Raw genomic sequence first — 72089 nt, 5'->3', positions numbered from 1 at the left:
GAGAGTTCTTTGCCATCATGAGGTGCCATGTTGAACTTCCAGTGACCAGTATGAGAGAGTGAGAGCGATAACACCAAATTTAACACACCTGCCCCCCATTCACACCTGAGACCTTGTAACACTAACTAGTCATATGACACAGGGAGGGAAAATGGCTAATTGGGCCCAATTTTGGACATTTTTACTTAGGGGTACACTCACTTTTGTTGCCAGCGGTTTATACATTAAAGGCTGTATGTTGAGTTATTTTGAGGGGGCAGCAAATTTACACTGTTATACAAGCTGTACACTCACTACTTTACATTGTAGCAAAGTGTCATTTCTTTAGTGTTGTCACATGAAAAGATATAATAAAATATTTACAAAAATGTGAGGGGTGTATTCACTTTTGTAAGATACTGTAAATAGATACCCAACATGTCAAACCTTAAATTTGTGTGAAATGGCAACAAACTTCAGTACCCTATATTTTCTATAGGTGACACTTCAAAAGCCCCCTATAGGTATCAGTTTAGTGTTATAGAGGAGGTCCTGTGCTCATGCAGAGCAATAAATAATGTGTATGGCAATCAATGTTTTCATGCGTAGGTGCCCCTGACACATCTGCTTATGTTCGTACATGCATATATGTGGGGGTGGGGGACTCAACATTTTGGGGGGGGGGGATTTTGTGTGCTTGGGTGTAACTTTTTTTTCATCATATAGGGGACAAAAAGTCCCATATGTGATTATTTTTAGGTGACAGGTTCTCTTTAAAGAAACATGCAGAGTCTAAAAGACCCTGCATTTCTCCTCTGTACTCCACTAAATGTTTTGCAATGCAGATCGCATTGAAAAACATTGCTTCCTGGCTAAGTTAGCCAGAGACATGGAGAGGCTGACCCGGAAGTGACGTCATAGATGTTGCTTTCCGGGTCACAACAAGAAAGGGAGGAGAGCGGATGTGTGTCTGCCCTCCTCCCTCCCCTCCAGTGGCCAGTACCACCATGTTGGTCCCGGGCCCACAGATGGGCAAGCAGAGGGGGGGGGCTCGCACCGGGACTGGGGGTGTATGTGAGCAATGGGCAGAAGTGCAGCTGCCTGAATGCTTTCACCTGACAGGCAGGAGTCTGCCTGTCAGTCTCACACACAATCTTTCTGGCTGCAGCCACCGGATTGTGTGTGACCCCCCCCCCCCCCCCACACGATGTACAAACCTGGAAGTAAAAGAGATAAACATCTTTATAGTGGAACTAAACTGTGTCTGAGCACCACAAACCAAATATAGTAGGCAGGTAGGGTTCTTTGTGTTTCCTGGTTCTTTTGTTAGAGGACTTTCCTGGATCTGACACACTGGTTTTGTGCATTATAAAAGGGACAGTGGTCTGTACCTAATGGGGGAGTCTGGATCGCCAGTCTTATGCTGAAGTCGGAGTTCCCGTTATTAGTGGAGATTGCTGAGATATTCAATCCTCCCTGAAAAAAACCTCATATGGACTCTGCCAAGTGTGGACTCTCATCCTATGGAGGTATGCTAGGGCAGCCATAAGCCTGAAGTTAGGGGATGGGAATGTTAGGCAAAGACTTTACTTTATGTTGAACTGTTATATGTGTAGGTCATCATGCTAAGTTATTTAAGTAAAAACATTGAAACATTGTTCTTGCTTAGTCTGAAGTTACTAAAGAGTTGTAATGCAAGTAACCGGCACACATGGTCTACAGCTCAGGTTAGTTGAGACACATTGAGGTATAAATAGTCATCTTCTAACACAGTGTGGAGTAAAGCAAGTCATTACCAAGGTTAACAGAGGTCTACCAAGCAGCCTGCTGTAAGCCTGCACATGTGACAGTAATGGGAGCGGATCATCACTGCAGAGGTCCCTAACCTGTACACAGGTATGGAAGAGTTAAAGTTTTTGTTATCCCAACATTTAATATTCCTGATATTTGCCTGCTGTACCATATACTTGTCTGAATTAGTATCCTATTCTCTTTGTATTGTTTCCTTTGCATGAAATCCCTGGTGTCCCTGTCAGTCCCTCTGCTTTCCTATTACAAACTGAACACACTAGGCAGAATACACTGTGGTTAGTTCTCTAGCTGTGCTGGGAACTCAGTCTGCTCTCCACCAGTGATCAGACTTATCCTGACGTGCACAGCCATTCACTGGGAAGATCAGTGTGCTGTTGCTTCTCCTCTCCCAGCTCTTATGCAGCTGAGAACAGAGGGAACAGAGGGAATGTGGTGACTTATAAATATTAGGAATAAAGGGTATTTATTATGTTTTTTATATCTATACACAAGCGCTTTCCTTTCATTTCTATTTTAAACTGAATGAGTTGTTTTACCAGGTCATCGTTTACAATCACTTTAAGTGAAGTACACGCATGGAGGTGCACAGCCAGACAGTTACTGGGAGTGAGGTAGCGGTGATATTGTGGACAAGTGGAGAGAGCAAGGTCTCGGTGTGGCCCTCCCAAATGCATCAGTGACTGTGGTGATGTACAGTAACACCAAGAGAGGTTATTAGAGATCAGTCATCTGTTCAAGAAAAGGTACCCATGTGTAAGGCTGAGACCCTAACCAAAGTGCCTAGTGTAGCTCAGAAGAACCCACACCGGGTAGACCTTACATTTGCTTGGCACCCAACGAGTAGGGAAATATTTCAGACATGACCCCTCGTCTACCACTCCCAACTACCACCCTTCTACCAAATGTTTAATTCATTTTTAATATTCAAAGCAATTTCACACATCCAACCATGTCCACATGCTTTATTTTGTTGAGAAATCACTTTGAAAAACTCCCCCCTAGCATTTTTAGCCGTGGGCATATTGAGTAAGGGCAAATAATTAATGAAGCATTTACTCATAGAATCCATCTGCCCTTAGGTCAGGAGTAGGGATGAGCTCAGACGTGTTCACATGGACCATGTGCAGAGCCCGCCAGGATGTCGGGGCAGCGCTGTGTTAATCACAGGCAGTGAGACATTGCCCGATCTCTGCAGCCGCACATCGGGGCAATGTCTCACTGCCTGTGATTAGCGCAGCGCCGTGCCGACTTCCTGGCGGGCTCTGCCCGTGGTCCATGCAAACACACCTGAGCTCATCCCTAGTCAGGAGGATAGGCTTAGCTGAGTAAGCCCCTCCCCCTTCTCTAGTTAAAATAAAAAACATGCCCATGAAGATTCCTTGGATGTATGACATAATTTTGGCCTGGGACAGAAACCAGGAATTAATTGAGGAAATGTAAAAAAAGTTTTTAATTCAAAACAAGTAAATGTATTATACCTTCCTATCTATAAACTAACACTAGCAGCATTAGCATTGGAGAACACTAGCATACACTCAACTAAATTAACTGAAGTTCTCTAAAAAAAATCACAAGAATACAAAAAGAAAATTTTGAAAAATACATCCCTATATAATATTACCACTGCAAGACTTTGTGCTTCTGCTCCTTATCTTTCACATTGAAGCAGGAAAGGGAGAACTATCGTTAACCTCTCCCTCTTTTAAATGAGAAAAACTTGCCTTCTAGTGCGCACTTTCAAGCTCCCGTTTGTCAGCGGTGTTGACAGGAAAAAAGTCGTTATCCTTTGATTTGCTGTCTAGAGAAAAAAATACACCCACACTAATATATGCTAATTTGTGTAAAAGGGAACGTCGGCTGTTTTAACAATTTCTGTTGAATAAGCAGAAATAGTAATGACAATGTGAAAGAGGGTACACCATGTACTGTAGTAACTAAGTCTTTTTCAATGAGGTTTTATATATATGTACCCAATAATATAGAGGTGACATATACAAATTATTTGATTACAGTTTATAGTGTAATAATTATTTCCATAATGTCCAGGCTAAATAGACTTACAACATGGTAAAATGTGCCAAGTAGCGGTTAGGAAGAAGGATTTGTATGGTTGCTATGAAACAATTTTAGTAAGACCCTTTCCATTACAGCCAAGTCGTGGTGCGGCTCGGTTCCTAAGGTTTTAGCCCCCTGCAGTACTTTTCATGCATCTCACACACTGAAAGTGTGTCTAAGCCCTTGTACACACGGTCGGAAAATCCGTTGGAAAATGTCCGATCGGACCGCGTTGTCGGATAATCCGACAATTTGTGGGCTCCATCGGACTGTTTCCATAGGAAAATCCGACGGACAAAATTCAAGAGCTTGGCTATAAAATTTTCTGACATAAAGCAAAATTTTTGAATATAGAGTCTCTTTGCTTAAAAGAAAGTATTCAAGTCCCACATGCGTAGTTAGATTTCAGATACACCATCCGATCTTTAGAAGGTTAACATGCGAACACCCATGTGCCAATACCACCACCTCTACGGATGCGGGCTTACCAAATGTATCTTACCCAAAAGAATGCATATTCCAAGGGTCATAAACACTTTTATAATGTCTGTGGGAATTCAAACTCGCAGGTGCTGGAATGCCAAAAATGTCAGAGCAGTCTTTCCCCAACACAAATGGTAACAGTAGGTTTTCTCAAATCACATAGAGGCCCAACTCAGAGTGATGAACACATAGAATGGAAAGATAGGGCCATATAGCGTAATTCCATTTAAAATTAAAATTTATAAAAAAAACGAATAACAAACTCACATTTATGAAATCAAACACTTTCAATAAAAAATGGCGGCAGTGGAGTCCTCCCGATGCGTTTTGTCCTCATAGACATCGTCTGGGGTGCCCGCCCCTGACGTTCTTTCTAGACTATTCCCCACCCCTTCTCTTTCAGTGCAGTGGGGAGAGCACATGGCAGAGACACAGCAGGTGCACACTAATAATTCCACTAACAAGGAGGAGGACGAGGAAAGTCCAGAGCCTGAAACGTCCCGATCCCAGAGGAGAAGATTTAAGGCCTCGAATATGTCTTTTGTTGAGATGGTGGAGATGATGGACATATTGAAGAGGAATGACTATGATGGGAAGTATGGACCTTACCCAAATCCAAAATCAGAAAGGCCAAGATCATGACTAAGGTTGTGAAGAGTCTTCTGAAGAATTTTGGGGTATGACGATCCAAGGATCAACTGAGAAAATGCTGGTCCTGAAACTGAGGGAGCACGATCAGTACAGAAGAATCAAGCGAGTTCTTCAAAAAAGTAAGTAGTTGTCGTGTGTTCATATTATTATCATTGCTTGCATACTGCTCCATGTGCTTTGATTTAATGTTGTACAGTTTAAAATGGCCACTTTCATGTTCATGGGTTCAATTGTTCGTAATAAACATCGTTTGTTAGCCCACTCCAAAACGATGTTTTGCCAACTTGCACTTGACGACATTTGTTAACACAACAGGTAAGTATTCCAGCTTTAGAAAGTGTCAAAAATAATGTTTCACCTTTGAACTCACACACAATCGTACGACACTTACAAGCAATGTTTCATATTCCTATTTCTGCCCTCAAATATCTGTGTGCTAAGTATTCCTTTTTTACATTCTCATAGGGGAGAGAAGACTCGGGACATCTGAGGACACCAGGGACCCCACACCTCCCAAAGAAGGGGAAATACCAAAAGCACAAGCAGAGGAGGAGGAGGAAGGAGAGATTTTCGAAATTGTCGAAATTGGCATCACAACAGTTTAGTGTCGGAGACCAAAGCTTCAGGTAAGCTAATCAATGTATGTCAATACATTGGTGTGTTTTGTTTTTTTAGGTGATGTGGATGTTGTGGAAGAAGAATCGCATTTTACCAGTGAAAGTGCCCAGATCCTCATTGGGGAGATAATGGGGTGCAATCGCAATTTAGAGAATCTACAGAAAACCATCAATGATGTTCAACAAAAAAGAGTGTCTGAAACACCCAAAACTAGCTTGCATCCATTTTACATTTAAAAAAAAACACATTTATATTTTTAGAAAAGCCAAATTTGGAAGATGCACACAGTGTGTCAACATGTGCTATCTCCCATCACAGGGGGTCAATGTACATGGTTTGTGGGTGCAACCCCTTCCTTGCTACTAAAGTGGCTGAGATTAAGGGGTTACACCCCCAAAACATGTACATTGATACCCCATGATGGGAGATAGCACATGTTGACATTAGGCATGGGATCAGGAGGAAACTGGCCACTTTTTGATTCTCAATTTGTGTGCATCTTCCAAATCTGGCTTTTCCAGAGGTGACAGACCATCTGATGAAGGCAATATCAGCACAGTTTATACATACTCATGTCTGATATTGTCTTCACTTTTAAAAGTTGAACTTTGTAAGTTCCTGTGTTCTGTATGTTATGCTTTGATACATGCCTGTTTACACAAAAATACCAAGTTATAAAAATGTTACCCAAAATAATGTTTTATATACACCAAATATGTTGGTTTGTTGTAAAACCCTTTTCTAAACGCACAAGTGAATGTGCTTTGAGTAAAAAGTTAAATTATCAACAATGTGTGGCTTCCTTTTTCAATGTGCAAAAGCAGTATTTGTAGTAAAGTTGTTGTTTTCTGTGGCACTGGGTGTTATTTACCAAAGGCAAATCCACTTTGCACTCCAAGTGCAGTTTCAGGTGCACTTTTGCCGTGCACTTGTAGTGCATAGGGGATTTGCCTTTAGTAAATAACACCCACAGTGATGTTTAAATTTCCCCAATCACGCCATTTTCATGACCCCACATATTTCTGCCATGGTGCTGAAAATGAGCAATATTTTTGTCAGTAATGCACTACATACATTATCAACAAAAACAAGGTGTGTGTAGCAGACCCACAACATAATAAGATTATCTGAAGAAGAGACTGTCACCTCATCTTGCTCTGAACTTGGGTTTGCACTGTTGTAGAAAAAGGCCCAAAAAACACACAAAAAACTAGTAGACACCTAAAACAAAGCCAAGCAGTAAATTAAAACAAAGATTATTGGAGTTTCAAAGAAAATTTAATTTAAAAAATGCCTCTCAGACATTGTCTGGTATATCAATGGCCCCCCTACCCACAAAGTACTCCACATATCTGGATTGGACCTCACGGGCACTTTGGGGGGGGGGGGGCAAGCCAGGACGAGCAGCTTCAAGGGCCATGAGGTTCACATTTTCCATCAAGTCTGCATCAGAGCCAACTGTGGCCACATAGTTTACTGAATGTTTTTTCAAAAAATTGTGCAGAACGCAGCAGGCAAGCACAATATGATTTCGTTTATATTCTACCATGTGTATTGGAGTCAAAAATAGGCGGAACCGGCTGGCCATTATCCCGAAAGTGTTCTCCACTACTCTTCTGGCTCTGGCCAGCCGCACATTAAAGATCCTCTGATCCGGGGTGAGGGTCCTCAATGGGAAAGTCCGCATGAGGTGGTTTGCCAGAGCAAACGCCTCATCCACAATGAAAACGAACGGGAGTCCTTCTACATTCTCCTCTGGAGGTGGCAAGCCTAGACCCAAGCCACTCTGGAGACGCCAGTAGAATTCCGTCCGTGCAAACACTTCACCATCCGACATACGGCCATTTTTCCCCACGTCCACATACAGGAAGTCATACATCGCTGACACCACGGCCAACATCACGATACTATTATACCCCTTTAATTATAATAGTAGGACCCCGAGTTGGGGGGTGGGACAATGCGGACGGGTTTCCCATCAATTGCACCTCCACAATTGGGAAAGTCCCAACGGCTGGCAAAGTGGGAGGCCACAGTCTGCCATTCCTGTGGCGTTGAAGGAAACTGTGGAGTCAAACAAGAAAAAAAATTGTAATTTTGCACATCAACATTGCAAGCAGATTAGACACAAACATTTTTGGCCAAGATCAGTATAACATTTTTGGAAATGAGTATTTAAAGCCTAAAGTATAAGGTCCCCTTATCAGATTCTTCACCCCCCACCCCAACCTGTTTTGGACAGGTAACCCTCTCCACTTCATTGAGAGCTGAATGCATAAATAATGTGTGATGTGCCAGCCCCTCCTTACTTACACCATTGGCAGCCCACCGGACAGCTAAGAAGTGTCATAATCCAAAAAAAAATGGAAGCACATTTTGACATTCTGCTAATACCTATCAAGATAATAATAGGAGAAAAAAAAACTTTAAACTGTAGCATTTGAAAGTATTAAGGCAGGCCCTTGTACTACATGCTTTGGTGAATTCATCCATAAATCTGACCAGAAAAAAGGTAGGTATAGTGTGTATTGGGTTTGGCAAAGTCAGCAGATAGAGGATTGCTATCAGCTGACCTAGCAGTTGGGGGAGGGGGGTTTCTAATGAGTTTGGCCCAAAAATAATAATCTGGCACTCTGCATGAATTTAAGCACACACATAACATTTGTACTCATTTTAGGGGGTGTTTAGGGGAAAGCAATACTATGGAGCTGACAAAATACATTGCTAAGTGACTAGGCTATAGGTTTATGGCCCCAGAAGAGCATGCTGGGGAAGTTAGTGAAGGAAAATATGCATGAAGGACAAAAAAGGAACTTGAAAAGCTTCCAGCATGCATGAGGACAAAGGGGCACAACATATCAATTACAGCATATTGCAACCATGGTAATTAGGGAAGGAGGAAAGAAATCCAATACATTAGCAAACATTAAATACATAGAATGTGATGTTAAAGGTGAAAACTTACCTTAATATAGTCCTTCTGCAGGACCTGTATGATGGCAGAACAGGTCTATGGAATAATGATTCCCAGAGCTTGGGAGGAGATGCCTGTCGAGAACTTGAGGTCCTGAAGACTTCTCCCTGTCGTCAAGTAGCGCAACGTGGCAATGAGCCTCTGCTCTGGAGGGATGGCTTGCCGCATGCAGGTATCCTGCCTGCTGATATAAGGGCACAGCATAGTCAGCAAACGGTGAAAAACGGGGTCCATCATCCGGAGATAATTCCTGAAATCATCAGGATTATTCTCCCAGATCTCATGAAGGCAAAGGCATGTGCGAGAACTTGTCACGCTGGAGCAACCAATTCTTGGTCCACAAACTCCTCCTTGCCCTGTTCCTGGACCGGGCTTGAGTAAAGCTAAAAGCCCAACACCAAACCCCTGCACAGCATGAACTCTACAACGAGTACATACATGAAACATGGCTTCAAAATGGTCAGCTGGTCAGAACGTACAACAGAGGGCACTGATAAACAGCAAGGCCTGAACGAACTGAAAACCAGAAACGAGCGGACAATAAGCAATGAAAATCAAAGCGTACTATATACCAAGATATAGTCCACAATAACCAACAAATGCTAACTGACTACACGCACTGATAAGCAGATACGCACCAACAAGCACAAACTGAAGAGCAGTAACGATCTGAAGCACAAATCTGAAAAGCGTGAATTGTCTCTAACTAAACTTCTACTAACACGCGATAAACATAAGATCAGCAGAAGGAGCCCAAAGGGTGCAGGACATGGTGCTGAACTTCCCTTTTCTAGTCCCGTCATACACGGCTTACGTCACTGCGTTCTTGGCTGTCAAAAATTCCGACAACTTAGTCCGACCATGTGTATGCAACACCACTTCCGGACCACTTCTGGACTAAATCCGTCGGAATTTATCCGACGGATGTTGTTGTCGGAGTGTCCGACCATGTGTACAAGGGCTAAGAATGAAGACACAGACAAGTGTTGGAAGCCTGTGACCCATTTTCAGAAGAGAGCGGTCTGAAGTCTGCTCTCTGCTAATGTCACCAAGATCAGTCCACATCATCCCGACTCTGGAAGTTTGGATCCGCCAGGTGCATGGACTGATGGCAGTCTCAGCCTCTCAACCCACCTGTCCCCAGAACCCCGCACCGTACATCTGGTGGGGTAAAATGCTGATGTAGTCTACCAATTTCGAAAAATAGATCAGCCCACATCATGCCTCTCCTACCGCTCCACAAAACCCTAAACTTCTGTGGATCCAAACCCAAATTTTCAGTATAGACTCTTTTCTTTGCTCTCTGTTGTACCCAAAAGATGTAAGAGTGTGCAACAATCCATATTACCCGGGATTTACTTGAAAAAATCAAAAAGAATGATTAGGATGAATGTATAATAAATAACTGTTAGACTTCCATCTATCTACTTTTTTTTATGATGCTAGCATCTAATCCCAACCTTGATGCTTCAGTAGCTGCCCCAATTCTAAAATAATGAGATGTGAGATGTGAGATGAGAACAGTGTAAATTCAAGATTTTTAAAAAGATTAACATTTTTTAAAGACGCATATAAATAGAAATTTTGTAAGGGGGTACCAGACTCGTTAACAAAATCCCCAAACCAGCCAATGGTCTAATTCATAAATACGCCTTAATTAATTTTACTGGAGAAATGGAAGAGCCTCTACAAGCATAGAGATTGATCCAATTTCCCTTTCCCAGTTGGTCTGTTTTTGACCGACCAATATATATTTTTACCATTGTGTCAGAAACAATAACATCAGAAGTTTGAATAATGTACACATGAGTAGAATGTCCGACAGAAAAAGTCAGATGGAAGCTTTTCATCGTATATTCCGATCGTGTGTATGCCCCATCAGACTTTTTTTCGAAAATTCTGATGGACCTAGAAATAGAATATGTTTTAAATATTTTTGACTGAACCAATTCCTATTGGGAAAACTGCTCGTCTGTATGCTGTTCCAATGGACCAAAAACTACGCATGCTCTGAAGCAAGTACGGGACAGAGGCTATTGGCTACTGGCTATTGAACTTCCTTTTTCTAGTCCCGTCGTATGTGTTGTACGTCACCGCATTCTTGACAATCGGACTTTGGTGTGATTGTGTGTACACAAGACAGTTTCAGCGGAATTCCGTCTGAACTTTGTCGGAAAAACCTTCAGAGTTTATTCCGACAGGAGAACCGGTCATGTGTACGCGGCATAACAGCTGCAAAGAAGACTCAAAAGAATAAAACAAACTTGACTTGTTACCGAACAAAGTTTGATAAAAATGCCCGGGATTACACTCCAGATGAGGTCTTCTGTACATATGACCACAAATATTGTTTATTAAATAAAAAAATTCAAAAATAGCAAAACCAAACCTTCAGAAAAAGAACAGCAGGTTCTTGGATAGAATTTAAAAAAGAAAGCTAAAGTAACCAGGCCGATTGATATCCAACCCAGGTTGACTGTGCCACAGGATTCCTAATACATTCAGATATGGACCCTAAAGAAGGCCCCATAAATTGAGTGGACACAGTATTCCCATTTGGTCTGCATCTGGAAACAGCTGGAAGAAACAATCCATCTGCAAGGGAGATAATGAAATTTGCCAAGTCACTGTACTTCCCAGCTACATGAATCGCTTTTAACCAAATAATCAGAGACATCTGAAGATCATATGACGTGGCAGGACAATGACTGGCGGACACTTGTATTTTAAGAAATTACTAAACATAGAGTACACACGTGTTATCTGTTCTGACAAATATCCTCTTATTTTTAAAATTTGTGACCCCAAATCTCCAAAGCCACAATAATTGGAAATAATTCCAGTAAAACTATGTATTTTAAAAAAAACCTTCACCTGCCAGCTGGGATTCCAACGGTCAGCATATCAATGGGACTGCCAAACTGCAGCAAAACCACATGACCCAGCTGAGTCAGTGAATAAGAGAAATTCTTTGTCCAAAATTAATTCCTCTTGCCACATAGCTCTACCCTTAAAGTGTATAAAAAACTGCAGCCAAACCAATAGATCTTCCCTCATATCATATATATATATGACATATATATATGTAACACTAACATGAGCAAATGGGTATTGTAAACCTGAATTTGCCAAATATAATCTTCTAGAAAACACTTTTTAAACACACTTTTTTTCTTGCGAATTATAGCCAACAGTGACCTAAGCTTGTTTATATTCTCTTTTGGTAACCAAAACTCCATTAAATTAGTATCAATAGGGATACCTAAGAATTTCAGACAAGTTGAGGGCCAAGCTGTCTGTTCCAAGGCCAAAGGAATGCCAAAGTGGTAACAAATGTAAAAAAAAATTCCAATAATAAAAAACATTCAGAAGAATTAGCTGTGTCTAAAAATAAAAAATCATCTAGGTAATGAATGAAAAATTGGGAACCAGCTTCTGTACTAACTACCCATTCTAAGAAGAAAATGATTCAAAATAGAAACAAGACAGCGAGCAACCCATTGGTAGACATTTAAATAAGAACTTCCTTGAAATAAAAAACATAAAGAATTAAAGAATAATGAGTGAATTGACAGCCTTCACCATGACAGCTCCCTTGCCTAAACATCTGAGCTTTTTTAGAGCATCTTCAAAAAAAGCGTACGGTAAGTAACTGACACAAGGTTATCATCAATCTGGTCATTAAGGGATTTTCCTTTTGGAAATGAAAGCTGATGAAATGAAAGCTGATGTATTAATCTATAAGGGTTGTTTTCTATCTTGGGAACAATACCCAATTAATACACAATTAATAAAAGACGAGGAACTAAAGGGACCTTCCATTCTGCCTTCTTTAACCTCTTTACAAATTTTTTCAAAAACAATGTCTGAAAAATTCTCTACAGATTTAAGATTGTTAACTAAAGTGTATCCCTGGCCAGAGAAGGTAGGTAACAAAAAAACATCCCAAAAACCATAATTTAGTAGCTGGGCCCTCAATTTGTCTGGAAAGGCCTGTAGCCATGGAAGCATGTCTTGCCATCTCATTGGGGTTAATGCCTTTGGAAACATTCCCTTGTTGATTAGCTGAGGACATCTTCTTGAAACACTTTGATACTGGATGTGCTCTGGCACAAAAGACACACTCATACCTGTATTTGCATTGCATTTGTAGTCTGGCCATTTGCACTGGCAACTGTTAAAGTTGAAGCAGATTCCCATTTTATAAATGGAATTGCTTGCTGGCTGAGAATTGGTTTTCTGCTTAGCATAAACTGTTCTTTGAGGGAGAAAAGGGTTGAGCCAAAGGCCACATACCGTATATACTCGAGTATAAGCCGAGATTTTCAGCCTCTTTTTTGAGGCTGAAAGTGCCCCCCTCGGCTTATACTCGAGTCATCGCTGTCTGCCCGCTCGATCAGCGTGTCGAGCAGACAGACAGCGGCCATTCTGATTCAAAAGCCGCGCCTCCGGCTCCCCCTTCGCCTGTGATAGGCGGAACACTGAATTTCCCAGCAGCCTGTGTTCCGCCTATCACGGACTTCGTATCATCCTCGTACTACGGACGAGGATGATACGACGTCTGTGATAGGCGGAACACAGGCTGCTGGGAAATTCAGTGTTCCGCCTATCACAGGCGAAGGCGGCGGCGCAGCTTTTGAATTTTACAATGGCCGCCGACGAACGAAGAGGGCACGGGACGGAGGCAAGGCACAGGACGGCACGGCACGGGACGGGACGGGACGGGACCGGAGGCAAGGCATGGCGGCGAGGCACGGCGGCGAGGCACGGAGGCAAGGAGGCTCGGCACGGGACGGAGGCTCGGGACAAAGGCTCAGGACACAGGTAGGCTGGACACACACACACACACACACACACACACACACACACACACACACACACACACACACACACACACACACAGGGATGGATGGATGGATGGAGACACACACACACAGGGATGGATGGACGGACACACAGGGATGGACGGACACACAGGGATGGACGGACACACAGGGATGGACGGACACACACACAGGGATGGACAGGCATGTCTTACCCTCGGCTTATACACGAGTCAATAAGTTTGCCAGTTTTTTTGGGGGTAAATTGGGGGCCTCGGCTTATATTCGGGTCGGCCTATACTCGAGTATATACGGTATTTTACTCCCCACTTCAAAGTGTACTGATCATTTTTGACGAAAAGCCTTGTGGAATAATCCAGTGTTTTTTATGGAAATTGTTCACATACCATCCCCGAAAAAATACAGAAGGCCTGTAACCAGTTGTTAAATTACCTGGGAACAGGTCTTCATCTATCTTCATCTTCTTTTTTTGTCTGGTTTAACAATAAAATATTGAGCTGACGGAAGCAACGATAAAATATCTATAAACTCCCCGTGCCAAATTTTTTATTCTCTTGACACAGATAAGTGGACCCCTAATGGAGGGAGTTTACATGGTATAGACTCTAGTCTCAGGTAAATTCTGTGACTTGGCTAACTGATAAGTAGAAGAAATATGTGTGTTTAAATTAGGTTGAGAAGACCAAACACCATTAGCAGAAATCCCACCAGATGGTGCCCATACCCCAACAGCAGAAACATCATTATGCAGAGTAACAGAAGCTGGCAATGCCTGTTCTTGGCTGATCATTTATTGTTTAGTCTCATGTCATGCAATATATACTATAACAATGTATTTTCATGTGTTTGTCCATATTTAAAAAAAAAGTTTCTCTATTATTTCAATATATGACTGGTGTTTGTATTAAATGCTTTTAATATTTTTTTTTTTGCATTGTAATACTTTAAATCTCTTAAATAAAAGAATGCAAAAAAAATCCTCAAGTTTTCTCTCCTCCTGTGCCTGGTGACATAGGCACTTTCCATTTAAAAACAGAAGACAAAAAACAGCGCCAACCTAAGTGCAGTATTTCAGATCACAGGTATTTATTTGTAAAGTAATACACTCACTCTCTGTCGCAAAAGTTCAGGCACATCACGTTTACGTGGAAAAGAAGTTTGTGGGGGACATCACAGGCATCCCGGGGAGAAGCAGTCCTCTTTTTGCTGTTGTTTCCTGTCCGGTGGCGCCGGTGGTTCCCAGCGTCTCCGGCCCGGTGTCGCAGCGTCACGGAGGTCAGCTAGTTGGTCGTACAGGGTCGCGATGTGATGACGTCGTTGCACGCGTTCGGAGCATGCGTGCTCCTTCCTCAGGCATATCGACCACCATGTTGGAAGTGGTCAAATAGGGAAAGAGCGGTGCTGATTGGTCAGTATGGTTAGGGTACCTCCCCTCTGTGGGGCGGGGTTATTGCGGCCAGAGCCTGGTGTTGATAGGCTGTGTGTTACAGGCTGGCTGCGTGACAGGATATATGTGTACCTATGTGTAAGACATTGATTGGAGAGAGTTTTTTGTATGAAAGCCTTTTAAAGAATGGCATTTTGTGGAGAATAAAAAGTTTTATTTATAAATATGTATAAAAAAGATAATAAAAATAGATATGGATTTTAATGTCACGAGAAAAATAGATAAAAAAATAGAAAGAAATTTATTTTTAAAAAACAAAAGGATTTTGGCAAAGTAAAAATAAAAATAAAAAATGCGAAAAGAGTCACCAAGAATGTATTTCTTTGTGGGATATACAAAAAATTATAATAAAAAAAAAAAATTATTTTAAAAAGAAAAAAGGAAACAAAAAGATTATATATGAAATATGAAATAAGAGAAAATATATGAGGGGATAGATGTATGGAAAATAATAATAATTTAATTGATAATGGTAAAAAAATTGATAATGGTAAAAAATTGATATATATATATATATATATATATATATATATGAGAAAAGAAGCACTTTTGATAGTAAACAAATGATGGATAATAAGTAGGACCAGGTGATATATATATAAAAAAAGTAAGTAGGACCAGGTGATGTATATATAAAAGAATGTTAAATGAAAATATATGAAAATAGAGTTAATGCAAATAAAAATTTAAATTAAAATAAAAATAAAAATAGAATAAAAATAAAAATAAAGATAAAGATAAATAAAAATAAATACAAAAATAAGAAAAAAAATTAAAATAAGAATAAATATAAAAATGAAATTAAATTAAAATAAGATAAAGGGGGGGGGGGGGGGAAATATACCCTCATGTGCATAAACAAGGAAAAAGAAAAAGAAAAAGAGAGAAAGAGAGAATGTACGGGACACATGCCCGGGATATATACTGTGTGCATCAGTGCGCTCCTACATACAGGCTTCTGCGCATGTACATGTGTGTATACAAAGTAAGACAAAACATTTTTTTGTGTTGCGCTGCTGGGTTATATATATCCAGGATAGGGCAGGCTTAAGGGAAAGGGAGGGGAGAAAGTGGGATGGGGAGATAAGGGGTATATGCTGTGGCTTTGGTATATAGCAGTATTGGAGTTTCAAATCTGCTGCTCCACAGAATTCTGCAGTTCTTAGTAAGTGTGGTAGATAATAGTCAATGGGTAACTGTGCAGGTTTTGATAAAAAATAATAGGTTATAGCCAATAGTCAACAGTTTTAAAAATAGTTAGTTATAGCCATAGGGAAAAGAGGATTTCTTAGCACAAGCAGGTAGGCAGCATGTTCAAGGGTAGAAGGCACCTTTAGGAGATATACAGACAGAAGACAAAAAACAGCGCCAACCTAAGTGCAGTATTTCAGATCACAGGTATTTATTTGTAAAGTAATACACTCACTCTCTGTCGCAAAAGTTCAGGCACATCACGTTTACGTGGAAAAGAAGTTTGTGGGGGACATCACAGGGCTCCCGGGGAGAAGCGGTCCTCTTTTTACTGTTGGTTCCCGTCCGGTGGCGCCGGTGGCTCCCAGCGTCTCCGGCCCGGTGTCGCAGCGTCACGGAGGTCAGCTAGTTGGTTGTACAGGATCGCGCTGTGATGACGTCGTTGCACGCGTTCGGAGCATGCGTGCTCCTTCCTCAGGCATATCGACCACCATGTTGGAAGTGGTCAAATAGGGAAAGGGCGGTGCTGATTGGTCAGTATGGTTAGGGTACCTCCCCTCTGTGGGGCGGGGTTATTGCGGCCAGAGCCTGGTGTTGATAGGCTGTGTGTTACAGGCTGGCTGCGTGACAGGATATATGTGTACCTATGTGTAAGACATTGATTGGAGAGAGTTTTTTGTATGAAAGCCTTTTGAAGAATGGCATTTTGTGAAGAATAAAAAGTTTTATTTATAAATATGTATAAAAAAGATAATAAAAATAGATATGGATTTTAATGTCACGAGAAAAATGGATAAAAAAAATAGAAAGAAATTTATTTTTAAAAAACAAAAGGATTTTGGCAAAGGAAAAATAAAAATAAAAAATGCGAAAAGAGGCACCAAGAATGTATTTCTTTGTGGGATATACAAAAAATGATGATTAAAAAAAATTTTTTTTTAAAAGAAAAAAGGAAACAAAAAGATTATATATGTAATATGAAATAAGAGAAAATATATGAGGGAATATATGTATGGAAAATAATATTAATTTAAAGTGGTTGTAAACCCTTACAAACCACTTTGACCTACAGGTAAGCCTAGATTAAGGCTTACCTGTAGGTCCAAGCAATATCTCCTAAACCTATATGGTTTAGGAGATATTTGCCCGAAAACGGGCACCGCTGTCTACGGCGCATGCGAATGACAGCGGCGGAGCTGCGAGACGCCACCAGCAAGATGGATGCGGCGGACTACAGGGGACAGCGGCGACTTCGCTGGCTCCTGTGTCAGGTAAGTGACACATAATGGGCTACTATGCGATGCATAGTAGTCCATTATGCTTTACCTTTGCAGGGAAAAAAAGAGGAAGTAAACTCATCAGGGTTTACTTCCTCTTTAATTAATAATGGTAAAAAAATTGATAATGGTAAAAAATTGATATACACACACATATATATATATATACAGGGCAGGACTTAGGGTGGTGGGGGACCCTGGGCTTGAGTCACTTTCGGGCCCTACCTTCTATATTTATTTATCAGTGTATAACAGGCACCCCAATTTAGGAGTGAGTTTTAAGGAAAAAAACTTTTAGGAGGGAAGTTTAAGGAATGCCCATCAATGCAGCCTCATCAGTGTCCATCTGCAGCCTTGCCCATCTATCTGCAGCTTTGTCCAGTGTCATTGGAGCCTTGTCAGTGTAGCCTTGTCATTTGCAGCCTTACCCCAGAGTCCTGTTTATCTCGGCGGCTCTCGGTTCCTCTCGGCGGCTCTCGAGTCCTCTCGCAGTCCCAAGCAGAGCCAAGAGTAGCCGAGTGTACTTGGCTCATCTCACAGTCACGCCCAGTCCCTGTGTAATGTCCATCATAGGGCAGGACTGGGCGTGACTGTGAGCGAAGCTGAGCCGAGTACACTCGGCTATGTATCTCGGCAGGGGCCCGCGGGGCCCCCTATTGGCCAGTGGCCCATGGGCTTGAGCCCAGTCAAGCCCAATGGTAAGTCCAGCCCTATATATATATATATATATATATATATATATATATATATATATATATATGGGAGAAAAGAAGCACTTTTGATAGTAATAAAAATAAAAATAGAATAAAAATAAAAATAAAGATAAATAAAAATAAATACAAAAATAAGAATAAAAATAAGAATAAATATAAAAATTTAATTAAATTAAGATAAAGGGGGGGGGGGGGGAAATATACCCTCATGTGCATAAACAAGGAAAAAGAAAAAGAAAAAGAAAAAAAAAAATTCCATTTAGAATTCCTAAAAAATGCTACGCCAGGCTCCCTATAGTCCTAGTGATGTAATAAAAAATGTGATTTTTAATAAGAGGGGAGATTAGAATTGACTGGCTAACCCACTCCATCAGCAAAGGTCAGACCATACTCTTTATGGAACCTTATACTTGTAACCATTACAATGAGAAACCTTTACAATTGACAGGCGTATCTGTACTGTATAGTGATATACTAACTGTCTTATTTTACCATGAGCTTTTATGACACACTTTTGCTGCTATTTATATTTGAACTTTTGTACCCAGTGCTCCTCTGTACATATCTAAAATTATACCATCTGGTGAGTTCTCCCCTTGTCACGATGAGAGAGAGGTAGTAGCCTAGGACCAGAACATGGTCCACACACACTATATTTTCATCACGGATCTGCTTTTTTTTTAAGGAAAACACATCTTATGGTGTATATCCATCAGAACCAATTTTTACTTTATTTGGTCCAGAGTTATCTTGCACATATTGGTTAAACAGGTTAAACATACGTGTCACTCGTGGTCGCAAAAAAAAAAAAAAGTTCATAGATCACTGTGTGCATAATAAAGTCTGTATAAAGAGTATATATGGTTCTTCTGTATTTCTCATGTCTTCTCACATCTCCAGTGCAATCCTGTAATCAATCCAGTGTGCCCAATACCTACAGTATAGCTGTATTCAAACCCACAAAACAAATATGACCTTACTGAAAGCTCTGGTCACCGGTGCTTTTTTGAAAATTCTCCCTTTACTCTCATCACGTCTTCATCCAAACCTCTAGGTAATCTTGGAAAATGTGAAAACATATAAAGCTGCACGTAGTTTTATATTCTTAAAAGCTTTATTAAAACAAATGCACACCAAATTACACTCACATAACAAGGTGCTGTGATTTGCAGTTGTTAACGCTGCATTAGCATATAGATTCAAAGTTGCTGAGCTCATCAGCAGAAGTACTGTCTTTATTGTCTCTTACCCACCCAGCTTAGATCCCATATGTTGGTCTCCTGCACATAAATTGTGATGGAAAATACAACATTTTCCAGTTGTCATAATAACAGAACGTGAGGGTAAATCTTCCATTGGAGACACCTGTTCAGGTGTCAACTGTCAAAGAAGGGAATTGCTCTCAAAATAAAATTGACAGTAGGAGATGCTGTCACTGCAAAATTGGTAGTTTGGGGGACGCAGGGTGTGCACATTTGCGTGGTGCAAGACTGCAGAGCATAGATGTGGACTGAAGAAAACTGCCTTTGCAGCTTTCTCTGGGGTTTAGTATTCCGGCATGGGGCTCAGTAGTTTGGAGATTCCATAGTGTCTTGGGTGGGATGGGATCTCCAACCATGTCCAGATTTTGTAGATGACTAGCAGGGTGTGTGCTCAGTTGAGCAAAGCCCTTATAATGAGGGTATGGGAATACTTCATGGCTCCCGGTTGGAGACTGCTCCACCCCAAGAGAGACAGGAGGTCCCCAGGAGGCAGAGGAGCTGCAGGAGGCAGCCAGAACGTGTGTGACTGCAAGAAGCAGTAAACGGCCAGATCGGAGCTGTGGGCGCTAAAGTAAAGCCGTCCACATTGAAGAATCCTGTGGTCTGTGTGGCCAGGATAAAGAGCAGAGGTGCTGCTAAAGGGAGCCAGGTGGGCTAGTATTTTCTGTTGCATATATTTGCTGAATAACTCCTGCATGGGAAACCTTTATGTTACAGATTTTTATTTGGCTTTTTAATAAAGATGGGCTACCATGCCCTAAAATATAGTTCCTGAATGGCTTGAATCACTGACAAATGCATCTACCACGAGAGCTATTGGCCCACCATGTTACAACACTTTAAATAAGAAATAGCTTGGGTAGCAATCAAATATGATATACCTGTTATGGGGTGCTTTAAAGGGACTTTGTTAATCTCCGTTAAGAAATTCCCTGTGTTGCTTGTCATCTCTGTAGATGGTTGATTTCCCCAGTTAGGAAAGGACACTTCAGTGAAAAGAACTAATTTGGGTTTCCCCCAACCTGGGGCAGAATGGAACCATTTATAGTGCTCCCCCTGGGGATCCTTCACAGGGCCTCTTTAACAGAGCTGGGACAGGGAGGGAGCATGTAAACCCTGGTGTTAGACCTTCTTTGAGAAGAAAGGAAAGTTAAAACGGTATTAAACCCTAAACCAAAATATGTCATGTATTGCAGATTACCAATCATTAGATGTGGTGGCTGCATCAGTTTTATTTTCTTTGGCCTTTTCTCTCTGTTTTTACCTGGTGATCTGGCCAGTAACATAACTAAATATGAAAGCCCTTCACGATACCAAGTGAGCAAGTAATAAATGATACCTGTGAAACCGTGATAATCAATACCTAAAACTGACTGCAAAATCTGTAGTGTTCGCAATATACAAATACTCAAAACAATGAAAGGGAGGAGTGATCTTGCACAGTAATAAATTATCACAAACAATATATATGTGCAATAGTGGTGCACCAAATAAAGTCCAAAAAACATAAATTCAACACAATTCTTCGTGATAGAGATGTCTCTAATTTATTATTTATTTTGATTAATTTATTAACTCCGTGCCTTCACACAACTGTTATGTGCTCTCAGAACTCTCACCTTAAAACAGTTAATATCCAGCCTCAAAGATATGGGAATATCCAGCCTTCAGGCTCCAAGTTACAGGATACATTGTATCGTCACAGGTTCCTCTTTATGGTGTGTTAACAGCTTCCTGAGACACATAGAGTAATACCGATATCCGGGCTCCAGAACGCCAGGCTTCAAACTTCTACCATATCGCTATAGGCTCCAGTTATAATAGGAATTTAAAAAGACAAAATGCCCTCCATAGTGTAGTAAATTAAAATAAAGGGATCAATTATTGTAGACAAATGGATTCTTACATCAAACAAGCATTAAAAGTGCATTAGGATAAAAATCACGGCGTTTGAATGCCTCCTCACGTCACTTCCGGTCCGCGACTATCTCTGGCCACATCCTACACGTTATGGCATGACATGTGACTTTATCAGGGAACTGGCCAGTAGCACAGCTTTGGAGGAATGAGAACAGGAGGCACAGCAGACAGAAGCATTGTCAGTCTAATGCCCTGTACACATGACCGGTTTTCCTGTCGGAATAAACTCTGAAGGTTTTTCCAAAGGAATTCCACTGAAGCTGTTTTGCGTACAGGCGATCACACCAAATTCCAACCGTCAAGAACACAGTGACGTACAACACGTATGACGGGACTAGAAAAAGGAAGTTCAATAGCCAGTAGCCAATAGCTTCCGTCTCGTACTTGCTTCAGAGCATGCGTCGTTTTTGGTACTTCGGAACAGCATACAGACGAGCGGTTTTCCCGATAGGAATTGGTTCTGTTGGAAAAATGTAGAACATGTTCTCTTTCTAGGTCCGTCAGAATTTTTGATGTAAAAAGTCCGAAGGGGCATACACACGGTCGGAATATACAATGAAAAGCTCCCGTCTGACTTTTTCTGTCGGAAATTCCGCTGCATAAGAGGCATAGGGACTTGGTGAGGCTAGTGTTAAATGTATTAGCAGATTTAAAACCACTAACAAATTGAAGCCACACTACAGCTCCTACTTTAAGCAGTTACAGTGAACATTTTTTACCTTTCCGGATACAGATTTTGCATGAATAAATAAAATCTGATCATTTTAATTACCCCTTCCAGTGTTAAATGGTTTGTCTCATCCATGCAAACTGAAACAATCTGCTGAAGAACTTGTGTTGTGAACAACAACATACTTGCTGGCTGTATTACCAGATGAAAATAGAAGAAAGAAAGCCTAAGCCCTTGTACACACGATCGGAGATTCCCACAACCAAATCCGTCGGATTTTACCCGAAACTGTTGTATACACACGGTCGGACAAAGTTGTCGGAAAATCCGATATGAGGACGTTATTTCGTTACAACGGGAATATGTTCACGCTAGTAGCCAATAACTTTGGTCTGGGAATTTGATCTGAGCATGCGTGGCACTTTGTCCGATCGGAATTCTCTACACATGATCTGAGTATGTCCGATTGGAGCATTTTGTTTGAAAATATTTCCGGCAAGTTGGAAAAGTTGGTCCGACAGATATTCCGACGGAAACAGTCCGATGCAGACCACACAGTCGGAATATCCGACAAAACGCTCCGATCGGACACATTCCAACGGAATCTCCGACCATGTGTACAAGGGCTAAGAAGGGAAATTAATACAGCCATCACATCGAAGAATTGGTAAGCCTCAATTAAAAAATATGTTTGCTTTTGAGGTTAATACTGTTTAACCACAGTTAAAATCTTGAGCAGAATCCAGCACATCTTCTGGCCTTTACATTTGAAATGAGAAGTTCCCACTGGGAAAATATTGTGTGACTTTCTGTTTACATTGAAGGGGCAACAGTGGAGCTGTGAAAAATCTACTGGGTCCCTGATTGAGAGGAAGGAGTGTGAGAGATCCAGCCAAGGGGATGCTTTGAAAGATATCTGTGGGAAGGCATCTGGCAAGATCCTGCTCTGCTGTAGCAGGACTGCCACCTAAAGAAGGCCATTCCTCTGAGATGATATATCTACATTTTAATGGTGAAGTTTATTGTAATATTTGAAATGTCCTGTTTTGATGAATAAACTAGTACAAAGCACCCAATTTGTGGTCAAAATGAACACGTGTAATTAGAAATGTAATTAGATCTGATAGTATTTACATTCCATATGGGCAGGTGCTCATCATAATTCAGCTTTTCTGTAATAAAGTATCCCAGGGAGACAAGACAATGGCTGATACTGGCAGAGAATGCTAACGTTGTAGCTTCAATACTAATGCATGCATATTATAACAAACCTTTCTTATATAATTACCTTTCATGAAAGAAGAAGGTCACTTCTGGACATTTCTCTATGAAAATACAATAGATATGATTAGAGAAGATAAATGACAAGCTGTGCAGACTTGCTACAGTAACAATACCACACTTATAAGGAGAGGTATAATTCTGTAATTATATAGACCATTTCAAGTTCACCTTGTTATAAGTAAATGTACTACTGAAGCAAGAAATAGAGCTGTATGAAGTGTATGAACACTACACATATTTAATATTGGGCTACAGGATAATTAAAAAGCTTCTGAGTGAGATCTATTAAGCACATCAGGCTATTCTAATTAAAAGAATGTGGTCCCTATCCAACACTGCAGAGTAAGTGAACTGCAGCAGATCCCATACGGGCAAAAGAGTTTTTGACTGGCTGAGGTTTATGGACCCCTCTGAAGTAGGACATGATATAAAAAAAAATTGAAAAAAACACATCTAAACTGTTTCATTGGTCCCAACTGCCCCTCATTTGGAACCAAATCCATCTGTCTCCTTTTCTTCTTCAATTGTTCCTCTTTTAGGTCTTCTGTATATACTCAAACGCAATTTCAGAAACACCAACGTATCCCTGAACCCAGTGCTAAATGGATTTTGTAAATCTTATTTCTACAGCTGCTATCATCAAAAAATTGTAAAACTCAAAAACACCCCACCTGTCTGATTAAAAAACCAAGCAGTAACAGCGCTAAATAATAATTGTAAAATACATTCTTAATTATGTATCATCATACACTAAGTTGCATCATAAACGTCAAAGGTATTAAGTAAGTAGCATGAAGAGTGGAGTGCTGGTATAAAGCAGTGAGACATCCTTATTATAGCCTGATTACTTAGACCCTCTGGTAAGCGGCCGCCTGTGGGATATTGCACAGGGTGTGAATGGTGATGGTATATAGCGGAAGGAAAGGATACTCTCACTTTTGGGAAATTATGGGACACTCTGCATGACTTCACTTCTTTCTATCTTTCCCAAGGATATATTTGGACACTGTTTACTGTTATAAGATCATTTGAACTTTTTCAGCGCATTTAAGATTGCTGTATGCATTAGAAAATATATCAGTTTGGACTGTGAACTGATAGTATATGTAGCAGAAACAGTGCTAATTATGATCTTTTACATAGTTACATAGTTAGTCAGGTTGAAAAAAGACACATGTCCATCAAGTTCAACCACACAAAAAAAAAAATTATAATATCATACAATCCCATATACCCAATTCTATACCCACAGTTGATCCAGAGGAAGGCAAAAAAAACCAGCAGAGCATGATCCAATTTTCTAAAGCAGGGGAAAAAAAATTCCTCCCTGATCCCCCGAGAGGCAATTGGATTTTCCCCGGATCAACTTTACCTATAAATGTTAGTACCCAGTTATATTATGTACACTTAGGAAATAATCCTTTCTTAAAGCAATCCACTGAGCTGGCCAGAACCACCTCTGCAGGGAGTCTATTGCACATTTTCACAGCTCTTACTTTGAAGAAACCTTTCTGTATTTGGAGAGGAAATCTCTTTTCCTCTAGACGTAAAGAGTGCCCCCTTGTCCTCTTTGTTGACTGTAAAGTGAATAACTCAACACCAAGTTCACTATATGGACCCCTTCTGTATTTGTACATGTTGATCATATCCCCCCTTAATCTCCTCTTATCAAGAGAGAATAAATTCAGTTCCTCTAATCTTTCCTCATAGCTGAGTTCCTCCATGCCTCTTATCAGTTTGGTTGCCCTTCTCTGCACTTTCTCCAGTTCCGGATATCCTTTTTGAGAACTGGTGCCCAAAACTGAACGGCATATTCCAGATGAGGTCTTACTAATGATTTGAACAGGGGCAAAATTATATCTCTCTCTCTGGAGTCCATACCTCTCTTAATACAGGAAAGGACTTTGCTCGCTTTGGAAACCGCAGCTTGGCATTGCATGCTATTATTGAGCTTATGATCTACCAAAACCCCCAGATCCTTCTCCACTATGAATTCCCCCAGTTGTACTCCCCCTAGCATGTATGATGCATGCATATTCTTAGCCCCCAAGTGCATAACTTTACATTTCTTAACATTAAACCTCATCTGCCACATAGTCGCTCAATTAGACAGAGCATTGAGGTCGGCTTGTAAATTGGAGATATCCTGTAAGGTTATTCCACTGCATAGCTTGGTGTCATCTGCAAAGACGGAAATGTTACTTTTGATCCTAGACCCAATATCATTTATAAAGATATTAAAAAGTAAGGGTCCCAGCACTGAACCTTGGGGTACACCACTAATAACCTTAGACCATTCAGAGTAAGAATCATTAACCACTACTCTCTGAATTCTGTCTTTTAGCCAGTTTTCTATCCATTTACAAACTGATATTTCCAAACCTGTAGACTTTACACTTTTATGTTTGATGAGTTTTTTTCATATATGCATTATTTTGTGCGTTTTTATGCGTCTATGATGCAACTTAGTGTATGATGATACATAATTGAGAATTTATTTTACAATTATTATTTAGCGCTGTTACTGCTTGTTTTTTTAACCACTTTCAGACCGGACCATTTTGCTGGTAAATGACCAGAGGTCTTTTTACACTTTGGCACTGCGCTGCTTTAACTGGTAATTGCGCGGTCATGCAATGTTGTACCCAAACAAAATTTGCGTCCTTTTCTTCCCACAAATAGAGCTTTCTTTTGATGGTATTTGATTGCCTCTGCGATTTTTATTTTTTGCGATATAAACGTAAAAAGACCGCAAATTTTGAAAAAAAATGATATTTTCTACTTTTTGTTATTAGAAAAATCCAATAAACTCAATTTTAGTCATACATTTAGGCCAAAATGTATTCAGCCACATGTCTTTGGTAAAAAAAAAGTCAATAATTGTATATTTATTGGTTTGCGCAAAAGTTGTCACATCTACAAACTAAGGTACGTTTTCTGGAATTTACGCAGCTTTTAGTTTACGACTGCCTATCTCATTTCTTGAGGTGCTAAAATGGCAGGGCAGTACAAAACCCCCCCAAATGACCCCATTTTGGAAAGTAGACCCCCTAAGGAAATTGATAAGAGGCATGTTGAGCCCATTGAATATTTTATTTTTTTGCCTCAAGCGATTGAATAATGACAAAAAAAAATATTTTTTTTTTTTTTACACAAAGTTGTCACTAAATGATATATTGCTCACACATGCTATGGGCATATGTGAAATGACACCCCAAAATAAATTCTGCTGCTTCTCCTGAGTACGGGGATACCACATATGTGGGACTTTTTGGGAGCCTAGCCGCGTACGGGGCCCCGAAAACCAAGCACCGCCTTCAGGCTTTCTAAGGGCGTAAATTTTTGAGTTCACTTCTCACTACCTATTACAGTTTTGAAGGCCATAAAATGCCAAGATGGCACAAAACCCCCACAAATGACCCCATTTTAGAAAGTAGACACCCCAAGCTATTTGCTGAGAGGCATGTTGAGTTCATGGAATATTTTATATTTTGCCACAAGTTGCGGGAAAATTACAAACTTTTTTTTTTTTTTTTTTTTTTCACAAAGTTGTCACTAAATGATATATTGCTCACACATGCCATGGGCATATGTGAAATGACACCCCAAAATAAATTCTGCTGCTTCTCCTGAGTACGGGAATACCACATATGTGGGACTTTTTGGGAGCCTAGCCGCGTACGGGGCCCCGAAAATCAAGCACCGCCTTCAGGCTTTCTAAGGGCGTAAATTTTTGAGTTCACTTCTCACTACCTATTACAGTTTTGAAGGCCATAAAATGCCAAGATGGCACAAAACCCCCACAAATGACCCCATTTTAGAAAGTAGACACCCCAAGCTATTTGCTGAGAGGCATGTTGAGTCCATGGAATATTTTATATTTTGCCACAAGTTGCGGGAAAATTACAAACTTTTCTTTTTTTTTTTTTTTCACAAAGTTGTCACTAAATGATATATTGCTCACGCATGCCATGGGCATATGTGAAATGACACCCCAAAATAAATTCTGCTGCTTCTCCTGAGTACGGGGATACCACATATGTGGGACTTTTTGGGAGCCTAGCCGCGTACGGGGCCCCGAAAACCAAGCACCGCCTTCAGGCTTTCTAAGGGCGTTACAGTTTTGAAGGCCATAAAATGCCAAGATGGCACAAACCCCCCCCAAATGACCCCATTTTGGAAAGTAGACACCCCTAAATTTAGGGGTACACTAGTGAGACTAGGTAATAAATGGCGGGTGCCCTGAAACTATAAAAAAATAACTAACCAACCAGCGTCACCTGTAACAGTTATATGGTGATCACTGGTGAAAGGGTTAACTAGGGGGCAATCAGGGGGCTTTATGCGGTAGTATATGGGGGTCCCTGGCGCTATAAAAAGCTGCGGCGAACCTAAATACCTACCTGCCTAACTAGCGTCACCTGTGACACTAATACAGCGATCAGAAAAACGATCGCTTATTAGGCTGGGTTCACACTGGAGCGATGCGGGAACGCCACGAATGCGCGGCGGGTTCCCGCATCGCATGCCTCCCGGCGGCAGTTCACACTGCCCTATGCGAACTGCTGGGAGTGTCAGTGAAATGTTACTGACACCCCCAGATCAGTTCGCATATCGCAGTGCGATCTGCAAACTCGGATCGCATGGTGTGAACACCCATGCGATCCGATTCTGCTGCGGGCCAAAAAAAGGGTCCCGTGCGAATTTGCGGCGGGTACGGCGGGTGTGGCGGGTGCGGCGGGTGCGGCGAATGGCTGAACTCGAATCGCACAGAGATCGGATGTGATTTGCACTGCAGTGCGGTGCGAATCACATCCGTTCTCAAACCGCTGCAATGTGAACCCAGCCTTAGTGACACTGGCGACGGGGGGTGATCACGGGGTTAAACCTTTATTGGGGGGGTTAGGGGGGTACCTTAGAACTAAAGGGGGCTAACCCTAACTGCCCTAACAGTTATTAGTCACAAATGACACCCGCCGGGTGATCAGGGGGTTAAACCTTTATTAGGTAATAAATGGCGGGTGCCCTGAAACTATAAAAAAATAACTAACCAACCAGCGTCACCTGTAACAGTTATATGGTGATCACAGGTGAAAGGGTTAACTAGGGGGCAATCAGGGGGCTTTATGCGGTAGTATATGGGGGTCCCTGGCGCTATAAAAAGCTGCGGCGAACCTAAATACCTACCTGCCTAACTAGCGTCACCTGTGACACTAATACGGCGATCAGAAAAATGATCGCTTATTAGGCTGGGTTCACACTGGAGCGATGCGGAAACGCCGCGAATCCGCGGCGGGTTCCCGCATCGCATGCCTCCCGGCGGCAGTTCACACTGCCCTATGCGAACTGCTGGGAGTGTCAGTGAAATGTTACTGACACCCCCAGATCAGTTCGCATATCGCAGTGCGATCTGCAAACTCGGATCGCATGGTGTGAACACCCATGCGATCCGATTCTGCTGCGGGCCAAAAAAAGGGTCCCGTGCGAATTTGCGGCGGGTGCGGCGGGTGCGGCGAATGGCTGAACTCGAATCGCACAGAGATCGGATGTGATTTGCACTGCAGTGCGGTGCGAATCACATTCGTTCTCATAAACCGCTGCAATGTGAACCCAGCCTTAGTGACACTGGCGACGGGGGGTGATCACGGGGTTAAACCTTTATTGGGGGGGTTAGGGGGGTACATTAGAACTAAAGGGGGCTAACTCTAACTGCCCTAACAGTTATTACAGTCACAAATGACACCAATGCAAAAAAAAAAAAAAAAAATGACATTGGTGTCACTGTGACTGGGGGGCAGGGGTAATTGGGGGGGTGATCGGGGGGTAAAGGGGGGGTGTGAGTGTGCCTGGCATGTTCTACTGTGTGTGTAGAGTGTTGGTGCAACTCACCGATCCGCTCTCCTCCGTGTCGGAACGAAAAATACCGACACGGAGGAGAGAATACATCACTTCCTCTCCTGTGTTTACATTACAGGAGAGGAAGTGATGTCACGGGGGATTTCCATTCGTCGAGAGCGATCGTGAGGGGGTGGCCATGAATGAATGGCCGCCCCCTCATCCCGGATCGCTCTCGAAGGAATGCCGACCGCCGCAGGCACCGGGGGGGGGCCCGATCGGGCCCCCCACCCGCGGGCAGGCAGGGACTTATATATACGCCCATATGCCTGCCCGTGCCATTCTGCCGACGTATATCGTCGTGCGGCGGTCGGCAAGTGGTTAATCAGACAGGTAGGGTGTTCTTCTGTATATACTGTTATAAAATATTGGTTATTTACTATACAAAGGTTTTACTGCACTAAACCTCTCACCCTCTATGTTAATGCATTTACTGTTTCAAAAAGACAGTATAATGAAAACAAAATAGTGAAAAAAAGCACTTGTGGATTTCATCAATCATAATATTTTGCATATTACCGGTAATTCTTCATGAACATCGTAATGGGGAGTTTAGTAAGGGTGTGTACTTTGTTTAACTCTTTGTGCTATAATATGTCCCTCTTTGCCATCTCAGAAAGTTAGGAGCTGATGTTTTTGAACAGAGGGAGGCAAATTGCAACTAGCATCCCTGGGTTGTACCAGCCATAGTTTAGGTCAGAAATCTTTCCCAGACAGCGCCATCTAAGGTTTGCAAGAAACAAGGAAATCACTTTGCCCTCTATAGTTGCTTTTTCCTAATCGTTCCCCAATCTGCTTGGCTAAATATGTAAGACTGTATGATCAATATGTACAAATACATAAGTGGTCCATATAGTAAACTTGGTGTTGCGTTATTTACTTTAAGGTCATTACAGAGGACAAGGGGGCACTCTTTAAATGCACATAATATAACTGTAAAGTTGATCTGGGGAAAATCCAATTGCCTCTTGGGGAATCAGGAAGGAATTTTTTCCCCTGCTGTAGCAGATCGGAGCATGCTTTTCAGTTTTTTTTGCCTTCCTCTGGATCAACTGTGGGTGAACAATTGCGTATATGGGATGGTATTTATTTATTTTTTTGGGGTTGAACTAGATGGAATTGTGTCTTTTTTCAACCTGACTAACTATGTAACTATGTAACTATGTATTGCTAAGTTGGTTAGGCTTTTTGCCAGAGGAACGATTGATGCTCTCTAAGTCTCCACTAATATTTGAACCAGGTTCAGGTTCTTTTTGTGATCTGTGTTCCTGTTGGGGAGATTCACTCTTTCTGATTATCCCACTAGGAATAAAAGTGAGGATGACTCCAAGCTTGGAGTTGCCTTCAGAACAGAACTAGAGGAGAAATCTTTCAATAAGGACTCTTGATCCCCTGACAACTGTCCTAAAGGTGATATCCCTTACTGTCAGGAAATTGCCGAAGAAGGACGGGCAATTCTGCCGTAGACAATCATGGTCGCCTTGGAGCACAATGCGACTAATGCGGGCGGTACTTCCTCCTTAACAGATCACATGACTTACTTCCTGGTCTATTTAAGCCTGCTGTTGGAGCTGCTCATTGCTGGATTATCTTCAGTTTCTGCTTAATCCTGTGTATCCTGATTAAAGAGGAAGTAAACCCTGATGAGTTTACTTCCTCTTTCATTCCCTGCAAAGGCAAAGCATAATGGACTACTATGCATCGCATAGTAGCCCATTATGTGTCACTTGCCTGACACAGGAGCCAGCGAAGTCACTGCTGTCCCCTGTAGTCCGGCGCATCCATCTTCTCGGTGGGGTCTCGCAGCTCTGCCGCTGTCATTCGGCGAAGCCGCAATGACGTCACTCCCGCGCATGCGCACGGGAGCCGACACGCGCGGCAGCTCCGTTGTTGGAAATGCCGCGCTCAGTGCGCCTGCGCGCCGCTGTCTACGGCGCATGCGCCGTAGACAGCGGTGCCTGTTTTCGGGCAAATATCTCCTAAACCGTATAGGTTTAGGAGATATTTCTTGGACCTACAGGTAAGCCTTAATCTAGCCTTACCTGTAGGTAAAAGTGTGTTGTAAGGGTTTACAACCACTTTAAATGTCTGTTATTGACCCGGCTTGCTCTGACCTGTGATTCTGATCTCCTGATTTACCCTTGGCTTGCACTTGTGACTTCTCTCTGACTTGCTCTACCATGTTTGACCTTGGCTTGGCTTAGCGACTCTCCTACAAATATATCTTCCTGTGTATGACCCTGGATATCCAATTTCATCATCTGAACTGATCTTACCATGTATGGCTCTCATTTCTGTCTCCGGTTGCTACTCTGTCAAGCTTACCTGGTACTCCACAAGCACACCAGCTTTGCAGTTCACCCAGGCTGTTCCTGCTACATCATGGTGACCAGATCATCTCATCTCAGTATCTAGAAAACCGTGCTTCTCTGGGCATTGCTCTCCCTGTACCACTTTCAGGGAAACACTGCACTTAGCCACAAGGGAAGCTCAGCATTTCGGCCTCAAACGTGGTACATGACACTTACACTGGAAAGATATCCTCCCACGTACTGTTGGGTCTATAGGACAGAAAGTGAAAGCAAACCTTCCTAGATGACAAAAATGGTTCTAACCTTCCCCTACTCTATCCAAAATAAAAAAAAGTTGCAGATACGGTTGTATTATAATTTACTGAGGATTTTTTGTCTTTCATTTTATTTTACCATGGATTTGAGAACAGTGGTCATATTTAGCTGCTATCCTGCAAACCTTTTTTCTCTAAAAAAAAACGCCCCTTCAGAAAAAAATTAGATTTTTCTTTTGGAAGGGTGCTATTGTGGGGTGCCTATTTATATTGATTATATTGCTTTTATTGTTTTTTGATTGGGCCTTTAGTTTAGGTTTAACTGAGTTTTTTGCATAACAGCTTTCCTTAAAAAGTGGACTTTTTCTTCATGGAGTATTGTTTTTGGGGTACATTGTTTTTCATTATGTTGATACAGCCCTTTTTTTTTTTTGCTGTGTGTTTTTTTTCTTGTTTCAGGTGTGATTTTTTTAAATAGTTTTGCCCTTAGCAGTTGGTTTTTGTTTTCTGTTGATATTAACTTTTTTAAGTTTGAAATGCTCAAAGCACAGCATTCACTTTCTACTGGACATCTGTTCTTGGGGCTGCTTTTGGTTTGCAGCACACTGCCACATTGTTTAAAAAAATTAATAAAGTTACGTTTTAAAGTGCCTGAGGGTACTGAGTAGTAGGGGGCTGGGAAGCTGGCCACCGTGTCCTTAACAACCAATGAGTCATCATAGTCATCATTTGTCAGCGGGCTTCCCGCTGAATGTAAATAAAAAAAATTGCCAAATAGAAAAAAAAATTGCGAAAAAAAACAGCGTGGTCCCCCCCCCCCCCCGGGTCCATACCAAGGCCCTTGGGTCGGAGGGGACCCACATGCCATGTAAAAATGTAAAAAAAAAATGGTGTGGGAGTCCCCCCAATATTCATACTAGACCCTTATCCGGGCATGCAGCCGAGCAGGTCAGGAAAGGGAGGGGATGAGCGAGCAACCCCCCTTCTGAACCATACCAGGTGCATGCCCTCAACATGGGGGGATGAGTGCGGCCTGGTATGGTTCAGAAGGGGGGCCTTGCTCTTCTCTTCCCCTTCCTGACCTGCTGGGTTGCATGCTCTGATAAGGGTCTGGTATGGATTTTGGGGGGACTCCCACGCCATTTTTAAAAAAATGTTGGTGTGTGGGGTTCCCATCCAAATCCATACTAGACCCAAGGGCCTGGTATGGACCTGGGGGGACCCCACGCTGTTTTTTTTCACGATTTTTTTTTTTAGACTGAATTTTTTTGTTCATTGAGCGGGAAGTCAGCTGACACCTTCCCATGGACTGGTGGTGCCACATGTGTGCACCAGTGGGCCTGGAATGCATGGCACTGCCCCAAAAGCTGTTATGGCAGCGCCATGCCCTCCAGGCTCGGCTAGAGCCACCTCCGTGCATGTGCGGTAATCCCCTAAGCCGAACGCGAGCAACCGGCGCCATATTTAGGTCCCTAGGCAGACTGTAACCACAGCACTTAACCTCGGAGGACACTATTGGGACATCAGTAGAAACCCTGTCTATTTATCTACAGGTAATTACCATTTCCATCTTTGATGCAGGGCACCATGGTCCATATATATGGTATATTGATTGTATGATTCATTAAATGCACCAATGCTCAAGATGAATAACTGTCAATGGCCCCATCCACACCTGAGATTTCCCTCATTTGAAAAAGCACAAACGTTTTTTTTTGGGCAGAATCGTACCCTTTTCAGAGGGGTGATTACTCCCATCCCCTGCACAGAGCTGCTGGCAGGCTTAATTCAGTGATGGCACTTTGAAATAAATAAGTTGGTTTTGTGTTGCAGTTTTGGCACTCAGGCTCAAAAAGGTTCACCATCACTGATATAGGGGTTTATTTACTAAAACTGGAGAGTGCATAATCAGGCTCACTTCTGCATAGAAACCAATTAGCTTCCAGGTTTTATTGCCAAAGCTTAATTGAACAAGCTGAAGTTAGAAGCTGAGGTTTCTACGCAGAAGTAAGCCTGATTTTTCACTTTCTAGCTTTAGTAAACTATGTGTTGGGGGTTTATGCAATCTTCAGACCTATAATTATTTTTTAAACATGCTGTGATAACAAGTACAATTATACTATATCTGAAACCATTTAAAAAAAAATGTTGGATAGAGTAGGGGAGGGTTAAACCTGCTGTTGTTTCTTTTTTTTGTCATTTAGGAAGGTCTGCTTTCACTTTTTGTGCTGTAGACTCAACAGTATGTGAGAGGATATATCTTTCCAGTGTAAGGAATATCCCATTTAACAGGGTGTGCATAAAACACAAAAACGGTTCTGGCAGCGAAAGGGTTAAAGAAGTATTAGATTTAAATAAATAAAGAACATAGTAATTACTTAGTAAGGGAGTGAGTGTTTTCCATCTATCTGTCCACTTTAAATCTCTATCTGTTAAATGTTCATTTAAAAAACTGTAGTCAGGGCCGTCTTTAAGGCAGGGCAAAAGGGGCAGCTGCCTCATACTTGCCAACTATCCCAGTTTAAATGCCCTCATCCCTTGAGGTTTTAGTGCTGTGCTGTGTCCTGATATCTCAGTGTGAAGTTCTGTTACTAATACTGCCCAACTCTGCGCTATTGTTGTGTACAGATGACTTGCAGACCCTGTGTTTACATGTAAATACAAGCATTTCTATGTAAATAGCGACGGCATTAATATGTAGATAGTGGCAGACTGGCAACCTTCATATGTAAATAGAGGCGGCATTCATATGTATGTCATGTCCCCCTGAGGTCATATCCAACATCACCTATACTGAATGCTGCCCACTGGGAAGATAAAGAGGCATGCTTGAAAGTCCTGCCTACAACTGTGGTCATTAAGCCTACCATCACCCTGTTCTACAAAGATAAGAAAATTAGTGGGGGAGGGTAGTGCGGGGTGTGTAGAGGTAGGCAGAGAAGGAATTACACTTTGGTGTGCACAGGTGAGCAAGGAGGGGATGTATAGAGGTAAGGAAGGTGGGTGCAAAGATGAGCAGAGGAGGTAGGAAGAGTTAAAGGGGAGGGGGATTGGAGTAGAGAGAATGGAGGAGGTTTGAGGTGCAGAGGTTAGCATGGGTTTTAGGATGTAAAGGTGTACTGACAGGGTAGATAAAGATGTAGGTAGTGTGTAGGGCAGCCCATTCATTTCAATGAGCTACAAATGTGGAAGAAAGTCCAAAACCCTTTTTCAAAATCACAAAGGCAAATGTCAACAGATGTGTGAGAGTGTCATTAATAATTAATGGTACTGCTGTGTATCTGCTAAAGGGCAGCACATTTCTGTGGTGTCAGGAAAGCGATTTTGCATGTGTTCCCGACACAAAGAAATGTTAATGCAAGCTAAATGTATCAGTTATATTGGTGGTCAGTGTAAATCTACTCATTACATCGGTGCTTGGTATAGAATCTTTTTATTCACACTAGTGGCCAGTGTGAAGGTCCCTCTTATATTAGTGGTCAGCAGGGATGAGCTGAACACCCCCCGGTTAGGTTTGCACCAGAACTTTCAAACGGACCCGTGCGAACTTTAGAACCCCATTGAAGTCTATGGGACTCGAACATTCAAAATAAAAAGTGCTAATTTTAATGGATAATAATAATAATACAATAATACAAGATATTGTCCTAAAAAGGGTTTGGGGACCTGGCTCCTGCCCCAGGGGACATGGGTCAATGCCTAAAATGTTTTTAAAAATGGCGGGAGCACTGATTTCAATGACCATTAAAGTGAAAAAAAGTGAAATATTCCTTTAAATATTGTGCCTGGGGGGTGTCTATAGTATGCCTATGAAGTGGCACGTGTTTCCTGTGTTTAGAACAATCCCTGCACAAAATGACATTTAAAACTGCTTGCGGTTTTAATGTAATATCTGGTTCCGGCAATATGGATGAAAATCATTGAGAAAATGACATAGGTAGCCCCCCTGCCCATTACCAGCCCCTTTGGGTCTTGTACGGATATTAAGGGGAACCCGTACCCATATTAAAAAAAAGAAAAGGCGTGGGGCCCCCAGGCCCTATTTACTTAGAACAGGAGTATACAGGGGGTGCAAACAAGACAGGGACGGTGTAGGTTTGTTGAGTTAAGTAGAATCTGTTTGTAATTTTGAACTGGTACATTTTTAAAGTATAGCTCCAGTCAAAGAATCTATTTTAAGCTTTTTGGAAAACATTGGGAAGGGTTATCACCCCTGTATAATTTTTTTGGCAGTCTGTCTTTTTTCATCTCGCTTCCTGTTGTCTCCTTCCGTTTGCAAGTAGAAGACGTTTGTAAGTTGGATGTTTGAAAGTAGGGTCTGCCCTATATGCTCTGCAGAAATTTGCGCCTAAGGTGTTGGTGTTGCCACAACACTGTAAGCCCTCAAAGTGACTCTTGGTAGGCGCAGGAGAGCCCTGCTGTGAACAATTATATCAAGAATTGTAATTACATGCCATTGTTGAACAGTGGTAGAAAAATAGGGCCTTTGGTGGTTGTGGTGCTGGTGTCACAACACTGTAAGTCCTCACAGTTACTCCCGGTGGGCGCAGGAACGGGCTCTGCTGTGAAATATTATATCAAGAATTGTAATTACATGCCCCTGTTAAACAGGGGCTGAAAAATTGGGCCTTAGGCACTGCTTGCTGGTGCCACAACACTGCAACCTCTCCCAGATACTCTAGTTGGAGTGCAGGAATGAGCCCTGCTGCAAAGCATTGCATCAAAAATTGTAATTACACACCCCTGTTGAACAGGAGCTCAAAAATTGGGCCTTAGGCACTGGTGCTGGTGCCACGACACTGCAACCTCTCCCATATACTCTATTTGTAGTGCAGCAATGAGCCCTGCTGCAAAGCATTGCATCAAAAATTGTAATTACACACCCCTGTTGAACAGGAGCTGAAAAATTGGGCCTTAGGCACTGGGGCTGGTGCCACGACACTGCAACCTCTCCCATATACTCTATTTGTAGTGCAGCAATGAGCCCTGCTGCAAAGCATTGCATCAAAAATTGTAATTACACACCCCTGAAAAATTGGGCTGGTGGCATCACCCAGAACCAAAAATGTTCTTCCAAGATATCAGCGGAGGAGGAAGAGGATAGACAGTTAGACAGTTAACATAACAGGACAGTCACTCAGCATCAGCATAGGCAGTCTTGAAGGGATGTGATATTTTCAAAAAAATTATTCGATTACATCAGCTTCAGGTGCTTGGTAGCTGGTGGTGATCCAAGACTGATTCATCTTTATGAAGGTCAGTTGATCAACCGAGTCGGTGGACAGACACACCCTGTGATCAGTTACAAAGCCACCAGCAGCACTGAAGGTGCGTTCCGAAAGAACGCTGGATGCAGGACAGGCCAGTAGCTCAATTGCATACTGTGCAAGCTCTGGCCAGTGATCCATCCTCAAGACCCAGTAAGCTAGAGGATTTTCGGTGTGAAAGGTGTCCAAGTCTGACCTTGCCCCTAGGTATTCCTGCACCATGTAAATCAGATGCTGGCGATGGTTGCTGGAACCGATCATACCTTGGGGCTGCGGACTAAAAAATTGTCTGAACGCATCGGTCAGACAACTACCTTCCCCACCGCTCCTTCTGTGACTGACCGAAGCCTCAGCAACACGTTGTCCAGGACCAGGAGTTTGTAACCTCCCAGTCTCTGGGAACGCGTTGCACAGACCTTTCTGCAAGGCCTCCTGGAGATGTCTCATCCTTTGCTCCCTCTGCGATGGCAAGATAAGGTCAGCAACCTTACCCTTGTACCATGGATCAAGGAGAGTGGCCAGCCAGTAATGGTCCCTCTCCTTGATCCGAAGAATACAAGGGTCCTTCCGCAGGCTTTGCAGGATCAGGGAGGCCATGCACTGTAGGTTAGGCATTCGGTCCGGAGTCCTCTGGGTCACTAAGGACAACATGATCCACAGCTACCTCCTCCCAGACACGTACAAGTCCACGGGTTTCTTGGGAATGTAAATCATCCCTACAAGACTGCTGCTGCTGAGTGCCAGGCTCCACCTCCATGCTGACACAATCATCCTCCTCCTCCTCCTCGTCCTCTTCCTGTGTGATGGGAGGGACAGCAGGAACACTGTCTGGATAAAGGGGGCCTTGAGAGGCAAGGAAGTCCTCCTCTTCCTGCCTCTGTTCTGCCTCAAGTGCCCTGTCCATTATTCCATGCAGCGTATGCCCCAACAGGTAGACAAGAGGTGCAGTGTCACTGATGCATGCACTGTCACTGCTCACCATCCTTGTGGCCTCCTCAAACGGTGACAGGACAGTGAATGCATCCCTGATCATGCCCCACTGGCGTGGTGAGAAAAAACTGAGCTCCCCTGACCCTGTCCTGGGGCCATAATCGCACAGGTACTCATTGATGGCCCTCTGCTGCATTTGCAGCCGCTGCAGCATGGCCAACGTTAAGTTCCGCCTGGTGGGCATGTCACATATAAGACGGTTCTTGGGCAGGTTCAACTACTTTTGGAGCTTAGCCAGCCAAGCGCAGTCATTAAATGCTCTACGGAAATGCACACAGACTTTCCTGGTCTGCTTCAGGACATCCTGTAAGCCCGGGTACCTGCCCAAGAAAGGCTGCACCACCAGGTTAAGGACGTGAGCCACACAGGGCACATGGGTCAGTTGTCCCTGTCGGAGGGTGGAGAGGAGGTTGGTGCCATTGTTGCAAACCACCAATACTGGCTTAAGCTGACGTGGCGTCAACCACCTCTCGGCCTGCCCCTGCAGAGCTGACAAAATATCTGCCCCAGTGTGGCTCCTGTCCCCGAAACAAACCAGCGCAAGCATGGCATGGCATCGTTTTGCCTGCGTACTTGCGTAGCCCCTTGAATGCCTACATAGCACCGCTGGTTCCGAGGACAGAGTACTAGAAGAGGCCGTGGAGGAAGGGGTGGAGGAGAGAGGTGTGTCACAACCAGTAGTAGCATTTTGGAGGTGTGGTGGCAAAACAACCTCCATCACTACTGCACCTTTTCCTGAATACTTCCCAGCTGCCAGAAGAGTGACCCAATGGGCCGTGAAAGACAGGTAACGTCCCTGTCCATGCCTGCTGGACCATGAGTCAGCGGTAATATGCACCTAACCACTGTCCGCCCTGTCCAGCGAGGCAAGGGCATTGTCTTCCACATGCTGGTAGAGAGCCGGATTCGCCTTCCGTAAGAAAAAGTGGTGTTTGGGGACCTGCCACTGAGGAACCGCACATTGCACAAACTCACGGAAGGGGGCCGAGTCTACCAACTGAAAAGGTAGCAGTTTAAGTGCTAGCAATTTAGCCAAGCTAGCATTCAACCGCTGGGCATGTGGATGGCTGGGAGTGATCTTCTTTCTACAGTCCAGCAGCTGGGGCAGGGAAATTTGCCTGCTACAATCGGACGTGGGTGTAGTGCTAGCAGAGTGCCCGCAAGTACTTGGCTGTGACACACTTAATTCTACACCTTCATTCCTCTCAGTGCAGGTTTCAGAGAGGACTGAAGGTCTAGTGGGGTTGGAGATCCCAGCTGATGGAGAGCAAGGAGAGGTCCGCTTTGTTCTTTGGTGTGGGTCTTTGAGGTAAGCTTGCCAATGAGCTACATGGCAGGTCAACATATGTCTGGTCAAGCATGTGGTGCCCAAGCGGCTGATGTTTTGACCACGCGAGATACGCTTGAGGCATATGTTGCAAATAGCAGCGGTGCGATCTGATGCACTTGTCTCAAAAAAGGCCCACACCAATAAACTTTTAGAATAACGCGCAGAGGCAGCGCCCTGCAAAGGCGGAGCTCCGCGGTGTGATTCAGTCGGTGTGCTGCCCCTAAGCTGGCCCCCGGAAGGCATCCTGCCTTGTTGGATATGTGCCTCCTCCTCCTCCTCTTCTCTCCTACCAGGCACCCACATGGAGTCAGTGCCCTCATCATCCCTTACCTCTTCATCACTGGAGCAAACCTGGCAGTATGCTGCAGCTTGTGGAACATGACTGCTAGATTGCTGTCCTTCTTGAGCAACCCCTCTCTCTGCGCTCATGCTAATGCCTTCCTCTAGCTGAGTATCATCATTAGAGCCTACAAAACACTGGGCATCCTCCTGGAGCATGTACCCAACACTGTGCTCAAACAGTTCAGGGGACTCCTCAGGAGGACGTGGTGGGTCTAGGGAAGGAGTCACTGATGATGACATTGAGACGAGGGAAGAGGATGCGTTGGCGGCTGCTTTGCTAGTACCCTGAGCCTGGGTGAGAGAGGATGAGGAGGATCAAGAGGGCTTGGTCATCCCCTCTACCAAGTCTTTGGCATGATGCGGCTCAACACATCCAGCTGCCGAAAATAAGTACAAGCATGTCCAATGGCCACGTGCTGATGACGATGCACTGTATCCACGACCAGCACTGTTGTCTCTAGACACAGAGCCTGCTTGCAGATGCCTTTATTATAGAACAGCAGCAATTAAAGGGTAGATACCGGTGTATACTGTGCTGTACTGGAGGCACACAACACCAACTAACTCCTACAGATGCCTTTATTATAGAACACCAGCAATAAAGAGTAGATACAGGTGTATATTGTGCTGTGCTGGAGGCACACAACACCTACTAACTCCTGCAGATGGCATATGGCTCAATTAGAGAAGAGCAATATAGGTAGATACAGGTGTATACTGCGCTGAAGGCACACAGGCAACACCAACTAACTCCTGCAGATGGCAGATGGCTCAATTAGAGAAGAACAATATAGGTAGATACAGGTGTATACTGTGCTGGAGGCACACAACACCAACTAACTCCTGCAGATGGCAGTTGGCTCAATTAGAAAAGAGCAATATAGGTAGATACAGGTGTATACTGCGCTGGGGGCTCACAACACCAACTAACTCCTGCAGATGGCAGATGGCTCAATTAGAGAAGAGCAATATAGGTAGATACAGGTGTAAACTGTGCTGGAGGCACACAACACCAACTAACTCCTGCAGATGTCAGATGGCTCAATTAGAGAAGAGCAATATAGGTAGATACAGGTGTATAGTGCGCTGGAGGCACACGGACAACACCCACTAACTCCTGCAGATCGCTCAATTAGAGAAGAGCAATATAGGTAGATACAGGTGTAAACTGTGCTGGAGGCACACAACACCAACTAACTCCTGCAGATGGCAGATGGCTCAATTAGAGAAAAGCAATATAGGTAGATACAGGTGTATACTGCGCTGAAGGCACACAGACAACACCCACTAACTTCTGCAGATGGCAGATGGCTCAATTAGAGAAGAGCAATATAGGTAGATACATGTGTATACTGTGCTGGAGGCACACAACACCAACTAACCCCTGCAGATGGCAGATGGCTCAATTAGAGAAGAGCAATATAGGTAGATACAGGTGTATACTGCGCTGAAGGCACACAGACAACACCCACTAACTCCTGCAGATGGCAGATGGCTCAATTAGAGAAGAGCAATATAGGTAGATACAGGTGTATACTGTGCTGGAAGCAACCAACACCAACTAACTCCTGCAGATGGCAGATGGCTCAATTAGAGAAGAGCAATATAGGTAGATACAGGTGTATACTGTGCTGGAGGCACACAACACCAACTAACTCCTGCAGATGGCTCAATTAGAGAAGAACAATATAGGTAGATACAGGTGTATACTGCGCTGAAGGCACACAGACAACACCCACTAACTCCTGCAGATGGCTCAATTAGAGAAGAGCAATATAGGTAGATACAGGTGTATACTGTGCTGGAGGCACACAACACCAACAAACTCCTGCAGCACAGTGGTGTAGTGGTTAGCACTTTCACCTAGCAGCAATGGGGTTGCTGGTTCAAATCCCGACCACAACACTATCTGCCTGAAGTTTGCATGTTCTCCCTGTGCCTGTGTGGGTTTCCTCCGGGTACTCCGGTTTCCTTCCACACTCCAAAGACATGCTGGTAGGTTAATTAGACCCTGTCCAAAAAAATTGGCCATAATATGTGTATGTCAATATTGGAATAATTTTGATGGTTCAGCCTCAAACAACACCTAACAAAGATGGCACCTCATCCCTGAAAATTTGAAACATAAATCAAAGGACAGGAAGAGAAATTAGGGATTTTCGCGGTGCTGATTAACAAAGTACAATTAATTAAAGTACAAAATTTGTAGTACAAAAATTTATTAAGTTTAAAGTTAAAATCAGTAGCAATATATTCTTAGAAGATTCAGAGTAATGCAATACAGTGGGTGTTCGCGTCAAGCACACATATTCCCGACATGTTTCGCATTGGATTGCTTCTTCAGGGGATGTGTGAATATTTGAACAAAATCTAGACCAAAAATACAAAAATAATAATAGAATATATCACAAAATTCATAAGTGCAGAAAGAGACTTTCTGCACTTATGAATTTTGTGATATATTCTATTATTATTTTTGTATTTTTGGTCTAGATTTTGTTCAAATATTCACACATCCCCTGAAGAAGCAATCCAATGCGAAACATGTCGGGACTATGTGTGCTTGAAGAGAACACCCACTGTATTGCATTACTCTGAATCTTTTAAGCATATATTGCTACTGATTTTAACTTTAAACTTAATAAATTTTTGTACTACAAATTTTGTACTTTAATTAATTGTACTTTGTTAATCAGCACCGCGAAAATCCCTAATTTCCCTTCCTGTCCTTTGATTTATGTGTATGTCAATGTTGTAAGTGTGTCGGGACTCTACAGGTTAAAGGACCACATAAATAGCTGCAGATGGACACCGGTGGCAAGAAAAGCGCCCTGAGGCGATTCAGTTCGTATAGGTAGCGCTATACAAGTTATTCATTCATTCATTCAGATAGCTGATGGCTCAATTAGAGAAGAGCAATATAGGTAGATACATGTGTATACTGCGCTGAAGGCACACAGACAACACCCACTAAATCCTGCAGATGGCAGATGGCTCAATTAGAGAAGAGAAATGTAGGTAGTTACAGGTGTATACTGCGCTGGAGGCACACAACACCAACTAACTCTTGCAGATGGCTGATGGCGTGCTGGCGTGTTGGCGGCCTTATATAGTGTGGGGCGTGTACTACACAGCCTGAGCTATAATTGGCCACAGGCATCCTGCCTGTGGCCAATCATGGCTCTCCTCGCTGCCAACGCTGTGATTGGCCAAGCATGCGGGGTCACAGTGCATGCTTGGCCAATCATGAGCCAGCAATGCACTGCGATGGCGCAGTGAATTGTGGGCCGTGAGCGCCACATGAATTTGGCGCGAACGACCCATAAAATTCAGTATTCGCCGAACGTGCGAACAGCCGATGTTCAAACATACGTTTGACTCGAACACCAAGCTCATCCCTAGTGGTCAGTGTAAATCCCTCCTTACATTGGTGGTTATTGTGAATGTTTCTATTACATTAGTGGTCAGTGTAAACCCCTATTAATTGGTGACCAGTGTTGAAATTCCTCTTTATATTGGTAGTTGGTAAAAAAAAAAATCAGCATTGCCCTTGATCACACCCTCCCCTCCTGCCCAGCACTGCCACTGATCCCAGGAGTCCTAGGAGTTTTGTGCTTATTAATGGGTCCCCTCACCTCCCCAGTCCATGGTGTGCTGGCAGTGAGGGGATGATGTGCTGTAACCTTTAGTAACCAATCAGTAAGCAGTAGTGATGTGCAGTAACCTCTAGCAACCAATCATTGAGCATTATTGATGTACAGTAATCTCCAGCAACCAATCCACAAGCAGAAATCATGCTATAACCTCTAACAACTAATCAGTGAGCTGTAATGTGTGCTTTAACCTCTAGCAATCAGTCATTGAGCGGTAATGAAACTCTGTAACCTCTGGCAAACAATCACAATCACTGCCTGATCTGATTCAGTAATCGGATTTTGAGTCTAGCTGCTATTTATTGTATGTCTCAGAGCAAGTGGAGAGCGAAACTATATGGGGGGGGGGGGGGGCAAGAACATTTTAGCCCAGGGTCCAATCAATATTAGAGATGGCAATGGCTGTAGTGACAGGGAATGCAGCACAATTAGCACCCAACAGATGTAATATGGAAAAGTACACATTTTGTAAATGGTTTCTTCTAGGCAACACAGAATAACTAATTGGTTCCGTATTTCCAAGAAAAAGCAAAATACACCCACATGAAGGAGCAGGAAAGCAATTATGGTATATTCATTTTAACATCCCTGTCAACAATAGCGTAGGCTAGGAGACTAGGAGAAATCAGAGTAACACTACACATTCCCTCTGGTATATCACATTTAATTTATGAAATTGTTCTTTCCTGTGATAGCCACTGTTGTTTAAAATCAAGTACGGGCAACACAGCGGCTAAGTGATTAGCACTTTGCAGAGCTGGAATGCAGCTGCTACGAAAGATGAGAACTGAAAGCATACCTGTAGGTTAATTTAGTTCTACCCAAAATAATCTTAAAGTAAATCAAAAGCAAACATTTATTACATTTCTGCTTACCAGATATGATGGCTGCAGCAGTTTTCATTCTTTTTAGGCTTTCTTTATTTTCAGCTGGTGATCTGGCCAGTAAGTCGATTGTTTTTCAACAGAACAAGCTGTCCTGTAGATGTAGCAGTTACAGGCCTGAAACAAACCATTTACTACTAACAGGGGTGCTTAGAAATGGTAAGCTTATTTTTATTTATATAAAGCCTTTATCCCAAAAGGAACAAAGCTGTTTACCGTAACTGCTTATAAAGTTTTAGCTGTGTTCAGCTCAGATTTTTTGAGTGTATTAACATTCCCCACTCTCCCAGATCAATAATGTTGCTATCCAAAGATACCCCTGTGCTCCCTCATCCAGAGTGGGGTAATCTTATTTAGGAGGTGTGCTACTGGCCAGATCATCAGTTAAAAACAGAGAGAAAAAAGCCAAATAAATTAAAAGTAATGCAGCCAAAACTTCTAATGATTGGTAAGCTGCAATATATTACATTTTTGGTTTTGGGTTTAATACCGCTTTAACCCCCTTAATGCCTAAAGGTAAAACAAATCTTAATGTCTCAGCACAATTTTGTAACTTTGACATGTGTTAGTAAAATCGTGCATATCATCACAACTACTTTGTGCAGCCAGGTGGATTATAGCACATTTTTTTCAGGAAAAATTGGGCTTTCAGTTGGTAGTAAATAGTTATGGTTATCTCCTGATTTTATTATACTATCAAAAGAAAACTGGCCCAAAAATAGTGATTTTTTTTATTTTTGTTACATAGTTGTATATTCTTCTTACTGCCAAAACCTACCACAAAACAACCCAAAATAAAATCTCCCGCTCCTGACGATCGCGGGAATACCACATGTGTGTGTGTCAGTTGTTGTTTGTACCCATAGTATCGCCCAGAAGCAATAGTGCACATTTTGCTTTTTCTTTGTCCTACCTAAAAGACAATGACACTGATGCTAATTAAAAAAAAAAAAAAAAAAATCCTGCCCAAAATATACTGACCCTATTATTTGATCCTTATTTGGCCCAAATACTAACCCTTGCACTGACCTGGATCTTTTTTACCATATTTTGTTTATTTTATATTTATTTAATTTTTTTAACACACACTTTTTGTTTCCCCACTCTGAAAGGAAAGAGAAAGATACATTCACAGTGACTGATCATTGTAGAAGCCAATTAGAGGCTACCACAGCGATCAGGTGACCCCGAAATTGGAATTCCATGTCCCAAAGGACGGGCCCTGGACTCTCGATGAGACCTCGGTCTCTGTGCTGGGAGCGCACAGTGCGCTGCGCTCCCAGCACAAAAGGAGACACGCATATATGCAGCCCCACTGAAAAAAGGCCCACTTCTGTGAGATATATGTTATGTTGGTGGGAACAGGTTAATGTATGTGTAAATTTGGGATTATATGTGCGTGTGTGTCATATTTGTCTATGACATTGTTCCTTTAAATCGCAGATGGAATGTGTCAGACCATTATAAATAACAAGATTGTGTGTTTTAGCTAAGCGGTATTTCTATAATACAAGTATTTTTTTCTAATTTATGGAATGTTTATTTTCTTTGTAAAAGGTCACCATAAATACAGAGATGGATATATGGAAAATACCTGAGGCCATGGACTAATCTTCATAGAAATTAAAGTGGTTGTAAACTCTCCCCCACAACTTTGTCCCATGTGCATCAGCATAAAAAACTCAAATGGACACTGCTTGTAGATATCTCCTTTCTTACTTAGTATTGTTTTAATCCTTTTTGTTCTTTAGAATGATGTCACTGAGCATGCCCATATCTCCCATGATTTACGGCATACTCTGTGTGCTTGTCTATCTATTATCTGGACTTCCTAAGGCACAACACTGAAATCCCACGAGACTGCATAATCACTCAGAGCATACTACTACTCCCCATGTGACCATGTGACATCACATGCAGTGGAAAAAAAGGCATTGGACAGCATTACTGCAGTCTTATCAGCTGAAGCTGATAAGACTGACATAGGCAAACACTAGATAATCGGCACAAGTAAATACTATAAAATAAAACAAGTCAGCTATGAAGGGAAGCAGGGTTGCCATAGAAACGTTGGATTGAGAAGGAGGCTTGGTTAACAGTACAGGAAGTGCTCAATGTAAGGGTGGAAATACACTGCACTGTGGACTCAGAAAACAATACTTAAAATGGCACTGCCTTACCCCTGGAAACAAGTTTTTTAAAGTTTCTTTAACCACTTAAGCCCTGGACCATTTTACTGGCTTAAGACCAGAGCACTTTTTACGATTCGGCACTGTGATGTTTTAACTGACAATTGCTCAGTCGTGCGACATGGCGCCCAAACAAAATTGACGTCCTTTTTTTCCCACAAATAGAGCTTTCTTTTCAAAAAAATGAAAAGTGGGGCGTGCAAAATTATTCGTCCCCCTTGCGTTAATACTTTGTAGAGCCACCTTTTGCTGCGATTACAGCTGCAAGGCGCTTGGGGTATGTCTCTATCAGTTTTGCACATCGAGAGACTGAAATTCTTGCCCATTCTTCCTTGCAAAACAGCTTGAGTTCAGTGAGGTTGGATGGAGAGCGTTTGTGAACAGCAGTTTTCAGCTCTTTCCACAGATTCTCGATTGGATTAAGGTCTGGACTTTGACTTGGCCATTCTAACACCTGGATACGTTTATTTGTGAACCATTCCTTTGTAGATTTTGCTGTATGTTTGGGATCATTGTCTTGTTGGAAGATAAATCTCCGTCCCAGTTTCAAGTCTTTTGCAGACTCCAACAGGTTTTCATTCAGAATGGTCCTGTATTTGGCTGCATCCATCTTCCCCTCGATTTTAACCATCTTCCCTGTCCCTGCTGAAGAAAAGCAGGCCCAAACCATGATGCTGCCACCACCATGTTTGAAAGTGGGGATGGTGTGTTGAGGGTGATGAGCTGTGTTGCTTTTATGCCAAACATATCATTTTGCATTGTGGGCAAAAAGTTCGATTTTGGTTTCATCTGACCAGAGCACCTTCTTCCACATGTTTGGTGTGTCTCCCAGGTGGCTTGTGGGAAACTTTAGAGGAGACTTTTTATGGATATCTTTAAGAAATGGCTTTCTTCTTGCCACTCTTCCATAAAGGCCAGATTTTTGCAGTGTACGACTGATTGTTGTCCTATGGACAGACTCTCCCACCTCAGCTGTAGTTCTCTGCAGTTCATCCAGAGTGATCATGGGCCTCTTGGCTGCATCTCTGATCAGTCTTCTCCTTGTCTGAGCTGAAAGTTTAGAGGAACGGCCAGGTCTTGGTAGATTTTCAGTGGTCTGAAACTCCTTCCATTTCAAAATGATTGCTTGCGCAGTGCTCCTTGGGATGTTTAAAGCTTGGGAAATCTTTTTGTATCCAAATCCGGCTTTAAACTTCTCCACAACAGTATTACAGACCTGCCTGGTGTGTTCCTTGGTCTTCATGATGCTCTCTGCGCTTTCAACAGAACCCTGAGACTATCACAGAGCAGGTGCATTTATACAGAGACTTGATTACACACAGGTGGATTCTATTTATCACCATCAGCCATTTAGGACAACATTGGATCATTCAGAGATCCTCGCTGAACTTCTGGAGTGAGGTTGCTGCACTGAAAGTAAAGGGGCCGAATAATTTTGCACGCACCACTTTTCAGTTTTTTATTTGCTAAAAAAGTTTAAAAAATCCAATAGATTTCGTTCCACTTCACAATTGTATCTCACTTGTTGGTGATTCTTCACAAAAAATAAAAATTGTATATCTTTATGTTTGAAGCCTGAAATGTGGCAAAAGGTTGAAAAGTTCAAGGGGGCCGAATACTTTCGCAAGGCACTGTGTATATAAGACATTTTTTTTCCTCAGTTTAGGCCGATATGTATTCTTCTACATATTTCTACATAGTAAAAAAAATCGCAATAAGCGATTATTGATTGGTTGGTGTAAAAGTTATAGCATTTACAAAATAGGGGATAGTTTTATGGCATTTTTATTAATATATATTTTTTTTACTAGTAATGGCAGCGATCTTTATTGTGACTGCAACATTATGGCAGACACATCGGACAGTTTTGACACATTTTTGGGACCATTGTCATTTATACAGCAATCAGTGCTATACAAATGCACTGACTGCTGTGTAAATGACACTGGCAGTGAAGGGGTTAACCAGGAGGTGGCAGTGTAGGGGTTAAGTGTGTCTTGGGGGCGTGTTTCTAACTTCGGGGGGCGTGGCTGTGATTTACAGATCACTGATCACTGATCTCTGCTCCAATCACTGGGAGCAGAGATCAGTGTCACTTGTTGCTAGGCAGAACGGGGAGATGCTGTTTACATCAGCATCTTCCCGTTCTCCCTCCCTGTGAGACGATCGGGGGTATCCCCACGGCGATCGAGTCCGCGGGACCCGCGGTCAGACTCACAGGGGTCATGACCAGCATGCACGCACACCGCCGCCAGCGGAATGGAATGGCACGGCGCCAATTTTAAATGGACGTACCTGTATGCCAATTTGCCTGTCCGTGCCATTCTGCCGACGTACATCATTGTGCGTCAGTTGGGAAGTGGTTAAACAGTAAGTCATTTGTAATTTGGGCTGGATTACATTGGCTATAGTTTGATAATTACTTATTATAATGGACTAAATGAAAAGAAGCATCAGAGTGGGAGAGTTTACTTTTATTTTATGGGAGGGGCATATAACTGTTCAGCCAACCACACCAATGGCCATGGGGTGGCATAAATGAATGCATCTGAGCGGAGGACACATGTACAGTCCAGACCTGCATATACAGCAGGGTATTCTATATTTGACTAAAGTCCTAGATTTATACAGCCTATTCCAAGTTTTGATGTCCAGTGGTATAAAATATAGTATTTTGGGCATTTATCATAACACAAATATTTGCAAGTTATTGCACAGAGCTGGACTTCAGCTGCACATTTTGCAGTTTGTGGGTAGGTAGAAGAGGAATCCTGAAGTTGGTTGGGCCCCAATCATTAAAATTAACTGTTAACAATTAAAGTGGTTGTAAACCCTCACATATACCAAGTGAAGTGACTGGTCTCAGGTGATAAACAGAGATGAAACAAATCTTCCTACGTTGTTGCAGAAATCTATTCTCTACAACTGTTCAAAGTCCAGAATTTATACAACTTGTCTGAGCTTTCAGAAAGCAGAGGGCAGAAGATACCCTCTGCAGATCCCAGTGAAGAGAGATTTGAGAGCTTATTGGAGGGAAGGGACAAACCACTCTTTACACAGGACACAGAAACAGAGCTGAGGCTGTCAATCACAGGCTGCATGCTGGAGGCCCTTCCCCTGTCACTTTTCTATTTATTGGTGTCAGGAAAACTTGTCAGAATTGTCTCATGCAGATAGCAGAGGAACAAGGCAGTGGAGAAAAATGACACTAAGCTCCGTTCACATTGACTGCGGCTTTGAAATCGTGCGACTTCTACGGAAATCGTACTATTTCAAAGCCGCATGTCAGTGTGACTTGGGAGACATCTGTGCAGCTTCATACAGAGATGTCTATGCAAGTCGCACCCCCAATTGCCAAAAGTAGTACAGGAACTACTTTTTTTAAATCGGTGCTGCACCGCAAAGTTGGCGGCACACCGATTTGAACAGTGCGATTGCCGTCAATAGGCTGCCACTTATCATGTGATTAGAACTGTCAAAATGCATCACCAGTCCCTCTAATGTGAATGGGAGATAAGTGCTCTGAACTGAGACAAGTACACACTATAGAAGGATATACGTCGTTCATATTTCATGTTTGAGGTTTACAGACACTTTAACCTCCTCCTTCTCTTATACAGTGGTTGTCACCAGAAGAAGAGTCCCCAGTGCAGTGCTGTACTAGGGCGGCACTTTGCGCGGGGGGCACTGATAGGCACTGATGATACTGCATTGATGGGCACTGATGAGGCTGCATTGATGGGCACTGATGAGGCTTCACTTAGTACCCACTTTTAATGTACAGAAAGAAAGAGGTGGAGCTCTAAGAAAAAAAGGTGGAGCCTTGAGAGGAAAGGGTGTGATTTACAGATTACAGGGCAGGTATAAAACAGGAAGGGGCATGACATTGACAGGAAAGGGTGGGTCTCTTTAAATTAGGGGGTGCACAAGTTTAGTCAGGCCTAGGGCAGCACACAACCTAAATACACCACTGCCCCAGTGGTAAGGTTCCCTTCTATTTCTTGCTCTGGTCACAAAAAAATTGTGATTTTCCCTTTTAGTCCCAGGAATCACCAGGATGAACACAATAAATCTCCCTAATGAAGACAGACAAAACAATATTTTCTTTATATATACTTTAAGACCCCTTAACATTAATTAGCCCTAATCCTGCTTCATATCCACTTTGACCTGCAGCCAGGGACCATCTGCACTGTTAGCATGCAAGATCCCATTTCCTAGATAACCTTCTTTAGACTTGTATATGTATAGTATACTTTAATATGTACTATATTTTCAGTTTCTGATAAGAAGCAATAGAATTGTATAGTGGCAAATCTTTTTTTTAGTTACTTGTAACCCAGAACTCTCAGGCCAAAGACCATGAAGAATGTCTCAAAGCAGAATTTGTAATTCCCAGGATCTGGAGAGACACTTCTGGTTAGATAAAGTTCTAATCAGATATAAGGAGTCTCAATATTACACACATTTATTTAAAATGTTATCTCTTGAAGCTTATTCACTGATATGTCATAGCTCATGAGCCATTATTTGCAAGCAATCTTTCAGTCAGGGATCCGCATATCTCAGTAAATGATATCTAAGGACAGAAGCGATATCTGATGACTGAACTGGTTATTATAGTAATGCAATGTTTTGACATTGAGATGGCAAGAAAATTATTCAAAACATATTACTAGAGATAATAATACATATTACAGTGTCAAATTTTCCAACAAATGGACTGGACAGAGTTCATTTACAGCTGAGATTTTTTTTAAGTACAGTGGAACCTTGGTTAACGAGTAACACGGTTAACGAGTGTTTTGAAAAAAAATTCTGGCTCGGTTTGTAGTGTTGTCTTGCAAAATTAGCCGAATTCAAGCTAATGGGGTGTGCAGTACCACATTTGGCCAGAGGTGCGGGGGCACCGGTGACACGCGGAATGGTTCAGAGCCGTTCAGAGCTGTTTGGAAATACTCGGAAACACTCAGAAATACTAGGAAACACTTGGAAATAGTCAGTTCCCGAGTGTATCTGAGCCTTTCTGAGGCTTTCCGAGTTCAGCCGAGCTGTCCCCGAGTATTTCAGAGGCTCTGCGGCGCCCCCCCACCTCTGGCCACATGCGGTATTGCATGCAATAGCAGTCAATACAGAACAAATTATCTTTGTTTCCATTGATTTCTACGGGGAAACTCGATATGCTAACTTTGATATGTGAGTGCTTTGGATTATAAGCATTCTCCTGTTATGGATCATGCTTGTAGTCCAAGGTTCCACTGTATCACAGAGACAAATGAAAGTGAAAAATGATTATGTCAGAATAAAAACATTTTAATATTTTTGCTTTATGACATAGTGCTACTTTTAGTACCTCAATATAGGGCACTTACACCCCCTTCCTGCCCAGACCAATTTTCAGCTTTCAGCGCTCTCACACTTTGAATGAAATTTACTCAGTCATGCAACACTGTACCCATATGAAATGTATGTCCTTTTTTTCACACAAATAGAGCTTTCTTTTGGTGGTATTTAATTACTAGTGTGTTTTTTTATTTTTTGTGCTATAAATAAAAAAAGGCCGTACATTTAGTGAAAAAAATGCTCTTTTATTTGTTTATGTCATAAAATTTTGCAAATTAGTAATTTTTCTTCATAAATTTTGCCAAAAATTTATACTGCTACATAGTTTTGGTAAAAATAACTAAAATTTGTGTATATTATTTGGTCTTTATGAAAGTTATAGAGTCTACAAAATATAGTGCCAATCACTGAAAATTGATCACATCTGATCAGGCCTTCAGTACATCAGGTGTATTTCTTTTCTTGAGACACAGGAAAGTACAAATGGCCCCCAAATTACCCTTTTTCTTAAGTAGACATTCCAAGGTATTAAGCAAGTAGTATGGTGAGTTTTTATAAGTTGTAATTTCTTCCCACAATTCTTTGCAAAATTGTAATATTATCAGGTTATTTCTCACACACAGCATATGCATCCAAAATTATACCCAAAAATACATTCTGCTACTCTTCCCGATATGGCGATAACACATGTGTGAAACTTTTACACAGCCTGGCCACATACAAAGGCCCAACATTGAAGTAGCACCTTCGGGCGTTCTACGAGCATAAATGACACATCTAATTTCTCAACCACCTATTACATCTTTGAAGGCCCTGGAGCACCAGGACAATGGATTTGTCCACAAAATGACCTCATTTTGGAAATCAAACACCCCAATGTATAATCTATGAGGCATAATGAGTCTTTTGAATGGTTCATTTTTTTCCAGAAGTTTTTGAAAATGTGGAAAAAAATGAAAACGCATTTTTTTTACACAAAGTTGTTTATAAGATATTTCTAACACATAGCATGTATATAGCAAAAATTACACCCCAAAATACATTCTGCTACTCTTCCCAAGTATGGCGATACCACAGGTGTGAGACTTTTACACGACATGGCCACATACAGAGGCCCAACATTGAAGTAGTACCTTCAGGCGTTCTAGGAGCATAAATTACACATCTCATTTCAATCCTACCTATCACACTTTGAAGGCCCTTGAGCACCAGGACAATGGAATTACCCATAAACTTACCCCATTTTGGAAAGAAAACACCCCAATGTATATTCTATGAGGCATGGGCTGCAGATAGGTACTCGGGTGCTCTGATGGGTTGCAGATAGGTGCTTGGGTACTCTGATGGGCTAGAGACAGGTACTCTGGTAACTTGATGAGCTGCAGACAGGTACTCTGGTACTCTGATGGGCTGGTGACAGGTACTCGGTTACTCTGCTGGGCTGATGAAAGGTATTCTGGTACTCTGATGGGCTGATGACCGGTTCTCGGGTACTCTGATGGGCTTCAGATAAGTACTCGGGTACTCTGATGGGCTGGTGACTGGTATTTGGGTACTCTGAAGGGTGATGACAGGTACTCAGGTACTTGGGTACTCATATGAACTTTGACAGGTACTCGGGTACTTAGGTGAACTGTGACAGGTACTCAGGTACTCAGGTACTCATATGAACTGTGACAGGTACTCGGGTACTCAGGTGGACTGTAACAGGTACTCAGGTACTCAGATGAACTGTGACAGGTACTCGGGTACTCAGATGAACTGTGACAGGTACTCAAGTAATCAGATGGACTGTGACAGGTACTCGGGTACTCAGATGAACTGTGACAGGTACTCGAGTAATCAGATGGACTGTGAGAGGTACTCGGGTAATCAGATGAACTGTGACAGGTACTCAGGTACTCAGATGGACTGTGACAGGTACTCAGGTACTCAGATGGACTGTGACAGGTACTCAGGTACTCATATGGACAGGTACTTGGGTACTGGGGAACTGTGACAGGCACTCAGGTGGACTGTAGCAGGTACTCATATGGACTGTGACAGGTACTCAGATGAACTGTGACAGGTACTTGGGTACTCATATGAACTGTGACAGGTACTCAGGTACTCAGATGGACTGTGACAGGTACTTGGGTACTCAAATGAACAGTGACAGGTACTCGGGTACTCTGATGGACTGTGGCAGGTACTCAGATGGACTGTGACAGATACTCAGGTACTTGTGCACTCAGATGAACTGTGACAGGTACTTTGATTGGTGATGACAGGTCCACTTTATTGGGTGGGGAATCAGTGTGTGTTGGTGTACAATGTAAGCGGTAAAAAGATGTTACCGCAATCTCCTTCGCACACATCGGTGTGTGAGGAGGAGATCCTGGTATGGCTGTTTACCAGCGTTGGTGACGAACAGTGTTCCTGGGAACATGGCGCCACCGACATGCACATGCAGCACGCTCGCGAGTATGCGCCATGCAAAATGAGGCGGTATCATCTGTGATCGGCCTTGACTTCATCATGGCCGATCATGTGGTAAACAGCCATGCCCAATGGCTGTTCACACCCCTCGGTGGCGAGTGATGTCTCTGTGACACGCCACCCCTGAAGGTACAGGGCTGCGTGCACACGATCATGCAAATGCCCTATTTAAATGGAACATTAGCCGCGCCGCCTGGTCCTCATATGAAGGCCGGCGGGTGGTAAGCGGTTAAAGGAGAACTGAACTCTAGAATCTGGTATAACAAAGAAAAATCCCCCCCCCCCCCGCTAAATTCTGTATGCAAATTACACCAATGAAAAATAAGTAAATTAAAAGCAAAATATAGAAACTTTATTACAGAACCATTTTTAAAATGTTAAAACTGCATACAAAAGTAATACATATAGGCATATGTGTACAGTACATAGTATTAGGTGGTCAAAAGATACCCTGTATGTCAAAGATGTAATAATGTAAGAGCCTCCACTGAGTCTTCCAAAGAGAGAATACTTACTATCGCAGGGTCCAGTGTCGCATCCTCATAGTTTACAAGGTTTGGAAAAGATTTAACTCATGGTTATCTGAAAATCAAAGATTAACTCATGTTATTCCTTCAATTTTTTATTTTTTTCAAGAGGGTGTAGACAAAGGTCTTTCTGTTAGTACCTTAAAAGTACAGACAGCAGCTATAGTGTTTTCCTTCAGTTTTCTCTCCTGGAAAGTCCCACTATAGACAGATTTTTCAAATCAATTTCTAGAGCCAGACCAGTAGTGGTGAGAAGTTGCCCAACTTGGGATCTGTCCCCGGTACTCCAAACTCTAATTGAATATCCTTTTGAGCCTCTGGAGGATATTTCAGTAAAGTTTCTTACATTAAAAACTGTTTTTCTTGTAGCTGTTACCTCAGCTCATAGGGTAAGTGAGTTGCAGGCCCTATCAGTGAGGGAGCCGTTCCTCACGATTTTTGAGGATCCAGTGGTTTTGAGAACTGATCCAGGTTTTTTGCGCAAGGTGGCATGGTACCTTCCACTGATCCCAGGACATTGTACTGCAACCCTTTTGCAGTTCGCCACACGGCGACCAGGAAAGAAAGTTTAGTTTTTTAGATGCGACAAGGATCCTCCTCGTCTATCTTGAGGTCACCAAGACCTTTAGAAAAACTGATGCCTTGTTTGCCCTCTTTTCAGGAATTCACAAGGGACATATTGCATCTAAAGCCACATTGGCTAGATGGATAAAGCAAGCTATCTCTGAAACTTACAAAATTAGGGAGGTTCGGGGTGCATACACGAGGCTGAAGATGGCGGCTGTGTAATTCGTCAGCTCCGTTCCCCGCTGGCCTAAAACACCCCGCCACAGCGTCTAGCGGTCCCGCCTGTGACTGCTGCATATCTGCTGGGAATCCCGCTGCCACCCGGATCCGGTGGACATACGGGGGAAGCTTGTAGACCCCCCACAGCCTCCCACGGAAGACAATAGGCTGCAAGGACACACAGCTCTGCTCCCCGCCGGCAAGAACGACCGGAACGCGAGTAGCAGCAGCTCCCTACGATTGCTGCATGCCCAGCCAGACTCCCGTGATTTCCAGGACTCGGTTTCTGATTGGGGGTAAGCCTGCAACTCCCCCCAAGTGCCTGCAGGCAGATAGGATCACTGCCAGCATGTTCAAAATGGCGGCCACTAAGCACACACAGGGGCTGCATTCAGAGACACAGCTAAAACCCCCAGATCTGCCCGTCCATGGTTCAGAGAGAGCTCTGAGCAGCAGATCCTCACAAGCAGCTTCCATGTCCCCAGACAGAGACATCTTCTCCTCTCAATCAGACATGGACAGGGCATTATGTGACATTGCATTGAGCCAGGGAAGCATGGAGGATGAACCCGCATCTTTCCCCAGTGCCCAAGCAGCCGCTCCGTCAACTACATATTCGGGAGATCCCATTTTGCTGGCATGATTTTCCACCATGTTAGAGTAAGGGATTGAAAAAGCAAGCAAACACATAACATTTGACCTTAAACACGAATTTCAGAAGCTGGGTTCCCATATAGGAACAATAGAAACTACCCTGGACGACACTATTACAGAACCAACCAAAACACAGAATGTATTGAAGACATACAAAAGAGGCTGGTTAATGCACTAAATAAGATCGAAGACCTGGAAAATCGGTCTCGCCGATACAACTTCAGGGTACGAGGCAACCCTGAATCCTTTCCTGATTCCAAAGCAATCATCAAAGAACTTATCCAACACCTCATCCCTGACATACCCTGCCACAAGCTGGAATTGGATAGGGCTCACAGGGCTCTGACGGTACCCCGCGACGATAGTCTACCAAAGGACATCATCGTAAAACCTCATTATTACAGGGTCAAAGAGCAAGTAATGGCCAGAGCTAGAGAAATAGCTGACCTGCAATTGCGAGACCACAAAATCCAGATCTTTGCAGACATCTCGCCAACCACTATCCAGAAGCGCAGAGCTCTGAAACCACTGCTACAACCTTTGACAGCCAAAAATATAAAATACTTGTGGATGTTTCCTTTCCGACTGAAAGGCTGAAATTGGGCCTCATATCCGTTGATCTGGAGAGATCTCTGCACTTGCCACAACCTGGCTCCTCTAACGTGAGCACCGCACGGAGTCACACGTCTCAAGTGTGGCGCTCCACCAGAAGCCAAGCTAAGCTCAAGAGCAGACCCCCAAGAAGATGAAGATGGCTCCTTGGTCCAAATGGGCCTTGTGAAATGATTTCTCTTTGTTCGTTTTTGCTCCTTTTTTCCTTCAACTGATTCTAGGGCGGGACCATAAATGGAACATCCAAAATGATTCCTGACATATCTTTGCTAAAAGTGAGAACGAATAACCCTGGGTCTTAGGTTTTACACATGTTGTCATGTTTCTAGGGGTAGTTTGACTCTCACAGTTATTGTTCAAAATGTTATTGTTGATGTTTTTTGCCCAGTTTGCCTTTGTTTCCCTCCCATAGAGAGGGAATCAGAGCCAAACGAGAACCTGGGCTTTGCCCAGGGTGACTTTGGTGGAAGACTAGAGGGAACTTTTTCCCATAGTCTGGTGTAAGTTTTGTTAAATTGCAGATTACTACAAATTCACTGTGATCTTTTGCTTACAGGACAGTTTCTTTAGTTTATTCATTTTTTAATTTATTTTATTGATTTATTTTTTTTTATTTATTTATTTATTTTTCTCTCTCTCTTTTAGTCTAACTGTTCTTCTTCTTCTTCACTTGAATTTTCTTGTTGTGCTGGGCCCTTCTGGTGCCGGTCCCTGGTTGATCGGACAATCTTGAGCACCAGGAAAGGTAATCATCACAACAGCAGAGGTTGATAAGTGATCCTTTTGTATCTTTGTGCACCATGGCAGATACTAATCCTAGGCTCCCTTTCAAATTTGCTACCCATAATGTTAAAGGCCTGAATTCCCCACTGAAGTGGAGGATGGCCTTTCAGCATTACAAGTCCCTACATATTGACATGCTGCTCCTACAGGAGACACACTTCAAGCCAAACTATAACCAAAACTTTCTGCACCACTATTACCCACACTTTTATACTTAGCAAATGGTCCGGGAAAGACGTGGGCGTGTCAATTTGCTTTTCTAAACGTGTTTCCTTCTCTCTTGGAAAAAAGATTTGCGACCCGGAGGGTCGCTACTTGTTGTTAGTGGGGCTTTTGGAAGGCTCTCTAATCTCCTTAATTTCGTACTATGCCCCTAACACAGGCCAACTTCCCTTTTTCCGCACTCTATTGCATGCTGTGTCCCCGGACCTGAAGGGGGTGGTACTTTTTGTGGGGGACTCCAATGTAGCCCTAGATGCTATTTTTGACAGGACTAGAAGACCATCGTCCTCCTCCAAGCATTACCCCAAAATAGGCTCCAGATTGGTTAAAATGCTCCACTATCACAAATTGATTAATGTGTGGCGGGAACTCAACCCTCCAGGAAAGACTATACATTCTTTTCCAATGTACATCACACCTACTCTAGAATCGACCACTTTTTTGCGAATCCTGAAAGGGTATCTCTCTTTCGGGCAAGCAAGATAGTGGATGTGACCTGGTCAGACTACTCCTTACTTTGGACATCATGTGATAACTTAGCAGTGAACAGGGGCCCCATACCTTGGAGATTGAACGAATCGCTCTTAAGCAATCCATCAGTTTGTTTTGACATAGAACAGAATCTTAAAGAATATTATGCCTCAAATAGACCTAAGGATAACTCCCCAGTAATCAACTGGGTGGCCCATAAGGCCACAATACGGGGCTATCTAATTCAAATAGCATATCGCCTCAAGAAAAACTTGAATACCCTTATTCATGACAAAGAGAGACAGCTGTCTGACCTACTGACTCGACATAAACAAAACCCAATTTTGGACATTAGGGACAAAATAGATTCTATTCGGCTGGAATTGAATCTTTGTCTAACTACCAAAGGGGGAAAAAAATCTAAGATGGACTCAGGCGTCCTTTTACACATTCAAGGATAAACCTGGCACCATGTTAGCACATAATCTGGTGCCTAGGGTCCACAGAACAGTACTCCCTAAAATTAGACGTGCGAATGGCACTTTGACACAGAATCCGCAAGCGGTTATGGATTTATTCCACAAATATTATTCTTCACTCTATGGTGAACAGGAGAACGCATCAACTGGAGCCATAGACAACTTTCTTACCGATCTCACTATCCCTTCTCTCTCAGAATCTCACCGGGAGATTTTGGAGAAGGAAATTACTATAGAAGAAGTATTAGAGGGGATCAAACACGCTAAGACTTCTAAAACTCCAGGCCCGGATAGATTTTCTGCGGCATATTACAAGAAATTTGCAACTCAATTAGCACCCCACCTCCTCCAGTTCTTTATGGCAATAGGGAATGGCATGGACCTTGACGCAGACTCTAACAAGGCTAATGTATATCTAATACCGAAGCCAAATAAAGACCACACAGATATAACAAACTACTGCCCAATATCACTAATCAATAATGATCTAAAACTCCTGACCAAAATATACGCTAATTGACTCAATAATTTTCTATCACAATACATTGATCAGGTTGGGTTTGTACCAGGGAGGCAGGCCGCAGATCAGATTAGACGAGAGGTAGATCTGATCTCCATCTAATTGGGATGGGACGGCTGATAGACGGGTCATGCTCTTGTCATTGGACCTTCACAAGGCCTTTGACTCTATTTCCTGGCCTTTTCTGTTTCATATCCTAAGGAAATGGAACTACGGACCAAAATTTCTCGACTCCTTCGGCTAACATTATTGGGTATGGTCGAACATCAGACCTTTTGCAGATCCGGAGAGAAACTAGGCAGGGGTGTCCTCTTTCCCTGATCCTCTTTGTAATTGCTATTGAGACATTGGCGATAGCTATTAGAGCCAATCCCAATATTCATGGCAAAACACACAAATTTGTCCCATTTGCCGATGACATGCTGCTTTTTATATCGGACCCTGTCACGACCTTACCCAATTTATTTGCCCTGCTATCTGACTTTGCAACTATCTCTGAATTAAAGGTCAATCAGCTCAAATCACAATCCCTCAACATAAACATCCCAGAAGGGGTCTTAAATCTTATACGGCAATATTTCTCCTTTAAATGGTGTACAGATGAGCTACCGTATCTTGGGGTCAAACTGACTGCTGACATTGCCACACTATTTCGGAGAAATTACACTCCTTTATACGATGCCACAGTACGTGACCTGCAGACATGGCAAAACCATGATCTTTCCTGGATGGGTAGAATAGTGACCGTTAAGATGACGGTTCTCCCCCGTATATTATATTATTTTAGATCTCTTCCAATACCAGTCCCTTCTGTTTTCCTCCAGCAGTTACAGTCCCTGATCTACAAATTCATCTGGAGAAAGGGGGGTTGTCGGGTGGCTCGTACTACCCTATACAGGTCCAAATGGCGAGGGGGGTTGGGAGTCACACATTTCTTGCAATATTATAGGGCAGCACAACTGGTCCAATTATATCAAATTTTTGCTGAAGGATAAAGACCCAATTGGGCTCAATTGAAGGCACAAGCCAGTCAGACCATCCCACTGGATCTTCTGATGTGGCTACCTGCGAGAGACCGTTGGGCGGTGTTAAGTCCATCTTTATCCCATTCTTTGTGTCTGTGGTACACAGCGAGCAAGATATACCCTTTAAAATCCCCCCATTTGCCAGCAGCCCCACTCTTCAATAACCCTCACTTTCTGCCAGGCCAACAGATTGCCCAATTCACGTGGTGGATCAATAAGGGTCTTTACAGAATTTCTCACTTTATAGATAACGGGGGGATAAGACAACCCGACTACTTTAAGGAAGCCTTACAAATGCCCCCCACAGAGACTTATCGCCTGTATCAAATTATTAATTTCAAGAAAACCTTGTTGAAAGACCAGGTGGATATAACTTCTAGGACCCTTTTTGAGAACCGTTGTATACGTGGTCCTGAATCACGGGGAGGGATAATAGAGTTGTATAACCTATTTAATAGCCAGGGTAGCAAACCTTTCTACCAAACGGCTTGGTAATCAGATCTGGGAGGGGTGGTGGAGGATGGGGTGTGGACAAAATGGTCGACCATGGTGCAAAAAGGCATACTCAACACCTCACTGGTAGAAGCAAACTATAAGGTGCTAGCGTGTTGGTACCATGTCCCTACAAGGCTAGCTAAAATATACCCTGGCACCTCACCCCTTTGTTTCAGAGGGTGCGGACAGGAAGGCGATATGTATCATGTCTGGTGGTCTCGCCCGAAGGTCCGAAGTTTTTGGCTCAGAATATTCAACCTGATCTACTCAGTGACAGGAGAAAATATACTCAGAGAGGCCAAAACGGGGTTGTTTACAGACTTGTCGGGGGAAGTCCCCAGACATCTACGATCTCTTATATTTTTTATTCTCCTAGCAGCTAAAATAACCACAGCCCGTGCATAAAAAACGCCTGTACCTAATGTTACCTTGGTAAAACACAAGGTGTCCTGGATCATGATCAACGAAAAACTGGTCAGTATAAGACAAGATAGGCAGGCTAGATTCAAGAAAGTATGGAAACCCTGGATTGCTTATCTTCAAGCTCCCTGAGGGCTGGGGTGTTCGTGCTGGGGGGCTGGGATCCGGGGGACTCATCCCATTCCACTCTGTTCTACTCTACCCAATTTCTTATTTCTTCCCCCTTCTTCCCCCTCTCTTTCTCTTGTTTCTTTTTTTTTTAGTTTTTTTTTCTTTTTTTTCTAGGTTTTTTGAGGTTTTGAGGGATGCTATAATGTGACAAGGAAGCCTCTTGGGACATAATATAACCTTTCTTAATGGGTTTTGTTATTACTTATATGAGAAGAGTCAACAAGCACATTATATACTGCATCCCTGTTTTGAGCAATCTTTTGATGAATATTTGGACATAATGTTCTGTATGCTGTTTTGAAAAATTAATAAAAATTATTGAAAGATAAAAGTTAGGGAGGTTCCTCCATCTTTTTGTTACTGCGCACTTAACTAGAGCCTTGTCTACATCTTGGGCTGATAGGGCTGGTGTCTCACCGGAAAAAAATTGCAGGGCTGCCACATGGTCCAGTTATTCGACCTTCATTAAACATTATTGCCTGGATCTCCTAACGGCTCAGGCACAGTCGTTTGGCCGTAAAGTCCTTCAGGCAGTTGTCCGTCCCTAGTCTAGTAAGTTCTGGCTCATCGTCTCATGGGCTGTCCTGGAAGATGCTTGGAGAAAAGCTGAGTTAGACATACCAGTAACTCCTTTTCTGAGAGTCTTCCAGGAGAGCCAGAATCCCACCCGTTTTTGTCTGAAGTTATATGTTTTATGCATATGTTTTGCAGGGACATCCTACAGTTCTTCAGAAGACTGACATGGGGCCTGGAGGACTGCCCTTTTATCTTTTGGGTGTAGCATGTTTCCTGTCCAGGTAGAAGGAGCCCTAGGTCTTATGAGCTGTCCTGGATGACTCAAAAGGAGTTACCGGTAAGTCTAACTCCGTTTTTTTTGTCTAATTGGCTGTTGGTCACTTAAAGAGGAAGTAAACCCTAATGGGTTTACTTCCTCTTTGTCTCCCTGCAAAGGTAAAGCATAATGGGCTACTATGCATCACATAGTAGCCCATTATGTGTCACTTACCTGACACAGGAGCCAGCGATGTCACCACTGTCCCCTGTAGCACGGAGTGTCCATCTTCTTCAGGGTATCGCTGCTCCAGCCACTCACAGCGCCGGAGCAGCGATGATGTCATTCCCGCGCATGTGCACAGGAGCTGCCACTAACAGCATATCGCCGTTAGCAGCGGCATGCCCAGTGCGCCTGCGCGCCGCTGTCTACGGTGCATGCGCCGTAGATAGTGGTGCCTGTCTTTTTGTAAATATCTCCTAAACCGTGTAGGTTTAGGAGATATTTCTTGGACCTACGGGTAAGCCTTAATATGGGCTTACCTGTATATCAAAGTGGTTTGTAAGGGTTTACAACCACTTTAAGCACCAAGCACTGCATTATGTGAGGAAGGGAAGAAAGTTGTATGCTCCCCAATACTCAGGTACTTGGTATTTCTCTTCAGTTCACCATGCAAATGGTAATGTGAGTTTATGTATGGAGAGGGGCAAGGGGTATGGGCATTCAAATAAACATTAATGGGCAAAGCACAGATTCCCCTTTATTTTTTTAATTATCTAAAGAAATTTTTTTAAATTCTTTTTTATTGAGCTTTTCAAAAATACAATGCAAAATATTAAGACTTGCGAATATATGGTTATTCAAGAAACAAAAGCAAGTACATGCTTCTTATTAGCGAAGTAGATCAAGTAGTAACAATATTTCAGTCGAATGAACATACTGTAGACATCATAACAGAAAATAGGGTAATGGCGGGAGGGTCAGTGGGAAGGAGAGAGAGCACATAAATGTGGTAAGCAAATTTTATCTGACATTCAGAGCGAGAGAACCATAGAGCTAGATAGCTACATCAGAGATTAGTTCCAACAAGGGGAGGGAGTAACCAAGGGTCCTGAGAATAGCATAGTACTAAAAATGTTGTTCAAACCTAAGATCAATTGACAGTTTTCTTGTACCAGCATTCCCATAGATGCCAAAGTTTAAGGAGCTTTGAGTGTGCGGTTTTCTCGCATGTCATTAAGTATTCATAGGAATAGTGGGTGTGTACTAGGGTTATCACATCCAGGATTTTTGGGATAGTGTTTGTCTTCCAATGTCTTGTAATAAGTAGTCTAGTTGCTAAGAGTATGTGGGTAGTTACCATTCTAAAATGTGGTAGGATTATATGTTCAAGATTGCTAATTTAGAAGTGATTGTGCACTGTAGTTGTGTAATATCACTAGTACACTAGTACTAGTACAGGAGAACAGAAGGCGGCAGCGTAAGCGGCGACCGGGCCACCGCCTGTAAAAGAGCTATAAGAAGGCGCGGTGGCCCGGCAGAAGAACCGAAGAGGGGGACAAGACCCCCGAAGTCGGAAGAAGGGTGGCGGCGAGAAAGAAAGCCGGGCTCCTCCGCTAGCAAAAGAGCTAGAAGAACATAGCGGAGGAGTCCGGCGAGAAGACCCCCTCCGAAGACGGAAGACCCCCGGAGCTGTGCAAAAAACTATTTTTACCCTGTGTTGTGTTTTTTTTGTACTTTTTTCACAGGTAAATGGGTAGGGGTACACTGCTCAGGAGGGGGGGGGGGGGTCGCTCGCTCGTCCCCCCCTTTCCTGGCCGGCCAGGTAGCGTGCTTGGACAAGGGTCTGATGTGGACCTGGGGGGACCCCCACACCCATTTTTTTCAGCGTTGGGGTTCCGCTTTAAGTCCATACCAGGTGGCGGGGCCTGCGACGTCTCCTTCGCGGGCCCCACCTACCTGGAGACGAGCTTGAAATGAGCGGACTTTCCTCCGCGTGTGTGGGCGAGTCCGTTCATTTCAAAAGTAGGGCGGATAGTACGGCAGACTTAGTACGCCGTATTAGTCTGCTGAAAAAGTGCCGTGTGTGGGCAAGTAGCCCGTTCGGAAAGTCGGACAGACAGTCTGGCGGAAAGTCCGCCAGGCTAAGTCCACCGGATAGTCAGCTACGTGTGTACGCGGCGTTAGAAACCTAAGTGGGCTTGCAATAGGGTTGGATCTGGATGGTGTGTGGATGAAGTTTAAAAGGTGTACACAGAAGGGAAATCACCCCTTTTTTGCTCTTGTCTCATGCCTGATGGTTCTCAGAGCCTCATGGATCTCTGTGTTACCATCTTGGCCCAACTGATGATACCATATCTATAGGACAGCTTTGCGATAAGTATATTTGATGTTTGTTGTTGTTATATGCTTTGTAATATCTTTCTTTAGTATTTTCATGTTAGCGTTTTCCTATTTTCTTGGGAAATAAAAAAGACATTGTTACTAAGCAGTGTGTTTGTTTTCATAGCTAACCTTATATTATTGTGCTATCAACAGTAACTATCAGAGTTTTAATAGACTTGCTAACTATAGGAATAGACAAATTAATACATATATGGAATAAATAGAGGGAATCCGGAATAATCATCCTCGGATAATATTTAGTTTAGAAGTTATCTCAAGCTCAGCATTTATTTCAATCGGTGAGGGTAGGAAGAGAGACAATGATGAATTCTATAGTAGTTAAGAAAGTCTTTGCTAGGAGCATTATATATATATATATTTTTTTTGTAAACCTTTTATGAGCTAATCTGTCACGTAATTCAGAATTGTGAGCTATCTGTCTTGTTAACCAGATGGGCAGGACTAATTCTGGGGTTAATAATTGCAGTGTTTCTAGAGGTATTGTATTCTAGAGGTATTGGGAGGGCTTTGGTGAAGATATGCATCCATTTAGCGAAAAATAATGATTTTCAGGCCTTAACAGAGGCCTGGATAGTACAAGAGAGACGTTTGAGGCCTGGAGGGTTGGTAGAGTTTAAAATTGCTCCCCTGGTACCATGGTGGCTTCAATGTCGCCCCATAGCGTTGTGGGGTTGAAAACATACAGTCTTTCAAATGTCTTAATATTATAATAGTATTTTACATCTGTATAACCTGTGCTGCCTGCTAACCTGTGCTGAATGAGTCTAGTGTGGCTACATCTGGCTTTTTCCCCCTGTCACACATAGTGATGTATGACTGATTGAAGGGATTTGATATACTTGTGGGATAGTGGTATGGGGAGTGTGCTAAAAAGGTATAGAAGTCTAGGAAGGGGGTGTGGCCAGGACCGGCATGTGAGAGGAAGTGTGTCTCACAGCTCCGCACCAGTACATGCTATTGATCCTCTCCCAGCAGTGATCCAGAGGTGTCTGATGGCTTTCCAGCTGGCTGCTGACCCGGTCCACCCGCCGGCCCTCTGCACCCATGGAATGGTGAAGAAAAAGGAGGATTTCTCAGGCCCAAAATCCAAGATGGCGTACAGTGCATGCTGAGGGATGCAGAGAATGCCAAAGAGGGCGCCAGCAAAAAGACACTAAAGACCCAGGGTAAATATTACCCAAGGGGCACGTTAAACTATGCCCAAAAGCTGGGGGAAACCAGGATCAGACCACGGGAGAGGCGCCTGGACATCACCCTTGCCAGCACATGAAGCACTGGGGCAGTCTGCAGGAAACACCGTATGGCATGGAGAGCCTTAGCACCAAGCAGAGCTGCTCCCCTCTCCGCCTACAGATCCTGAGCCTGAGCAAACGACTCTGGTTGAACTACTCAGAGCAGTGCATGTGTGTACAACTACACAGCCAAAGACACCAATAATAGAGCTGATGACATGGAACATCTTCTGAGGTGCAACAACATACGTATTGTGGGGCTGCTGGAGAAAACCGAGGGGAAAGATCCAACCTCCTTTGTTGTAGAATGGCTTATTGATGTATTCGGAAAGGATGCCTTCTCCCCATTTTTCACTGTGGAGAGGGCTCATCGTACTCTGGGTCACCTGCCACAACCTGGAACCTCCCCCAAGACCCATCCTAGCCCATCTCCTACATAAAAAAATTGGCCATAATATGTGTATGTGTATGTCAATGTTGTATGTGTTGTAAGTGTGTCAGGACCCTACAGGTTAAAGGACCATGTAAAAGCTGCAGATGGACACTGGTGGCAAGAAAGCGCCCTGAGGCGATTCAGTTCGCAAATATGGAAATATGCTCTGGGTGGAGAAAGTTATATACCAACACAGGGGATGCACCCAAAATTTTGAAAAACTCTGAGGCCCATGGCTGGGTGTAACTGGGCTCGTCCCGGCGGATCTGGTTATGGACAGGTTACTAGGCATGCATGCCTGTTGAAACTGATTTCAACAACATTGGAGTGGGAAACATTGGTTATGAGGTATAATATGATTCTAGCAGGGAATGACTTGGATAGGGGGGATAATCTCCTTTTAAAATATTTTAGGGATATGTTCATTTTGATGTGTGTTGCTGTGTAATTGGTTAAATATGAAGCCTCGGATTGTATTTATATGCTTTAATTTTAAAAACCTTTTTCTTTGGATAAAAAAAAATAGAAGTCTTGGAAGGAGCATCTTGAAGGCAGCCAGCCTTCCAGACCAGGTGAATTCAAATTTAGAGAGTTTTGACAGTTCTTGAGTGAGCATATGTTTGACTTCTGCATAGTTTCTTGTGAAAAGGTGTTTTGTGGACTTAGTGAGTTTAATTCCCAGATAGGAGATACCCGTGTCGGCCCATGAATAAGGGTACATGTTGCAAAGTAAATTGCTGGTAATGCCATCTATGCCAAGGTCTAGTACCAATGACTTGTTTTTATTCACCTTATAATAACAAACATAGCTAAACTTCTGTAAGGGAGATTGAACCAAAGCCAGTGAAGTAATTGGGTTGGGGATAAATAATCTCACGTCATCGGCAAATAAGTTAATTGTATGCACTTTGGAGCCAATTTGGACACCAGAGATGTTGGATTGGGATCTGATATGCTCTGCAAGAGGTTCCATCATTAAATTAAAGTGGAGATAGACGGCAGCCTTGGCGAGTGCCATTGGATATATGAAATGGCTCGGATAGCATTTTTGATGTATACACTTGAGCTTATGAGGTGTGTAGAGGGTCATAATGGCTGAGAGGTTAGGTCCCTGCAAAATTTGCACAGTGTCGCCTGGAGGTATGTCCAGTGTACTTTATCGAACGCCTTCTCTGCATCCAAAGAGAGGAGTAGAGAAGGCGTACTTTCAGCATTGTGGATGATATTGCTACTCCTTCATGTAGTGTCAACTGTTTGACGGGGTGTATCAATAAGGGCATAATATTCATAAGTCTAGTCACTAGTAATTTGGCATAAATTTATGTGTCAATATTAATTAGGGATATGGGTCTAAAGTTTTGTGGTGAAGTAGGTTCCTTCCCTGGCTTTGGTAGGGTAATGATAAGAGCTTTAAGCATTTCCAGAGGAAGAGGAAGCAGCACCGTTGCATGGTTGGGCTAAAAAGGATGCTAGTATTGTCTTAAATTGTTTATAGTATTCTACAGTGAGTCCATCTGGACCAATCAAGGCAATCAAGGGGTTAAATATGTTCCCTCATGTGTGATTCTAACCGTGGGGGGATGTGACTGACTGGAACAACAGATCTGTCTCTCCTTCCCTGTCAGAATGTGGATTTGTGAATTTACATACAAAAATCCCCATTCTGGCTCTAGTGCCCAAAATCACTGGCCACGCACATTGGGTCCCCCGCAGTGCATCAGGTGTGCGTGCCTACAGGCCTGCTATGGTTCTTAAAGGGGCTAACCTACCAGTATAGCAATTCGCGGGAACGAACTGACCTGCCACCGTATAATGTTGGTGGCTGGTCTGCAAGTGGTTAATGGATGATGTGAGGCAATCTAGTTCTCTTTCTCTTCTCTCTGGCACTTGGTTGTATAAAAAATCTCCCTAATGAATGCCTTATGAGCATTCCATAGGGTGGCGCTGTGAGATGTAGATCCATTGTTGAGGGTAAAGTATTCTTCTAGCTTTTCCTGTAGGTACGTGGCATATGTGGGCGATTGCAGAGTTGATGCATTGGCTCTCCAAATTCTTGTAGTGGAGACAGATGGTATAGCATCAATGGTAATAGTGACGGATGCCTGGTCTGGTCAGGTAAGTGTAGAAATGGAGGACTCAGTGATCCTGGGCAATAGCCATTTACCTACTAGGAAGTCATTTGGGTATCGTGTTGTCCAGTGTGCAATCAAGGGCTTAATATCTTCCCTCAATGTCTACTAGACTGTTATGTAGTATGAAGGATGTTGTACTTTTAATCGCTATTAGTAATCCATTTCTCTTTGTTGGGCCAGATGCCCTAAAGATATGTGGGAAGGTTTTTGTTAGAGCAATAAAGTTCCTCGTCGATTTTAAAGTTTGTCTCTTGTATACATAAGACACCACAGTGAGACTTGTGGGCTGTACGCCATAAGGAGGCTCTCTTTGCTTGGTGATTTAATCCCTTAGTGTTAAGGGACAGGAATTTTGGCATTGTAGCAAATGTAGTTGCGGTTGTTGGAGTGAATAGGCTTCTTACTTATGGTTGGACGAAGATATGATTCGGTATAACTTGGAACAGTAGACTGATAATGGCTGAGATTTCCGATATTTATGGAGTTCCGTCAAGGCTTGAAGACTTTGACTTTGAAGACTTTGTGTGCTCCCAAGGGAGAAAATAAAAGTTATTAATTGGATGTAAACTGTAAGTTGTAGTACACTTTAACTTCTGTGTATATAGGAAGCAGAACCAAAACTACACAAAAAACTATAAACAAAGGAAAAAGATTGTATCAAGGGATGCTGAGATATGTGGGGTGAAAGTTCGTAGAAGTGGTGGCAACGAGCAGAGCACTGAACCCCAATGTAGAACTGTAGATCATAGTGTTAGAAACAATAACTTTAGTACAGATACACTGCCGTTAGCGTAATGGCATCTAGATGGAGATGGGTTGTTACCTCTGTAGTTGGCTTGCAGTTGAGCTGGTGGTTCGGGGGTAATTTCTCTTGAATATAGTAGTTGGAGACCCTCTTCAACTTTATAGATGGTATATTTCTTCCCATTTTTGGTGGCAATTATTTTAGTGGGAAACCCGCAATGGTAGGGAGCCTTGTGGTTGTTTAGAGGCTTGGTAATGGTATTCAGCTGATGTCTAAGCTGGCAGGTGTATTGTGGTATGTCAGCGTACATTTGTAGTTTGGTGTATGTGGCTGGAAGCTGACCAATGTGTCTTGTTTTTGTCAGGAGTTGCTCCTTTGTGTCATAAAATTGTATTCTCATTAATACATCATGGGGGGTTTCCTCAGGGAGATGAGGAGGTTTTGGTAGGTGGTGGATGCAGTCTATAATGGGAGCAGTGTGAAAAAATGAGTTGTCTAGCATAAGCATTAAGGTCAGATGGGAGTATAGTTCCAGGCATGCCCCGTATCTTCACATTGTTGCGGCTGGACCTATCTTCTAGGTTCGCCATCTTGGCGCTCATCCATTGCTGTTCATCCCATGTGTGCTCATGAGCGTCCACTAAATCATTAACCGTCTCTGTCATGTCACCCATTTGATTTTCTATAAAAGGTGTACTTTTTCCCCAGTGAATGCATTTCTGAGGTAAATTTAGTGCACATAGAAGAGACAGCAGTGTGGAGGGAACTTTGGAGCAGGATTAGAATCTCTTTTATTGTGGTATCGAGTACTGGCTCATTCAAAGTAGGAAATTATGCTATAGGTCAGCCCTCAAAAATTCCACTCGCCTGCTCACATATTGCACCTGGATTTTGATGGCTGGCGAGCTATGTGTGCCTGGTCGTGGGGGTGCGAGCACCACCAGCAAGCGGGTTGTATGGGATCCATTCTCCCAGCGATTGGAGGGAAAGAGAGAGGAGAGCTGCCGCTTGGATGATCTCAGGCGGCATTGGGGACATAGGCTGCTTTGGGGACACAGACTGCTCCGGCAGGCACAGGCTGCATTGGTGGACACAAGCTGCATTGGCAGGCACAGGCTGCATTGACAGACGCAGGCTGTATTGGTGGACATGGGAAGGCTGCATTGGTGGGCATGGATAAAGTTGTTGTTAATATTTATTTTTATAACTTGATTCTGCATAAATCATTTAAGGGTCATTTCATGAGATAATTTATAAGGGCATGTTTAGGGGCGGGGCAGGGTAGGGGTTGGGCGTGTCAACTGTTGGGAAGTACCTCTTGATACCTGGCTAGTAGCTCAGTACTTGAAATTTTGAGCCCTGCTGTAGGTGATGGTTGTGCTGCCTGTAAGAGAGTAATGGATAATGTAGGGCTCACCTCAGCACTAAGTGGATCAGAATCCAGGGGTATCTGTGATTTAGCTGGACTGTTGCTGCCTGAGAAGGTTGAGGATGAGAGAGAGGGTTCCCCTGCATCTCTTGGTGAGAGTGTTTCAGAAGCATCCGTGTCTGGGACGTCTGAGTATGAGCCGTCAGTCGCGTGTGCAGAGCTGCGAGCGCCATCTTGGTTTCATCTATTCGGCGGCTGTGTGAAGAATGCCGTCTGCTTCTAAAGCTGGCGGTATTCCATTCATTTGTGGGACATGTCACGTTGGTCCTCCTGGAACTGTGGAGCCCTCGGATGGTAAGTGATTTTATCTGTGGAGCGGTGTTCCTTTGAAAATTCTCCGGTCGGTGCTGGAGCTGTCTTCTCACACAGCCACACTGCTCAGCGATTAGCCATGCCCCATTATCCAATTTTGATATTGCCGTGTACTATTTCAATTTCATAACATTTACTGCCTTAATAATTATTACATTAAAAAGTAAATATTCTGGTAACTTTTTCTAAAATCCTTTTACTGATTAGAGAATAAGAAGAGAATGGAACACTCTTAACTCAAGATTAATCATTGTAACATTTAAGCTCATAATTTTGTAATTAGCAAAGTAAACAACGTTTAGCAAATTAAACAAAATAATTATTAAACTGAAATGTCATATGCTATAGCAGAGAGCAAGATCTGTCATCAATTCTGGATGTAGCATTGAATGTAACTGTGTGTTTTTCTTATAATAAAACAGGCTATAAATCTAACAAACAAGATGTGCTATTGAAAGTGCTAAAATCAGAATGACAGTTTCTGCAACACAATATAAACCTTTCCATCACTATGCTTTAACCACTCGAACTCCAGAAGGTTTTATCCCCTTCATGAACAGGCCATATTTTACTATTTGGCACTGCTTTAACTGCCAATCGTGCGTTCATGCAACACTGTACACAAATTTAATTTATATCATTTTTTCACACAAATAGAGCTTTCTTTTGGTGGTATTTGAACACCACTGTTTTTTTTATTTTTTTTTATTATAAAAATAAAAAAATACCAAAAATGTTAAAAAATATAACCAATCAAGTCAAATTTGAAATACCAGGACAGTGCAATTCCCACCCAAATTACCCAACTTTGGAAAGTAAACAGTCTGAAGTAATTAGTAAGAGCCATGGTAAGCTTTTTGAATTTTTTGTCACAACTTTTTGTAAAATGATGAAATTAAATAAAATGTTTTTTGTTCACATTGTTTTTTTTTTTTACATACTGTCACATACTGTCAGTGCAGTACAGCATCCTCATATGGCTGGTGTGGTTGTGATCAGGGATATTGAATGATGACAGTATGTAAAAAAAATAAAAATATTAATAATATTTTTTAAACATTTTTTCTTTTTTTACATCCTGTCAATTTGTTTGATACCTATGGAAGTTGTGGTGCTTTTTAACTATTTTTAATAAACATATCAAAAGTTTTTTTTACTATGTGAGGCTTCCTTTCCATTTCTATTTTCACTTTCACCATACTTCCTACTGAATCCATTGGAGAAACATCGGGATCACACTGAGGAGGATAAAGGATTCGTGTCAGTAGCCATCAGGAAGATCAGGACAGGTCCCCATAAGATCTAAAAGCAATGATTTCCCTTGCTGTATGCTAAGGGGGTCACTG

Source organism: Lithobates pipiens, unplaced genomic scaffold (assembly GCF_037356315.1).
Source record: "Lithobates pipiens isolate NorthernLeopardFrog02 unplaced genomic scaffold, aLitPip1_a1.2 Scaffold_16, whole genome shotgun sequence".
In the NCBI taxonomy this organism is placed as follows: domain Eukaryota; kingdom Metazoa; phylum Chordata; class Amphibia; order Anura; family Ranidae; genus Lithobates; species Lithobates pipiens.
This window is presented reverse-complemented; position numbering follows the sequence as displayed.